The sequence below is a fragment of the Azolla caroliniana genome, unplaced genomic scaffold, assembly GCF_043228905.1.
Source record: "Azolla caroliniana isolate FFs.n. ecotype wild unplaced genomic scaffold, voAzoCaro1.0.p SCAF_12, whole genome shotgun sequence".
Taxonomy (NCBI): Eukaryota; Viridiplantae; Streptophyta; class Polypodiopsida; order Salviniales; family Salviniaceae; genus Azolla; species Azolla caroliniana.
Genome location: NW_028230447.1, coordinates 16,703,721 through 16,775,809, shown reverse-complemented (window position 1 = coordinate 16,775,809; position 72,089 = coordinate 16,703,721). Strand labels below are relative to the sequence as shown.

General features: G+C 40.6%; 4 protein-coding genes across 6 annotated transcripts; 2 read left to right on the top strand and 2 right to left on the bottom strand.

Annotated features, from left to right (window-relative positions):
- Nucleotides 1–32,156: 32,156 nt before the first annotated feature.
- LOC147857262 (uncharacterized) lies at nt 32,157–37,972 on the top strand. 2 transcript variants are annotated; one of them, XM_087328887.1, is made up of 4 exons: nt 32,157–32,897; nt 36,654–36,885; nt 37,036–37,135; nt 37,417–37,972. In XM_087328887.1, exons 1-4 carry the CDS (start codon nt 32,533–32,535, stop codon nt 37,680–37,682), a joined length of 963 nt encoding a protein of 320 aa, XP_087185013.1. In that variant the 5' UTR covers nt 32,157–32,532; the 3' UTR covers nt 37,683–37,972. The 2 variants fall into 2 exon arrangements, with proteins under 2 accessions (XP_087185013.1, XP_087185012.1); XM_087328886.1 differs by having other exon boundaries at nt 37,036–37,147.
- Nucleotides 37,973–45,499: 7,527 nt separating this feature from the next.
- On the top strand, nt 45,500–54,081 carry LOC147857261 (putative clathrin assembly protein At5g35200). Its single transcript, XM_087328357.1, has 15 exons — nt 45,500–45,642; nt 47,893–47,962; nt 48,303–48,400; nt 48,488–48,629; nt 49,805–49,908; nt 50,011–50,094; nt 50,173–50,223; nt 50,313–50,378; nt 50,596–50,661; nt 50,749–50,829; nt 50,923–51,006; nt 51,155–51,328; nt 51,544–51,610; nt 51,736–51,866; nt 53,152–54,081. Exons 1-15 carry the CDS (start codon nt 45,538–45,540, stop codon nt 53,584–53,586), a joined length of 1,758 nt encoding a protein of 585 aa, XP_087184483.1. The 5' UTR covers nt 45,500–45,537; the 3' UTR covers nt 53,587–54,081.
- Nucleotides 54,082–55,524: 1,443 nt separating this feature from the next.
- On the bottom strand, nt 55,525–58,743 carry LOC147857260 (pentatricopeptide repeat-containing protein At3g53360, mitochondrial-like). 2 transcript variants are annotated; one of them, XM_087328409.1, is made up of 2 exons: nt 58,603–58,743; nt 55,525–58,035 (listed from the first exon to the last, which is right to left on the bottom strand). In XM_087328409.1, exon 2 carries the CDS (start codon nt 57,959–57,961, stop codon nt 55,997–55,999), a length of 1,965 nt encoding a protein of 654 aa, XP_087184535.1. In that variant the 5' UTR covers nt 57,962–58,035; nt 58,603–58,743; the 3' UTR covers nt 55,525–55,996. The 2 variants fall into 2 exon arrangements, with proteins under 2 accessions (XP_087184535.1, XP_087184534.1); XM_087328408.1 differs by having other exon boundaries at nt 58,548–58,705.
- LOC147857259 (pentatricopeptide repeat-containing protein At2g13600-like) lies at nt 58,599–59,891 on the bottom strand. The gene has a single exon (XM_087328147.1). The coding sequence runs from the start codon at nt 59,889–59,891 to the stop codon at nt 58,599–58,601; it is 1,293 nt and encodes a 430-aa protein (XP_087184273.1).
- Between the last annotated feature and the right edge of the window lie 12,198 nt (nt 59,892–72,089).

Sequence of the window (72,089 nt, the reverse complement as noted above, 5' to 3'; positions counted from 1 at the left end):
TGGATGAAGGACTTCATTAGAGAGCTCGGTATCCGGCAAGAGGAGTACCGACTCTACTGCGACAGTCAGAGTGCCATCCACCTTGCGAAGAACGCGGCCTATCACTCCCGGACGAAGCACATCCAGCGAAGATATCACTGGATCCGGGAAAGGATAGAAGACCAGGAGTTCGTGCTGACGAAGATCCACACGGATGAGAACGGCTCAGATATGCTGACCAAAGTGCTCACACCCGACAAGTTGGAAGCATGCCGAAAGAGGATCGGATTGGAGAGACATCCCATGCCGAAGTGAAGGGGGAGTTTGTTGGGATTTCGGTCCCTCCGGATGGGATGTCCCTGGAGATAAATGACGGCAAGCCCGGTTGCGGTTACGGAACCGGATGATGAAGAGTACCCGGCATGAAGCCGGATGAAGTGTACCCGGATGCGGATCCGGATGATGAAGAGTACCCGGCATGAAGCCGGATGAAGAGTACCCGGATACGGATCCGGATGATGAAGACCCCGGCTACGGAGCTGGATGCTGAAGACCCCGGCTACGGAGCCAGATGACGAATGTACCCGGAGAGAGATCCGGATGCGGGGACATATTTGTGAATATGTTTGCTAAGAGCCCTTGAGGCTATATTTGTAAATAGCCCGAAAGTCATATGTGTATAAATATGACTTAGGGCAAACAGTTTAAAGGTTTTTTTTTTTTTTTTGCTCATTTTGAGAGAGAGAGAGAAAAGTGAGTAGCCGAGAGAGAGAGAGAGAGAGAGAGAGACGAAGAGGTCGTTGCCTCTGTGTACTGCCGCCGCCTGTGGCGAAGACAGTGAGCTCAAGGTTGTTGCCTTGTAGCTTCACCATTGTACATCTCTGTCTATAGTGATAGTTGGAGTTTGAGGACTCCCGTGGTTTTTCCCAATTAGGGTTTTCCATGTAAAACATCCCGTGTACTCTTCTCTCTATTGTACTTCGTGCATTTTGTATTTCCTGTTTTCTGTGAATTTATCCTATTCCTCGGTGGTGGCTGAGCACTGTTTTACAACACTTCCTTCTCTTCCTTTATCTTCTTACTTCTCCCTCCCTTCATACTAATCTCTTATTCCTCTTTTCTCTCATACTATGGCCACTATTAGCGCTCAAGAATATCAATCCGTTTTTTCGGAGTTGCAATGCTTGAAAGAGAAGTTTCTCGCATTGGAACAAGAAAATCAACGACTATTGGGGGAGCTTCAACAAATCTCCTTAAAGAAGCAGTAGATGCAACAACACCATGGGGAACTAGCATTATACGTGCAATAACTTGAAGCAACCATAGTCGCGATGCAACAACGAGGACCCAGTACACAAGGGGTTCATAAAGAACCCAAGATCGACCTTTCCATGAAATTTGATGGAACACGATCGCCACTATGCCTCCCTTCATACTAATCTCTTATTCCTCTTTTCTCTCATACTATGGCCACTATTAGCGCTCAAGAATATCAATCCGTTTTTTCGGAGTTGCAATGCTTGAAAGAGAAGTTTCTCGCATTGGAACAAGAAAATCAACGACTATTGGGGGAGCTTCAACAAATCTCCTTAAAGAAGCAGTAGACGCAACAACAACATGGGGAACTAGCGTTACGCGTGCAATAACTTGAAGCAACCATAGTCGCGATGCAACAACGAGGACCCAGTACACAAGGGGTTCATAAAGAACCCAAGATCGACCTTTCCATGAAATTTGATGGAACACGATCACAGTTTAGAGGATTCCTTAATCAAGTACGATTAGTCATTCAAATGCAACCTTCCCGATATCCCACCGATGCATCACGAGTGAGTTTAGTAGGCACGTTGTGAAGTGGCTCAGCTTTGGCATGGTTCACTCCATTGTTAGAAAAGGAATCTCCTTTACTAATCAATTTTGAAGAGTTTTTAAGTGAGTTTAAAGCCTGTTTTAGAGATACTGACAGTATAAGGACAACAATCAACAAAATCCGACAATTATGTCAAGGTGATCGTCCAGCCTCCGCATACGTTGCAGATTTCCGCCTACTCGCCTCCGATATCCCCTAGGATGACCAAGCATTGTAATGTTCATTGGTTTAGACGTGCTTATTAGGGGGCTATCATACTGTAATATCTGAGTCGTCGGCTTTATTGGACTGACCTAATGTGTGTCATACGGTACCCCGCACATGATTGGTTAGGTAGATGTCATTACATGGCCTAGGTCTTATAAATAGGGGAGACTCTCCTTGGTTAAGGTGGAGCCCCATGAGTGGTTCAGATGAAGCTCTCTTTGATGTGGACTAGTCATCTACCAAGTTCCTGACGTGGAGATCCTGGCTAGTATGGGACAAATTGGGATTCCTCGTCTGCGCTGTCGACTCTGGCGCGGGGGCGGATGGGTGGTAACGCATATTTTCAATATGATTGTATCATTTATATCTTTATTTTAGGATTAATGATCTTGGTTATTACATATGGTATTAGAGCGGTTTTAATCCTAAAAAAATAATGTTTGATTGGATTCGCATTGTGTGCTTTAGTATGGGAAAATATGTTATATATATATATATATATATATATTACGTACTAATGTATGTTAAATGATGGATTGCGGAAATGTCAAAAACGCCACAAAGATTCCGTTTGGAGGAGATATGTTGATGTGGTATATTGGGGTTATGTATAATTAATATATTAAGGTTTAGACGTAGACCATATCACAACAAAATTTGTGTGATGGGTTGGTTAGTATATTCTTGCTATAACCTTAAAAGTAAAGGTTATGAGTTCGATTCACTGATGCACAAAAGAAATATAAAAAATAAATCGAGGGGTTAAAAATGTTCAATAAAATTATTATTAATATGTGTTTGTTTTATGTTTAGATATTTAATATATAGTTATTCAAATAAAAGCATCACAAATATACTTATATTTTATTTTTTGTATACCCCTCTTGATCTAATGGCTATGCCCATGAGGCAGCCTTACGTGTGGAGATGGATGGGAAGAATAGGGGGATGATGATTGAAGGGGTGTTTTGATCATCACCCCTATTTGTTTGAAGTGATTCTCATGGAAATCGCAAGCTATTCCCACCGACTTCCAAAAAGGGGATGTTTATTCCTAAAACCTAAGGTAGGATTTTTCATTAACCAAAAAGGGAGAATTTCCTAGTTTGGAAGAATTTAAGGGATTATCTTGAGAGAGGTGGTGACGGACTACTCATCACCAACTTCCTAAAAAGGGTGGTCTTATTTCCTAATGTCTAATCTAGGAATCGAAATAGATAAAAAGGGGATAATTTCCTAAATTGGACATATCATAGGGGGATCTTTTATCCTCACCGACTTGAATGAAAAAAGGTATATAAGTATTATCTCTCATGATAATATATGATACTTCACTCCCTCATCCAAATTTTAAAGTCTCATATAATACTTTAGTACTTTAGTACTTTAGACTTTAGTATACTTATTTCCTTACTCTCTCAACTCTAAGTATTAATCATGGCGTCCTCCTCTCGCAATTCTGCACATCACACATCTCCCAATCATCGTAGTTTTTCGACACATCCCACATCTCCCACCCGTCAAGGTCATCCAATTTCTCCTATGCAAGATGAGGACGACCGACCAATATCTCCGGTTCGTGACGAGGATATTAACGACGATATCGAATTTCCGCAAAACGCAAGATGATATTGTCAAGTCAATGACAATGGTCACAATTGCGTTCTCCTCCAAACTTGAAGGGCTTCTTGATGCCAATAGGCATCAATTTGAAAACCTTCAACAACAAATTTTGGAGTTAAAGGCACATGCTTCCACATCAAGCAATACAAAGAAACCTTCATTTACTCCTCAACAGTTCTCGGGAAGGGATAAGCAACGCAACCACGAGTTTGTGATCAATTGGATAAACCGATGGAATGCTCACTTTCGCCTTGAAAATATTCAGAATGACTCTGAAAAGATCGATATGGCGGTTGATGAGATGATCGGTGCCGCAAACTCATGGTGGGAGTGGTTGGATAGAAAACCAGGAACGTGGGAGGCATTTGAAAAGATTCTTAGATGGAATTTGTCCGTCCCAAGATGACTTCTCAAGTGATACAAGATATGTGTCACTTGTCAAATAAGGGCAGGACTATTGACCAATTCAATCAGTATTTCCGCGGCTTGATAACAAAGCATAGACTTTTGTCGGCATCTAATGAGGAAATATTGATAGGATTATATATTAATAGTTTTCATAATAAAGATTTTCATTATGAGATCCACGCTCATCAACCCAAGACCTTGGGAGAAGCGATGGAACGTGCCCGCATTTTGTTTGACACAAAAACTTGTTACCAACCAAAAGAGTCGGAAGGAGAAATCGGTAAACGTAGGTACCAACCTTCTCTGATAGGTCAAGGCGACAATGTGAAAAGGCGGGTAATAATCTACAACGTTTGTAAGAAGCCTGGGCATAAAGCCAACGAGTGTAGGAGGAGAAAGGAGAGCGGTAACTCCAGCAATCCGCAAAGAAAGCCATCAACTTGCAATAATCTAAGTATGTTCTGGAATTATTTAAATTCAGTTAGTTCTATTGCATTACAAAAAAATATGCTTGGACCACACGATTTACTTAAAACTTATGGCACTATCCACAATCAAAGTGTAACTATACTATTTGACTGTGGTAGCACTCATAATTTTCTTGACTCTAATATGGTGCAGATATTACGAATAAAAACAACCAAAAGTGACCACGACTACAAAGTCCTTACTGCGGGAGGCCATGTCCAAAGGCATTCATTAATTGCACATGGTGTACCCCTAATAATAAATAACTACATTGAAAAGTTGACTTTTCATGTAATGCGTTTACGAACGGTAGATGTAGTTCTTGGTTACATATGGTTTTATAATAGACATAGTCTTTATATTGATTGGCCGAGTCATACTATTTCTTTTGAAGGAAATAACAACCAACAAGTTTTTATTCATGGGATTGCGATAAACAATTTAATGTCTGTTAATCATCTTTATGCTTATGATAAAAACGTCGATGCACAATTTATGCATGTATATTAGAGTCCAATGATCCTCTGTATCAATTTGTAGATAAGGGTTCATTGTATGATTTTGAGAAAGATGCTCTACGTGACATCTTGTTGAATTTTAAGGAGATATTCCCAGATAAGTTACCTCAAGGACTACCTCCTTCTTGGTCTATAGATCATAAGATAAACTTGGTTCCAAGTGCTAAACCTGTGAGCATACCCCCATATCGGTTGAGTCGAACTGAAGAGGATGAAATTGCACGACAAATCAAGGAATACTTGAGGATGAGACACATCCGGTACAATAAATCGCCATGGGGAGCTCCCGTCATCTTAGCCAAGAAGAAGGATGGAACTTGGTGAATGTGTGTGAATTACAAAGGTTTGAATAAACTCACCATTCACAATTCCTACCCTTTGCCTCGTTCTGATGACTTGATAGATAGACTCCAAAGTGCAAGATATTTTACTAAGATAGACTTGCACACTGGCTATCATCAGATCAGGGTTTCAGAAGAAGATGTTTCCAAAACAGCTTTCCGAACTCGTTATGGTCATTATGAGTTTCGGGTTCTAACATTTGGGTTGATTGATGCTCCAGCCACATTCCAACAATTGATGAATGATATATTTAGAGATCAGCTTGGTGATTTCATGGTCGTATTCCTTGATGATATCATGGTATATAGTAATACATTTGAGGATCATATGCGTCATGTCCGAATAGTTTTGGACAAGCTTCGTGAATACAAGCTATTTGCCAAACTATCTAAATGTGATTTCTTTCAAAAGGAGATTATGTATCTTGGACACCAGATATCTAGGTCGGGTGTGTCTATTGATAAATCTAAGATAGAAGTAGTATTAAATTGGCCACGACCTTCAAATGTTAAGGAGCTACGATCTTTCTTAGGATTTGTTGGATTCCTAAGAAGATCTCTTCAAAACTATTCATCCTACACTGCACCATTTACGGACCTATTGAAGGGTATTACAAGAAAGTCCACTAAACCTATTGAGTGGAATGCCTCTCTTGAAGAAACCTTCAATAAGTTGAAGTCATTAATTGTGAATGCACCTACTTTAGCTATACCTGATCCTAATCAAACATTCAAAGTTGAGACGGATGCAAGTGATTATGCTATTTGGGCTGCATTATTTCAAATTGAGAGACTGATTGCTTTTGAAAGCAAAAAATTGGATTCAGCCCAAAGAAATTACTCGGTTCAAGAAAAAGAATTATTTGCTATTATTTACTCCTTAAAGAAATGGCGACATTATTTATATTGTAGTAAATTTGCTGTTTTAACTGATCACAACTCCTTGCAATACTTCCTCTCTCAAAATAATTTTGAGGGTCAAAAGGCAAGATGGGTGGAGTTGATGCAAGACTTTGATTTCGAAATTAGATATCGAAAAGGGGCTTTGAATTCCGTTGCAGATGCCTTGAGTTGTATTCCAGAAATTAATGCCCTAAGTTTTGTGGAATTTAACAATGACTTATATGATTTGATCTAGGGTAAACAAAAATACCTTGATGACAGAACATTTTTGAAATTTTGGAAGAGAGCTGAAACAGGTATTGACGTCGATCATGGAACCACATCTACCCCGAAGAATCTTTACTATGTTGCAAATGGGTTATTGTACCGCAATAGTAAGGTTTGCATACCACACATAAAGGACATCAAGAATAAAATTCAGTATGAATGTCATGATGCCCCTTCTGCTGGACATCCAAGTGTGCAAAGAACATTAGCTTTGATTAAAGCTAGGTTTTTCTGGCAAAAAATGAAACCTGAGGTAGAGACCTATGTCATTCGTTGTCCACAATGTCAGGTCATTAAGGCCGAGCGACAGAAAAAAGTTGGCTTATTGCAACCTCTCGATATTCCAGCTGAAAAGTGGCAAAGTATATCCATGGATTTCATAGTTGGATTACCTCGTTCCGTTGAGGGAAATAATGCCATTTGGGTGGTTGTTGATCGGCTTACCAAGATGGCAAGATTCATTCCAACAAAATCCACAATTACCGCAAAGCAATTGGCTATTAAGTTTATTAAACATCTTTATAGCTTATATGGTCTACCGATGGAGATTGTAAGTGATCGAGACTCCAAGTTTACAAGTACATTTTGGTCAGAAGTTATGCAGAAACTGCAAACAACCTTGAGTCTCAGTTCTTCTAATCATCCTCAGTTAGATGGGCAGACTGAGAGAGTGAATCAAATATTAGGGGATATGTTGAGAGCATATGTAGCGCAAAAACCCTCATTATGGGAGACTTACCTTCCTATGGTGGAATTTGCCTACAACAACGCTAAGCATACATCAACAAAATATAGTCCATTCATGTTGATGTGTGGGTAGGTCCCAATTCTTATCATTTGGATTTGCCTTCCAATGTGATGGTTAATCCCGTATTCCACGTGAGTCGATTAAAGGAGGTGATTGGTTATGATGATAATGTTGTAACACCGTCTAATTTATTGACATTAGAGGATGATCATTTTGCTCCACATGAACCTGAGAAAATCCTCAACCATAGGTCTAGAAACCTAAGGTCAAAAGTTGTTCATCGTTATAAGGTTAAGTGGAAGGATAGATTGGAAGAAGACAGCACATGGGAAACTGAAGAGACATTACACAAACATTTTCCTAACTTCCCATTGCAAGAGATCAATTAAACGGAGGGGGGGAGTATGTAATGTTCATTGGTTTAGACGTACTTATTAGGGGGCTATCATACTATAATATCTGAGTCGTCGGCTTTATTGGACTGACCTAATGTGTGTCATAGGGTACCCTGCACATGATTGGTCAGGTAGATGTCATTACATGGCCTAGGTCCTATAAATAGGGGAGACTCTCCCTGGTTAAGGGGGAGCCCCATGAGTGGTTCAGACGAAGCTCTCTTTGATGTGGACTAGTCATCTACCAAGGTCTTGTCGTGGAGATCTTGGCGGCTATGGGACAGATCGGGATTCCCCGTCCGCGCTGTCGACTCTGGCGCGGGGGTGGATGGGTGGTAACGCGTATTTTCAGTATGATTGTATCATTTATATCTTTATTTTAGGATTAATGATCTTGGTTATGACAAGCACTTATGGAGCAATTTCGTTATGGTCTACGTAACGATGTCAAGGATTTACTCGTGACCTTCCCCGAAGAACCAAAGTCATTGACAAAAGCAATCAGTCGCGCGGTGAGATGCGACAATCGTCTTTTCGAATGACGTTCGGAACGTTGTCGTGAAGAAAACCGTCCATAAGCGGAATCGGCGCACCAAGGCGTGGGAACCGGTTCTTCACGCGCGCACGCTCCAAGTTGTACATAGAAGCGAATTAGGAGGATAATCGGCAGGAACAGGCCCTAACACAAGTGGAGACAAAGACCGCGCGAACAGTCTTTTCGGTCGCGCGCGCGAGCTAAGGAACTGTACGAGTCGGCGGCGTAACTACGCGGATGCGTGAAGAACGGAGCGGATCCCTGTTCGAAAGGGACAGGGAATAAAGCTGACATGACGGCCTGCTCGTCGGCCTATATAAGGAGCAGGAAAAAGCTGTTGCAGGCATCTCGCGCAGAGAGGACGAAGTGCTGTCGGACCGTTTCTGGACGCTTCTCTCTCTGTTTCCTTCCTTCTTGAGCTCCATAGCTTTCTATGCAGGGTCCCGAGGAGGCTCGCGCTATTTCGAGGAACGCCCGAGTGCTTCCGACAGCACCTCCGACCTGCTGCCCCTTTGTGCATCGAAGCGAACAAGCATCGGCATCTGTTCGCCGGCCTGTTCGTTTGTAACCAACCTGTGCCCCATCGAGGGTTGTAGTCGTGTTAGCCATTTTTGTTAATATACATATTTAGTCATTCGCATCTGTCTGTGTCGGTGTCTGTTCGCGTTCTCCGTGCTGAAGGCCGTGTCCCTGTGTATCCCCGGTCCTGCGTAGCCGGTTCTCTCTCTTTCTCCTCCCTCGCTTGCTCTTTGGTTCGAGACCCCCGCGGTCCCGCCTCGTTTCCACACGCACTTGAGTAATATCTCGACATCTTTGGTGAACCCGACGTGAAAGAGGCGGCAGAAGAGCAGAAGATGAGGGGGTCGGATCTTGCAGAGGCCATGGCTTCGGCCGTGGATCGGATTGTAAATGCGCGCGAGGGCACCGGTGCCCTCGACAGAGCTATTGAGGCGGTCGTCGGCACGATCGGCCGGTTCGATGGGAAGGATGCCACGAAGTATTTGGCGTCCTACGGTGCAGAGATGCTGATGCGGGACATTCCGGAAGGAAGGCGTCTTGCCGGATTTCCCCGAGTGGCGATGCCGAGCATCCATGCGGAGGTGCTCGAGGTGCGGGCGGAGAGCCGTACCTGGGAGGAGTTCGAAGGTCGGCTCCTAGAGAAATACGGGCTGGACGACGCGCTCCGGCTTTCGAAGCGAAGGTTCATGGAATGGGTGGAGTCCCCGGGGAAGGGAAGAAACGCGTCGGCACTCCTCCTGGAGTTCGAGGAAAACTTTGCGCGCCTTTCGGCGCTCGACCGAACCATCCTGGACACGAGCCGGGTCTTGCTGTTTGTCAAGTCGGTCGACGAGCGGGATCGGGAGCAAGTGGGCCTCTTGCTGGAAACCGAAGACGGGCTCACTACCGACTGGGCGGCTGTCAAGAAAGTCTGTGGCCGTTTCGACAAACGGCGAGAATGGGCGGATAACGGGGCAACCGGGTCGGGCTCGGTCGCAGCAAGGAAGCTCGAACCAGCGCCACAGGTGCGAAAGGAAGAGACCCGAGAGTGGTTGGAAACCGGTTCGGCTTCGACCGGCGTAGTCAGAGGCTCAACCGGAGGAGCGGCGCTGGAGGAATTGACGAGGGCGATAAAGGACCTCCAAATCGCGCAAGCCCGAAGGGAAGGTGGCGAACCGGCTCGTGACCGACGGCCGGCGGCAGGAAACAGGTGCATGTGGTGCGATGAAGTCGGCCACATTCGGAAGGACTGCGGCGACTTCGCGGAGGCGCTGAGGGACAGGGTGGTGTACCTGTGGGAAGGACGGGTGCATGCCAGCGACACCCGAAGGGCCCTGAGCCGAAACGACGGGCGAGGTGGTATGAAAAGGTTGATGGAAGAGGCGGCGGCCCGACACGCGGAAACCGTCCACTACTCGGCGTCGGCCGGCATTCGAGTCGGGGGCGGCGAGGCCCGAAGGGAAAGCAAAGCCGGATTCTGGCCGACGATGCTGGAAGGCCTTGCCGGTGCAAGGCTTAAAAGGGAGGAATCGGACCGTGCGGAGAAACGGGTACGGGAGATGACCGGGTGGAGCGACCCGGTCGAGGAAAAGACGGGCTTCGTGGAAGCCGCTTGCCAGAACTACGAGGCTCTGGTAGAAGAGAAGCGGGTGGGGAAACCCGGGACGACCGGGCCCTCACAACGATACGAGACCCGGTCCGGGCCACGACGGGACGAAGCCGGCGGGGCCGGTACGCAAGATAAACCCCAGAAGGGTACCGTCTGGGGACGGAGATAGAAAGGACCACGGACTTACGAAAGGTCCTGGAGGAACGGATCCTCGACAGCAAGGTGGAGCTGTCGTTACGAGAGGTGCTGGGAATCGCCAAGAAGGAGTTCCACGACTCCATCGTGGACTTGGTGAAACGGAAGAGGCTGTCAACGGAGACAGAACCGGAAAGAACGGTGGAAGTGCGGACGACGCACCTAGACGACATGGCGCTGGGAGACGAGTGGGCGGAAAGCCACTATTCGAGACCACACTGGGCCCGAGCGACCACGGAAACCCCGGTGAAGATCGGCGATGTCCAGGAACCGGTGATAGCTTTGGTGGACCACGGATCGGAGATCAATTTGATGTCCATGGACTTCTATAAGAAGGGCAAATGGCCGATCAACACCAAGCACGGGTGGAAAATAAGGGCAGCAACGCGCGCCACCGAGGAACTGCACGGGGCCTGTCCGAATGTGCGAGTCAAGATCGGCGACGTCGAGATTGACCAGCACTTCTTCGTGCAGGAGACGTCTTCGCATCCGGTCATACTGGGAGAGCCGTACATCACGGCGGCACGAATGGAGACCAAGGTGCTGGACAATGGTTCGGCCTACGCGAGGGTCAAAAGCCAAGACGGGCGCCATTCGGTCCAGTTTCTGACGGTACGGCCGAACCACGAACGTAACCGCGACTCCCTCGGTTCCGAAAACCGAGAGGATTTTTAGAGAGGACTGCCAAGGCGTGGGGCCGCGACAGTCCGGATGCTCCGCGAAAACCCCACATCTGTACGATAAAACCGTGTACAATAGGTAGGAAATTTTGCTTCTCCGACAGCGGAGCATGTACGATGGTCGGCATCGCCGGCCGAGAGAAAACAAAGACGGAGGGGAGACTTCGGGCGTGCGGAGTTCTCGGCCCTGACGAAGAAATCGACGGAGCCATGGAGGCAGTCTCCTTCGACGACACCTTGGGAATGCTGGGGAAGGTAGTCGAAGAAGACCTTAACGAAGACCGGACGATACCGGTATGTTCTGAAGAAATGTACGAAGTCATCGCGGACTTCGGTCGAGGGCTCGAGTCGGAACGGACAGCCCGAGTTAGCACCAAGTACAAGACTGTGGACCGGAAGGTGAGGCCAGTTGCGGCGCCCTTACCGGAGGGCAGCGAATCCCGAATCAAAGGGGTTGCATCGGACCCCAGCTTACGAGATCCGGCCTGCATAGGACACACCTTCACCAACGAGACGCTCCGCGAGCTGAAGATCGGTGGGGGCGGGTTCCTACTGCCGGTGGAGGAAGACCGGTTTCGGAGAATGCTCGGAAGGCACGGGAAAGCCTTCGCATTCTCACCGGAGGAAATCGGGTGCGTAGACCCGACGATCGTAGAGCCAATGGTGATATTCACGGTACCGCATGTACCGTGGAATCTCAAGCCAATTCCGGTTCCGAGAGCTCACATCCCGAAGTTGATGGAGCTGTTGAAGCAGAAAGTTGATATGGGCATTCTCGAGCCGTCGAGCGCCCCATATTCAAACCGATGGTTTACCGTACCAAAGAAAAACGGATCGTTGCGCTTCATTCAGGACCTGCAACCGGTCAACAGAGTGACCATTCGGAACGCAGGGATCGGACCGACCATAGACGAGTTCGCGGAGGCCTTCGCCGGAAGGTCGATTTACTCGGTCGGTGATCTATACTCAGGGTACGACCAGTTCCAGCTAGCCGTGGAGAGCAGAGACATTACGACGATGCGAACTCCCCTCGGCCTAGTGCGGATGTGTACGTTGCCGCAAGGAGGGACCAACTCGGTGGCCCACATGGTGAATGCAATGAACAAGGTGCTGAGGGACTGCATCCCGGACATCACCATGCCGTTTCTAGACGACATCCCGATCAAGGGATGCCCGGTAGAAGAGAAGGACGAGACGATCGGGCCGGACGGATGCCGGCGATTCGTGATGACGCACATCGACGACTGCGAGAAGGTGCTGCAAAGGCTAGATGATGCGAGGCTCACCTTCTCGGGGGAGAAGTCAGCCTTCGGGCAGTCGGAAATCATGGTGGTCGGACATTTATCTGGACCATATGGCCGGAAACCGTCTCCGGCAAAGGTAGAAGCCATCTCCGCGATGAAGCCTGATTGCAGCTCGGTCACGGAAGTACGAAGATTCTTGGGAGCATGCGCCTTCTACCACATATGGATCCCGCATTACGCGCACGTCGCGGAGCCGCTGTACGAATTATTGAAGAAAGGGCGAAGATTCGAATGGCTAGACAAGCACACGGAGTCGGTCCGGAAGCTGAAGGAGGCTCTTTCGGCAGCACCGGCGCTCCGAAAGGCCGCCTACAGGAAGGGCACCCCAGTGTACATAACGGTTGACACGAGTCCGACCGGAATCGGGTGGGTCGTCAACCAAGAAGACGAGGACGGCAATCGGTTTCCGATCCGATTCGGCGCGAAGGTCCTCAGTGAGCGGCAGCGAGGATACGCCCAGGTTAAACGCGAACTCTGGGGTATCGTTTCGGCGGTGAAGGCCGACAAGGACTATCTGATCGGGACAGAGGTAATCATAGAGACGGATTGCATGCCGATTCTCGGCATGGTTTCCGGATGCGCGACGCCGGACCTGGCAATGCTCAGGTGGATAGCGTACATCAAGTCCCTGGACCCGGAAATACGACACATTTCCGGGAAAGACAACGCCATGGCCGACATGCTTTCGAGGGCGAGGTTCGATGACGAGGGCGGCATGGTTTCGGAGGACGAAGAGGTCGGCGTGGACTTCTTCGAGGCAGCATACGTAACAACCGACGGGACGAGCACTCCGGCGCTTAACGACTTCGACGCGAGCAAGTACGACGGCGAGTGGCTGTAGATCGGCGGGTTCTTGAGGACAATGGCGCCGGATGCGTCATGGACGAAAGACGAGGCCAACCGGATCCGGAAGAAAGCGTACCGGTTCTTTCTCCGGGATGGCTATCTATGGAAGCACCCGAAGAAGAGGGACGGTGTCGTAGTGTATTTTGTACACTACGTGAAAAACGTATATAGTATTAGATTCAATAAAAAAATGAAGAAATAGAAGAAAATAGCAAAATAAATGGAACATGCATAGGGCAAGATTCGAACCTTGCACCTCCATGTTAATAATGTAATGTCTTACCATTACACTAGCATTTCATTAGTGTTAAAGCATAGATGTCCCATATAGAAAGGTAAATTCACGCTAGGATAAACATTAGAAAAACGCATAACAAAAGAAAAAGCTACACATACACATCTAGCGTGCATGATAAAAAACGCACAAGTTAGAAAAAAGCATGATCACTTTAGATAAAGCATATAGTCTATCTATAGGAAAAGCATGGGGTCTATAGTTAGAGAAAAAGCATGGATTACTAAGACTTCCTCATCACTACATAAGGATGGGAAGCACAATGTAATTGTGTGTGAAAAATATTTGGAAACTGGATATGTTTCTAAAAAACACCAATTAATAAACTATACTCGTGGGATTCACGAGAATTCTATATCATTCTCTTTCAACCGAAGTTTATATTCTTATATTCATATTGATTAATCTAATACAATACACTCGTGGGATTCACGAGTTTGCTATAACTCTTTCTTACAACATATTTATATTCTTATTAGCCTTAAAACTCTCCTCTTCCTAGTCCAAAACCTCAGCGGTTCCCACCCGACTCACGCAACGATCCGAAGCCGAAAGGCACGACACAGTTGGTGAACCCGACGCGAAGGCGGGTGGCAAGGAGATGGAGAATCAACAAGAGGCAATGAGCATAACGATGATGATGATGTTCGAGCGGATGCTACAAGAACAACGAGTGATGTCGGAGATCACGGGGGCAGTAAAGCGGTTCGTACAACGAAACGGACAATTCAACGGAAACGATGTGTCACGCTATCTACGTGACTACAAGGCGGAGATGATACGATGTGGGATACCGGAAGGATTGCAAGTGACATCCTTCAATCGGGTGGCCTCGGACGAACTACAAGAGAGAATCCACAAGATACAACAACAAAACTCGACATGGGGGTCCTTTGAAGAAGCTTTACGAGAGGCATATGATTACAAGAGATCGAAGGGAAAAGATCGGCGAGAATTCGACGAATGGGTGGCATCGGAGAAGACCCACCGAAGTGCAACACAAGCATTCCTAGAGTTCGAGCATCGTTTTGCTCGACTCTCGGAGCGGGAACGAAGATTGGTGGGAGAAGATAAAGTCTTAATGTTCGTAAGATCGATCGATCGGAAAGAAAGGATGGACATTGGGATCGAACTCGAAGATGATGACGGTGCGAACGGCCTTACCGAGGATTGGGCCAAAGTCGAAAGGGTATGCCGAAGACATGATGAAAGGAAGCTGAGAATCTCGTCAACAACGACATGGCCCATGAAGGATGGTCGATTGAGGAAAAACGATGAAGCCAATATGAAGGCCGAAATACAACATGATGGTACCACGGGAGAAAGAGTGGAACAAGACACCCACTCGTCTTGTGAAAGAACGATGGCGAAGGATAAGGCCGATAATTCAAGTGTAGAAGGAAATTTTGGGATACAAGTGCCCGAGACATCGGGTCAAAAAGGGGTAAGCATAATAGATGTTTGCATAATTGATGCAGATAAAGAGTGTGAAGCGGATGTGATTAAGGAGGTAGCCACAAAAGACGAAATCGAATCGGAGGTGGCTATGGACAAATCAATGGCGGATTGCCATATCGAGACTTCCCCACCACTGATTCCAGAGACTCCGGCGGTTGCGATCGAAAGGCAACGTGAGACCGAAGAGACAGAAGGTGGCGGAGAGAAAACGAATGTCGAAGCCGACGAATACGATGAAGAGATAGCCGAGAAGAATGCTAAGGGTGAAACTACGAAAGAAGGTAATACCGAGGATTCATGCCAACAATATCTAGAGACTTCGGCGGTTGTGTCCGAGAACCAACGTGAGACCGGAGAGACGGGAGATGGCGGCGAGGAAGGTAAAGTCGGAAGTCGGTTCGGATGGAAAATGATCCATCCGAAATTCCAATCTAAAAGAAAGTGCGACAATGCGGAGGTCGGGTCTACGACGGGAGAAGCGCGTAATACAGAGCACGCTCTACGGCGAATAAAGAAACGCGTGTTATGGCGAATAAAGAAGCACGCGCTACGGCGAGAAAAGAAGCATGCATTACAACCACACGAGGACCGAACAACGAGCACATATCGGAGGACCTACGTAGCGAACAACGGAAAGAAGTGCCGAAAGTCGAACCGGACAAGGCAGGTGAAAACGAAGAAAAGAAAGCAAATCCGGACGAAAAGAAAAGAAAAGAAACCGACCCGAAAGAGCACTGAATCGGTAAAAACCGATCAACCGAGTCCGGATCGACCGAATACAAATCGGAAAGGAAGCCGAACTAAACGAAAGACGATCCGACGAGACCGAATCGGAAGTAAGCTAATCCGACTAAACCGAAAATCCGAAAAGAAGTCTAGATTGATGAAGAAAAGAAAGAGGGCAAGAAAAGATACTACCGCGGATGACAAGGACCAAGCGGGCCATGCAAAAAGTGAACGAAGACTATGGTGGATCGGATGTCGACAATGGTTCGGGTGGAAAGAATGGATGTGCTCCAAATGGAGAGACAAAGTCAACATAACAAGAGAAGTCGAGGGTACTACGAGCCGGCAACGAAACCAATCGGGTAGAGACCAGACGGAGGAGACTAACAAACACCAACAACTTCGGCACATACCGGAGGATGTGCGGGTTTGGAGGGGGTGAGTGTCGTAGTGTATTTTGTACACTACGTGAAAAACGTATATAGTATTAGATTCAATAAAAAAATGAAGAAATAGAAGAAAATAGCAAAATAAATGGAACATGCATAGGGCAAGATTCGAACCTTGCACCTCCATGTTAATAATGTAATGTCTTACCATTACACTAGCATTTCATTAGTGTTAAAGCATAGATGTCCCATATAGAAAGGTAAATTCACGCTAGGATAAACATTAGAAAAACGCATAACAAAAGAAAAAGCTACACATACACATCTAGCGTGCATGATAAAAAACGCACAAGTTAGAAAAAAGCATGATCACTTTAGATAAAGCATATAGTCTATCTATAGGAAAAGCATGGGGTCTATAGTTAGAGAAAAAGCATGGATTACTAAGACTTCCTCATCACTACATAAGGATGGGAAGCACAATGTAATTGTGTGTGAAAAATATTTGGAAACTGGATATGTTTCTAAAAAACACCAATTAATAAACTATACTCGTGGGATTCACGAGAATTCTATATCATTCTCTTTCAACCGAAGTTTATATTCTTATATTCATATTGATTAATCTAATACAATACACTCGTGGGATTCACGAGTTTGCTATAACTCTTTCTTACAACATATTTATATTCTTATTAGCCTTAAAACTCTCCTCTTCCTAGTCCAAAACCTCAGCGGTTCCCACCCGACTCACGCAACGATCCGAAGCCGAAAGGCACGACAACGGCGCTCCGCTCCGGGTGGTGGCGATGAAGGAAGAACAGGAGGAGCTGCTGACGGCCTACCACGACAGCCCTTGGGCCGGCCACCGTGGAACTTGGGCCACGTTCGAGAAGATAAAGGAGAAGTACTGGTGGCCGGGACTGTACCGGGACGTGCATCGATTCGTGACAACTTGCGAGAGCTGTCAGATGCACTCCGTGGTCCGACACCGGGACGAGCTTCACCCTACGTACCCTCCGACCATCCACTTCAAATGGATGGTAGATCTGGTGACGATGCCAATGGGGGTAGGACAGATGCGGTACCTGGTCCTAGCGCGGGAGGATCTGACGAACCAGGTGGAAGGCCGGGCCCTTCCGAACAAAACAACCGCGGCCGTATGTCGGTTCCTAATCGAGGACGTGATATGCCGGTACGGGTGCGTCGGGAAGATCGTGGCCGACCGAGGGGAGTTGGACGCCGAAGAAGCCGCGGAGATGTTCGACCGGCTGGGAGTCAAGCTCTCGCTCACCACTGCGTACAATCCGGAGGCGAATGGGAAGGTGGAGCGCGGACACGGGCCGATCGTCAAGGCGTTGGTTCGGGCATGCGGAGGCCGAGTCGGTAACTGGCCGCGGCTGCTACCTTATGCTTTGTGGGCAGACCGGACCACGCACAGTTCGGTAACCGGGTACATGCCGACGGAGCTCATGTTCGGCTAGAAGCCGATCATGCCGATGGAACGGACGATCTCCTCGTGGGCAACGGTCGACTGGAGGGACGAGATGAGCCGGGAGGAGTTGTTGGCCGCGCGTATACGACAGCTCGAGCGGAGACCGGAGGACGTGGAACTGGCGGCGGAGAAGCTCCGGGTGGTGAGGACAAAGAACAAAGCCAGGTTCGACAGAACGCACCGGCTCCGACCGAAGAAAATCGAAGAAGGTGACTGGGTGCTCGTCTACGACAGCAGCCTCGACAACCAGCACCGAGCTACACGGAAGTTCGCACGAAGGTGGTTCGGGCCTTACGTGGTACGGAGCGCCAATGACAACGGGACATATCACCTGACGGAACTCGACGGCACGAGAATGGCGATACCGGTTGCAGGGAAGCGGATCAAAGCGTTCAAGAAGCGACACGACGACGAGCCAGACCCGGCTCTCCTAGTCAGCAGTGACGAACGATCCGAAAACGAGGAAGAACCGATGGGCGAGGAATGAAGACGGGCTGGTTTTCTCCGTCCCAACTCTCTTGGCGCATACCGGAGGATGCGCGGTTAGGTGGGGGCGGATGTCGTGAAGAAAACCGTCCATAAGCGGAATCGGTGCACCAAGGCGTGGGAACCGGTTCTTCACGCGCGCACGCTCCAAGTTGTACATAGAAGCGAATTAGGAGGATAATCGGCAGGAACAGGCCCTAACACAAGTGGAGACAAAGACCGCGCGAACAGTCTTTTCGGTCGCGCGCGCGAGCTAAGGAACTGTACGAGTCGGCGGCGTAACTACGCGGATGCGTGAAGAACGGAGCGGATCCCTGTTCGAAAGGGACAGGGAATAAAGCTGACATGACGGCCTGCTCGTCGGCCTATATAAGGAGCAGGAAAAAGCTGTTGCAGGCATCTCGCGCAGAGAGGACGAAGTGCTGTCGGACCGTTTCTGGACGCTTCTCTCTCTGTTTCCTTCCTTCTTGAGCTCCATAGCTTTCTATGCAGGGTCCCGAGGAGGCTCGCGCTATTTCGAGGAACGCCCGAGTGCTTCCGACAGCACCTCCGACCTGCTGCCCCTTTGTGCATCGAAGCGATTTTTGTTAATATACATATTTAGTCATTCGCATCTGTCTGTGTCGGTGTCTGTTCGCGTTCTCCGTGCTGAAGGCCGTGTCCCTGTGTATCCCCGGTCCTGCGTAGCCGGTTCTCTCTCTTTCTCCTCCCTCGCTTGCTCTTTGGTTCGAGACCCCCGCGGTCCCGCCTCGTTTCCACACGCACTTGAGTAATATCTCGACAACGTCAGTTCCAGATGCCAAGGGCAAGATCAAAGCCCACCTTGATCTTGCCCACCTACGCCTTAGTGGTAGCAAAACCTTTTCCAAGGGAGTCATATAATGCGTCTCCAGTGAATACTCCAACTCCGATGGAAATTGACACTACACGTCATCGCGGACCATTATTGGAAGAAGAAATGTAGCGACGCCGAGCAAATCGACTATGTCTATATTGTAGTGAACCAGGGCATATTGCAGTGAACTATCCCCATAGACCAAGAAGACAAGTGAACGGGAGGTGAACCAAATAGTTGCTAGTTCTAATTGTACTAAACCCGAGTCTATTTCAGTAGGAATATCTGATAGTCCTAATAGTACTAATAGCCCAAATCTAGCGAACAAATTTGATGTCCTTAGTTAGTTAGAAGAAGAGTTAAACAACTAAGTCCAACCAAAATAGGAGTTGTTTGGTTGGAAAACCCTAGATCTGTGCAGCCCATTAGTGGTTCCATTCCCTCTAAGCAAGTTAGTAATGTGTTCTTAGCCCACGTAATAGTTAGTACTAAAAGTACCTCTCCAGTACATGTCTCAGCACTCCTAGATTCTAGAGCTAATTCTTGCTTCATGGATAGGAATTTTTCCCAAGCTCATCAGATATCCCTAAGAAAACTCTTGTGTCCAGCATCTGTAGTAGTCATTGATGGTCGTCCCATTACTTCCAGAAATATCATAGAAGAGTCAGAGCTTGTTAATATTGTCCTAGATAATTTAGCGTGTGTAGTATCCTTTAATATAATTAGTATCCCAGAACATCCCATTGTTTTGGGATTACCATGGTTCGAATTACATAACCCAAACATAGATTGGAGAACAAGGGAAATCCGGTATCGACAAACCCGAGGATCTACTCATAAGATTGCAACCATTTCGCTACATCAGTTGCGTGAGGAAGGACGCAAGGAAGAAATGTTTCTCTTTGCAGTATCAGTAAAACCCTCAAACACCACTAAAGAGGAGTCCACCGTTCAACTTCTTGAGAAGTATCGTCATTATGCCGATATGTTTGATAAAGTACAAGCCAATACGCTTCCTCACCATTGACCGTATGATTGCCCCATCGATTTACAACTAGGAAAAGAGCCACCATGGGGATCGATCTACAATTTGTCACCAACCGAGCTAGAAGTCCTTCGAGCCTATATAGAGGAGAATTTGGCAAATGGTTTCATTTGACATTCGAAATCTCCAGCTGGCGCACCCATTTTCTTCGTCAAGGAAAAGGATAGATCACTTCATCTCGTCGTAGATTACCATGGCTTGAATAAGGTCAGCATCAAGAATAGGTACGCACTTCCCCTTATCTCAAGTCTTTTAGAACGGATCAATGGTGCAAGGTTCTTCACAAAGATCGACTTACGAGGAGCATATAACCTTGTACGGATCTAACCACGAGATGAATGGAAGACCGCTTTTTGCACCAGATATGGGCACTTCGAGTATACGGTCATGCCATTCGGCCTCACTAATGCGCCAACAGTCTTCCAGCACATGGCAAATGATATATTTCGAGATCTCTTGGATGTTTGTTTGATCATCTATTTGGATGATCTATTGGTTTATTCGAAGACCCAAGAAGAGCATGATTCTCATGTATTGTTAGTACTAAAACAACTTCAAGAACATGGTCTTTATGCAAAGCTGGAAAAATGTAGTTTCGAGTGCAACCAGGTAGAATTTTTGGGCTATGTCATTTCCTCGGAAGGCATCTCCATGGATCCAGCTAAGGTCAAAACAATGGTAGAGTGGCAGACTCCACGTTCGTTGCAAGATGTGCAATGCTTTTTAGGTTTTGCCAATTTCGATCGCAATTTTATACGGGATTACTCAAAGCTTGTTCTACCTCTCACACAGCTCACTAGGAAGGGACAATCGTTCGTTTCGTTTGAAGAAGCAAACATGGCTTTTGAGAATCTTAAGAAGGCATTTACATCAGCTCCTATTCTAGCTCATGTTGATCCAAAAAAACCATTCATCATCGAAGCAAACGCGTCAGATTTCGCATTGGGTAGCATTCTGTCATAACAAGGCGATGATGAAAAGCTCCATCCTATGGCTTTCCACTCATGCAAGTTTGATGCTGCCGAAATCAACTATGAAATTCATGATAAGGAGCTATTAGCAATAGTGGACTCTTTTACGCAATGGAGGCATTTTTTGGAGGGATCGTCTCATCAATGTATTCAGTGATCACAAAAACCTTGCCTACTTTCAGAATGCTCGTGTGTTAAATCGACGTCAAGCTCGGTGGGCCCAATTCCTCACTCGTTTTGACTTCAAAATTACATATCGTACGGGGAACCAACAAGGGAAGGCAGATGCATTATCATGGCACTCGTATCTAGCACTGCGTCCTGACGAGCCAACTTTCGATAACCAAAAACAAGTAATCCTGGGACCAGCACGACTGCAAGCAACGCAGGTCTTCGACATGCCCTTGGATTCCCACGTTATCGATACCATACATGAGGACTTGAAGATGGATGCTTTCACCCAAGCCATTCTAACACAAATTGATCCCTCTCGAGCATCTTGTTCACAATCGCAACAACCAGGTACGGACTATTGACAATTCGAATGTCATGATGGATTACTATTCTTTAAGAAACTCTTGTATGTTCCTGATGGTTCTTGTCACCTTCGAGTAGTCCAAAATTGTCATGACAGATATACAGTTGGGCATTTTGGTAGTACTAAAACATTAGATTTAGTACAACGATCATTCTGGTGGCCCCATATGCGACAATTTGTCGAAGCTTTTGTTCGGACTTGTGATACATGTTGCAGAGCAAAAATGCCAAGGCATCATCCATATGGTTTATTAGAACCATTACCAATTCCAAGCAAGCCATGCCAATCCATTGCTCTAGATTTCATCACAGATCTTCCGGTCTCTAAGGGATTCGATGTGATCTTAACAGTAGTAGATCGATATACGAAGATAGCCCATTTTCTACCATGTACTAAGGAAATATCCAGTGAGGAAACCGCCGAAATTGTCATGCGTGAAGTATGTCGGCATCATGGCCTTCCCGATAGTATCATCAACGACCATGGATAGTTCATCTCTGTTGAGATATCAAGCTCAACTAGTTTAATCTAGTTAGTCAACACATGTAACTTAGTAGTTACCTAGATCGAATCTAGTTAATGTGTTGACCTTAAGCCTTTAAATAGGACCTTGTACTTAAGTGGGATATTCTAGATCCTCCACTCCTTAGTACATTTAATGTAGGACTTACACATAAGTACCTATGTTCTACCCACACATGTGCACCTTTGCACATGGGTTGTATATATACCTCATTGTGGGTATTTTTGTATGTTGATGCCACTTCTCAATATAGTCAATCATCCCCCATTTATCTTTGTGTTCAAGTGTAACTTCCTCTCTCTCTCTCTTCCTCTCACACACTCTCACGCGCATATTATACTAATCTTCCGCTGCTTAACATAACCATATAATTAGTCTCTAATTAACCCTAGTTAATTACCTAATTACTTAACATGGTATCAGAGCGCGTGGTTTAGGAAATCCACTAAGCCCACCGCTTATTCGTGATTGTGTGTTCGAGACAATGACAACAAATCCCGGATATTCGCTATCCGCTACCGTAGTGCCGCTACGAAGGACGTGTACGCGACCAAGAGAAGAAAAACAAAACGGAAGACACAACAATCAACATGAACAAACAAATGGGAAGCTCACTCCCTAGCGAAAAGCTAGACCGAAGCAACTATTCATCTTGGGAGTACAAGATGAATCAATACCTTGTTGGCCAAGGGTATTGGAGCTACATCAACGACGCACAAGAAAACAAAACCGAAACCACACACGCCAACTACCCAACGTGGGAGCAAGGCGCGAGTCGGGTAATGTATTGCTTGGCAACATGTGTAAACGACCACATGCTTAGCCACATTCGTGACGCCAAGACGCCCAAAGAGGCGTGGGAAAATCTGAAGAAGATTTTCCCCGCGGACACATCCGCGCGCAAGCTTCAACTCCGGCAAGAGTTGAACAACATACGACAAAAAGAAATGTCTGTGACAGACTACACCGCCAAGATCAAGAGCATTTGCGACTCTCTTGGCTCCATCAACATCAACATCGACGAGGACGAGATGGTGCAAGTATTCTTGGGCGGCCTCGCACAACGATTTAACCCGTTGAGAACGGCAATCTTGGCGAGAGATACCCCTCCCTCGTTCTTCAACCTCCAATCAATGCTATTGGTCGAAGAAAACCACGTTCAACCAAAGACCAACACATCGGAAGGACAAATTCTCTTCTCCGATACGGATGGTGCCCATAGACGAGGTCGACGCGGAAGAGGTCAATTCGACCTATCCCACGAAGGGAATTCGCAATTTTGGCAAGGAAACGGAAGCCATCGAGGAACCTTCACAAGAAGGGGGAGCTTCCATGCCGAACAAAGTCGGCGAACGACGCCACCTACGTGCAACTATTGCGGCAAAATCGGCCATCGCGAAGAGGAGTGCCGAAAAAGACGAAGCGAGTCGGCCTCAACAAGCCGGCAACTCACAAATTACACCGCAAATGCGGAATACGCGAACTACGGCGGACTCTTCGTGATGAGGCATAGAGCCAACTCTATGATGGCCTCCGACCCCGCAAACTCCGCAAGCACCTCCAACTCCGAACACGTGTGGTTCGTAGACTCTGGCGCCTTGCACCACATGACGTCGCACCAAGAGTGGTTTCGCGACTTGTGAACACCGGATCGACCCAGCTACATAGAGATCGGAGACGACACTCCACATCCCATTCGGCACATCGGCGATGTCCCATTCGGGAAAGAAGGTGAGCAAACTTGCATCAAGAATGTCTTGCACGTGCCCACAATAACAAAGAATTTGGTCTCAGTCAGCCAAATCGTGGAGCAAGGCATGCAAGTCCACTTCAACAATGAAGGTTGCTTCATCGAGAAAGATGGCTGACTCATAGCCAAGGGACGGAGAGACGGTCGCTTGTTCATCCTCGACTCGAACGAGGTAAAATCGGCCATGTACGCCAAAGGTCTCAAGACCGAGACAAACATCGAGTTGTGGCACAAGCGAATCGGCCACGCAAACCTCCAACGGCTTCGTGGAATGCAATCAAAGGGAGTCGTAATCGGACTTCCGGCCTTCGAATCGAAACGAGTCGACCGAGTGTGCGAAGCATGCCAACTCGGCAAACAACATCGACTCCCATTCCTGAAGGAGAGCTCCACAAGCAAAGGCCTCCTCGACGTCATACACTCGGATGTATGGGGACCGGCTCAAACGCTGACGCTCGGCGGATGCCGCTACTATGTCACCTTCATCGATGACCACACGTGCTATGCGTGGATATACCCGATGAAGAAGAAGAGCGAAGTGCTCTCCCACTTTCAAAGGCTCAAAAGCCAAGTGGAGAAAGAAACCGGTCGGCACATTCGATGCCTACGATCGGACGGAGGAAAGGAGTACTTCTCCGACGAGTTCACCTCCTACCTCCAAGGTGAAGGTATTCGTAGAGAATTCTCATGCCGACACACTCCCCAACAAAACGGAGTAGCCGAGAGAAAGAATCGGCAAATACTCGAGGTAGCACGCGCCATGATGCGTGAGAAGCACATGCCGAATTTCTATTGGGCGGAAGCGGCATCCACGGCCGTCTATCTCATGAATCGATGCACCACAAATAGCGTGCACGAGCTTACTCCATACGAGATCTTCATTGGAAGGAAGCCCATCCTCTCGCACCTCAAGGTGTTCGGAAGCATTGGGAATGTACGCATCCTGAACGAAAGTCAAGAGAAGCCCGACGCGAAGTCGGAAGAATGTATCCTCATAGGATACTTGTCCGCGAAAAAGGCGTACAAGTGCTTCAACCCTTCGACCCGAGCGGTCTGGATAAGTCGCGACGTCGTTTTCGACGAATCGACATCTTGGTATAAGCCCGATGCGACTCCATCCTGTTGGGAGACAGGTCCCTCCGGATGGGAAGGGAGAAGAACAGTGTCGATGAACAAACTCGGCTACGGAGAGCCGGATGGTGCAGACCCGGTGTGAACCGGATGAGGAGTACCCGGCTAAGGAGAGCCGGATGGTGCAGACGGTGTGAACCGGATGAGGAGTACCCGGCTACGGAGAGCCGGATGGTGCAGACCCGGTGTGAACCGGATGAGGAGTACCCGGCTACGGAGAGCCGGATGGTGCAGACCCGATGTGAACCGGATGAGGAGTACCTGGCTACGGAGAACCGGATGGTGCAGGCCCGGTGAGAACCGGATGAGGAGCACCCGGCTACGGAGAGCCGGATGACGCAGACCTGGTGAGAACCGGAGGAAGAGACATATTCGTAAATATGTTTCTGAGAGCCCATCGAGGCTATATTTGTAAATAGCCGAAAAGTCATATTAGTATAAATATGACTTAGGGCAAACCTTTAGTTGTTATTTTCTTGTTGGTGCAAGAAGAAGAGAGAGCGCGTAACTGTACAGAGAGAGAGAGAGAACGAGGTCGTTGCCTCTGTTGTAACCGCCGCCTGTGGCAAAGATCGTGAGCACGAGGTCGTTGCCTCCGTGTACTCACTATTTGTACATTCTTACATAGTGACAGTTTGCAGCCTGTGGGCTGCCGTGGTTTTTTTTTCCCCTAGTTTGGGGTTTTCCACATAAACCTCCTGTGTATTTTCTTTTTCTCTCCTTTGTGTCGTGCATTTGCTTCCCGTTTTCTGCGTATGAAAAGGAGCTCAGTTGTGGCCGAGCGTTGGACATAAGGAGCGTTGAGTTCCCGTCACATCCGACCCGATCGAGGAAGAGTTGAAGGCCAACTCAGACGACGAAACTCGGCCAAGTCCTCCACCGAAGGACAATCCAAGCTCTACCGAGCTAATTGGCCCACAAGAGCCTCCACGTGATGAAAACACGTCGCGACCAAGTCCGACATCGGACAAAGGCAAAGGTAAGATGCCCGAATACGAAGTCGAGGTCCACCCCGATGACCGTGATTCGGATGATTCGACTCGCTCACTAGACAATGAGTTCGGTGTACCCATCATGAGGACACCCGGAGTAAAGAAGGCACTCACATCGACAAACAAGAAACTCTGTCGCTCATCACGAGCGAAGACCCAAGTCACTCGTTACGCATACAACGAGTATATGGCCCATCACTATGCCCTCGCGATGGAGGTAGTGGCCGAAGAAGAGCCCGAGGATCCAAGCCTTTGTGATAGGCTTGAGGGGGCAACAAAGCCGCGGAGAGCCGCGAAGACGGAAGAAGGCCGCACAACACCGCGAAAAACAAAGCTACGGAGAACCCTACAACGAAGCCGCGAAGAAAGTCGCACAACGCCGTGCAACAAAGCCGCGGAGAGCCGCGCAACGAAGCCGCGAAGAAGGCCGTGCAACGCCGCGAAAAAAAGCTGCAAGCCGCACCGATGCCGATGGAGCCGAAGGAAGCTAAACCAGACCTTGGACGCCTCACACTTGAGCTTGAGGGGGCGTGTTGAGATATCAAGCTCAACTAGTTTAATCTAGTTAGTCAACACATGTAACTTAGTAGTTACCTAGATCGAATCTAGTTAATGTGTTGACCTTAAGCCTTTAAATAGGACCTTGTACTTAAGTGGGGTATTCTAGATCCTCCACTCCTTAGTACATTTAATGTAGGACTTACACATAAGTACCTATGTTCTACCCACACATGTGCACCTTTGCACATGGGTTGTATATATACCTCATTGTGGGTATTTTTGTATGTTGATGCCACTTCTCAATATAGTCAATCATCCCCCATTTATCTTTGTGTTCAAGTGTAACTTCCTCTCTCTCTCTCTTCCTCTCACACACTCTTCGGTGCTTTCTAAGCTATCATCAAGATAACTGGGCGGATATTCTCCACTTCGCCGAATTTGCGTATAATAACTCTGTCCACTCATCGACAAAGGTTACACCATTTTATTGTTATACAGGCTGTCACCCCCGGTGGTGTGTATTTGAAACCCCAGAGTTACCCACAAATCCTTGCGCAGAGGATCGTTTGGAGCGGTTACGCAAGATACATGCGGATTTATCGACTCATCTACAACAAGCTCAACAAACACACAAGGTTTACGCAGATCGTCATCGACTTCCATACAGTTTTAACATTGGAGATTGGGTATGGCTACTACGACGACACATCAAGACTACTCGCCCATGCGAGAAGTTGGATTATCAGCGATTAGGTCATTTCCGTATTATCGAAAAAATTAATGCATAGAGAGTAGTTGTGTGACGCTTGACCTTTGAGTGATCATAGATTCTCAAAGAGTGTGTTCACACGTTGCACTAGGTTGAGCTTGATTCTCAACAACATCCTTATCGGAGAAGGAAATAGCTGATAATAGGTTGGAATAGTATCGTGTGGCTATTTCTCTCAATCACTTGAGGGTCATATGAGATGGTTTCATTCTCATGTTGTTGTTTGAGTGAAACTGCATTATGATTGGGTCTCATTGTATGAAAAAATGCACCTATGCATTTATCACCCATTTGGGTCCAATTAGTTGTCCTATGATGATACTGAAATTTTGCACGCTTTTCTAATAGTACAACAAGTTCTTGTTTTGCTGACCCAAGTTTCTCAGCAATCCAAGTACAATGTGGATAACGTTCTTGTAATCGTTGTAGAGAAACAAGAGAAGTATGAGACCGTTTCTCCTTTTTTTGTATTATAGAAAACCTCTCCTTGGATTTACACCTAAAAAATTCTGAAATACATTGTAAGCCATTAGCTACCTGCATAGCCATTTATTCCTATACAACATCTTTTTGAGACCATAATTCAGCCACTTGTAAGGAAAAGCTATTGTCTAAAAACAGTTTTCCAAGAATCTTCAGATTGGAAAATTCTTTAACATTTTGAGTTGAGATTGAAAGAATAACTTGAGCATGATCAAAGAAGGTAGTTCCTGGCATTATATGTATTGTACCAGTTGCTGAAATAAATTTGCCAAATACGTAGAATCTATCCAAACGAGATAAATTAGTACCATTTACACACCTATCTAATCTTGAAAACAAAAGTGAGGTGTTTGTATGAACTATCGAAGGAGCATGCCAAGCATCTAACATTTGTAAGGAAAACATCAATTGTTCCCACATTGTTAATTCATGCCCATGTATCGTGGTTGAGGTACCTCCCAATTCTATCAATGGGGTCCTGAAGCATGTTGAAATCACCAATAATACACCAATGATCAAGGGGAGGCAGATTATTTAATAATTCATTCCAAAATTGTTCTCGAGCAGAGGCAGTATTGGGAGCATATATATTCAAGAGTTCCCATGTAATCTCTCCCTCTTGCATAATACCATATTGAGCCCTTCGAGGAATAACCACTTGTTTTTGGATAATGGATGGAATCCACCTCTAAGGAATAGCCATACAAACCCCACCATGGACTTTTGTGTTGCCTACACTGTGGGGGACCAAAACATGTCCTAGTTTCCAGATAGAATGGAACCATAATGAGAAATTCTAAAAGTATTTGAATGATGTTCTAGTATTAAAAGAAAATCTAGGGATCCACCCACTACGCATTTGTTAATCTCTTGATGGTGACAATGTTTGTATCGTCTATATAAGGCCCCCCTAACCCCTAAACATTCTATGACATCACTCACATTTAAGGAAACTTTGGTTGTTGTGATGCCATTTTCATGTTTTTCGCTAATGGCTCCAAATTGGCCTCATTGCCATCTTGCTCATGATAAAGGTATCGCATCGCGTACCATTCTATAATGATGATGAGCTTTAGCTAATACTTGACCTTCTGATAACCCATCTCCATGAATATAAGTATATCCACAAATTGGAAATGTAAAGACCCGGGTATGATTCATGTGTAGCGGAAGAGATGTGTGTTATGTGTATGTGTGAGAGGAAAGAGAGAAGAGAAGAGAAACACAAGATAGATTAGATAGAATAGGAACACAATAAAGGACTCAAGAAGAATATGTATATTCACAAGTAAAGTAAGAGATACAAAAATGTAACATTACAAGGAGTCACAATCGACCTAGTATGAAGTATGAGGAGGGTGCTTTATATATATAGTCACCCTCTCTCTTCATTAACTAACTACAACAACCACTCTCTCTTGGTGAATGTGAAGACTCATAATCATGGGGAATATGTAACTCATTAGTTATGTGTCATAGAATATGATTCTATGACACATAATTAATGTGTAGAGAGTAGTGGTGTGACTCTTGACCTTTAAGTAATCATAGATTCTCAAAAGGTATGTTCACATGTTGCACTATGTTAAGCTTGATTCTCAACAGGAAGGATCTCAGAATCTAAGGAGACAACCACATGCCTCCACCCCATCATATCATAGTTGTTGCCTCAAGTCCCCTTAATATTACTTCCCCAAAATGGTCACAATTAACATATTTTCTGAAGTGTAATGTTTATTGTCTAATAACCAATCGAACATCCGTTGCCACCCATGTTTGTTTATCATATCCACAAAAAGGAAAAGAAAATCCTACAAGAGATTGCATAGTCTTGAAAAGAACATGAACACGTATTGATGCATCGCCATTAGCAACCATGTCTCCAAAAAAATTTAAAAACTCAAACCCATATGTGGCATTCCATCAAGTGACTGCAAAATCACAAGTATTTTCTACTTGAGAGTTTATCGGGATTGTGCAAATGAAGTTCACATTTAAACCTCTCAAGCTAGACGGTCGTTTTATAGACCTGTGAAGGGGCCACGATATATTACTCAAGTTTAAATGTTGTTTACTTGATACCATTGTTTTAATCTGAGTGGCCATAGCAAGATTATGGACTGATCCAGTCTCTTCTCCACTAGGAGTAGATTGTTCAAAAACATTACTAATTTGGCATATCCGAACATCATTTTGAGACAAAGAGTTATCTAATTCCTATATGGCATCGTAGCGACCTATTCTTACTTGAGCACCCTTAGATTTTATGCACTTATTGGGTTTTGAGTGTCGCTTTTCAATTGGTCTCCACATCTCAACCTTGGATGGTTGAATACTTTTCCCCTTATCATCCTTGGAGGGCTGAACATTTTTTCCCTTTCGCAGTTCCCTCAACTAGATGTGATTGTTGACTCTTATCCAGGGTAACATGGTTAACATCTGTATGCACATTACTTGTACCATTCTAGGGTCTAAATCCCTTTTTTTTGGACAATCTTTCAGTACGTGGCCTTTCTGTTTACAATAAAAACATTGTCCATGCATACCTACATACTCCAATTTTTGCATGAACATCGAATTCCTGGTGAGTGATGGTACCTGAGTGGGTTAATTTTCCATTGAGGGAACTAATAATCAAATTGATGGTTATCCTATTAGCTTTGTTTCTAATGCCTCCTCGCGAGGAGGAAGAAATGTGTCGATTCTTGTTGCGATTGATGGAAGTACAACCATGTATTCCTTAGGGATTCTCGGGAAAACCACGGATATCGGGGTCAAACGATGCCCTGAATTCAACATTTTTACAGGATCAAAGTCAGGTTTCCACATCACAAAACAAGCAATTGCATTCCGAATATTGATCATATTTGCATTCAACATTACCATAACGGATTCGATTGTATCCAATTCTAGATGATAGAAGGCATGTCTGAGAAATTGCACATCGACGATTTTTCCGATCCTATGATGGAAAGCCGCCTGGAGGAGATCTCTCAAATCTCCTCTATTCGGCCTTTAACCTATAACCCTACGCACTATTGAGTAGTAATGTAGACAACTTACCTCTCTTTTCAACATCGCTTCTTCTTCTGGTGTGAAGACGATAGTGAAGGCTGACCGTGGAGGAGTTGTCGGGGGGGGCACTGCATCAGAGTTCCCCTAGTGTACCGTGTTAGCCATCCTCTTCCTCGTTGTCTACAACGATCTGCGCAACGTTCTCTTCACCATTCATTGTCTGTTTTTCCTCTTCTCGTTGTCTTTTTGTCTTTTTGTTCTTCGTATGTATCCACTAGAAAAAAATATTTGATTTGCTATGCGCTAAAAAAAATTTCAACATGTTTCATTTGACATTATCGCTTGTTTTGCTATGCACTAAAAAAATATTTCAACATGTTCCAATTGACAATATCGCTTGTAGGAAAGTGGGCGGTTTAAATTTTAAAATTCCGGTTAGGTTCATAAGAAGCAAGAAAAATTCCGATAGGGGCTAGAGACTTTCCCACAACACTGGTCTGTCCCTTGAGGAAAATAGATTCTTATTAAATAGGAATCATCGGAATGTCAAACGTTCACTAATTGAATCGTTTTACTTCCAAGGTTCTTTATTTATAACAATTTCTTTATTTTAGGTAGACCTAATGGATGTAACAAATTTAGTGGTTTAGGTAATGTTTTGTATTAATTTAATTACTATAATGGTTTTTAACTTTGATGTATTTTTATTTATTCAAATATTTAATTTGCTTGACTTAAGTGCTCATTTAATTTGATATATTTTATTTATTTAAAATTTTAATTAATTCAACTTAGATGGTTAGGTTCAACTTTATGATAAAATGGTTCGGTTTGGTTTCCAACTTTTCCCTGAACGGTTTAAGTTTAAATGGTTTGGTTAACAGTTTTCTAAAATGGTTTGGTTTAAGTGGCTTGGGTTTTCATAGACGGTTTGGTTTGGTTTCCAGGCAAAGAAACCAACAAGCGCTCTTAGTGCAAAATTCAAATAAATATGTAGAGAAATGTAGAATACGAGAACAAATACGTATACGTATACGAATGCAGAATGTAGAATATGAGAACAAATACGTATACGTATGTATACGAATGCGGAATGTAGAATACGAGAACAAATACGTATACGTATGTATACGAATGCGGAATAAATACACGCACCAAGAAAAAGAACAACAAAAAACGAGGGAATAAAAAGCGCGACTTTATAAATAAAATCTATTTTTTAAACTTTTTAATTCCTTAAAAAAAGAAAAGAAAAGAAAACGTGATTAAAAAAATAAATGTAATTTTGTTTTTTATTTTTGTTTTTATTTTTATTTTTATTTATAGGTTTACTTTTTTGTGCAGGCAGAGAAAAACCCTAACCCTAAAAAGATTCAGACCTTTGGGGAATCGTTTCTGCAGGTAAGCCATGAAACCCTAATTCCTCCTCCTCGAGATTTTAACTCCTCCCTCTGGTCTGGTCTGTGCAGTTAAGCAAGGAAACCCTAATTTCTCCTCCTCCCTCCCTTCTTCTCTACAAGTTGACTCAGACTGAAGATAACCCTAACCCTAAATAATCAGACCATCGGGTCGCTTTGCAGGTTTCGCGAGGAAACCATAATTCCTTCTTCTTCTCTACATTTATCTCGCATAATCCCTACTCTTTCTTCTTTTTTTCTTCTCTGCGTTTCTCCCCTGCTTTCTCTCTTTCTGCGATTCTCTTTTCGCGATCATCTGTCGACCTCTGCATCACAGCGATGGGAGGAGGAGCTATCTTCCGAAGCATGGCTCGCTTAGTAAGCACAGCCACAGCTGCCGCCATAGGTTCTTCTTCCACTTCCCCTTCTTCTTTAGCTTTCTGTCGCATCGATCCATCGCCGCAATCCTCTGCACAGAACGAGGGTTTTTCCTCCGTCTTGAGTCTTTCTAGCAGTAAAGAGAAACAGGTCAAAGTTCTCTCTTCTTCTTCATCGTCCCTTGTTGTTATGGAAGATGATCAATTTACGGAGTTCTGCTACGTTCGTGAAGGAGAAGAATCTCTGCGTCGTCAGATCTTCTTCTCTCCACCTACCGCAGAAGAGGTTGAAGAAGCTACTAAAGATCTCCATGCTGCACTTCGCATGTAAGTTCCCCTGCTACTTCTCCGTCTGTGTTAGATTCTTTGTCTCCCTAATTGCAACGCCAAGATCCATATTATCTAGAAAGTTGAAGATTGCGTACTGGTCATATCCACTGTAGGTTTTTTTGCATTGTAAAAATTTATCTTACTTGCATTTGCAAAGATTCGTCCTGTTTGTATTTGTAAAGATTTATCTTGTTTGCATTTGTAAAGATCTTTCCTGCATTGTTTTAAAGATTCAGCTTTCCAGTACTGTGAGACGCCAATTCTGTTTAGATTCTTTGTGTGATGCTGAGCGTCAAAGATCTTGTATGTGCTGGTGTCGTCTTCCCTGTAGATACTGATCGGTTATACACCATGTGGAAACCCATCCCACATGCATCTGTGTAAATATCCAAAAAATTTGCTCCGTGTTCATTGATCTTCCCTTGGCCCACTGTGTAAAAATCCATATTAATCAGTTCTTTATCAAATGGTTCTCTCTTGCTTATTGTTTAATGTTCTATATTGTTTTGCTTTCTGTAAAGAAGCATAAGATCCTTCTTGTTGTGTTCTGGAAAGGTTCATCTTGTTTGCACCATGGCAATCCAACTAATTTGCACAGTGATGATCTGTGTCTTTTCCTGAGTGTAATGATCCATATTTTTTCTTCACTAGAAATTTCCATCATGTTTTCCATTGTAAAGGTCAATTTTGTAGACGTTTGCAATTTCAGTTTGCTGTGATAATCTCAACTCTGTTCTGCACAGAAGTAAAGAACCATCTTGCCTATACTGTAAATGTGCATCTTGTATGTACTGTAAGGATGCATCATGTTTACTTAATAGAGACCCCAAAGCAACACTATACATGAGCAAGGTATGATTGAAATCAAAAGGGTCAAGAAACTCAACTGGATGCTTGTTGGTCCTCATCATTATCCTTGGGATTGGCACCAAATGTCAAGTAAAATGGCGTTCTTGCCTATGGAACATAAAAATGGATATATGCCTCATTGATTTGTTGTCTAATGGATTGGGTGACCATACATCCTTTTGTTTGCGAAACGAACAAGAGTGTGTCAACTATGGTTGCGTATGCTGACTTAATCTAGATTTTCAAAACTAATTAATCTCTAAATTAAGGAAAACATGAGAGATTGTTGTCACACAACACAATCTTAATAATTGAGTAATGCTAACCATGCTCAATACAAGGTGAAACTAAAATATTTAAGATTTAAACTGAAGAACGGAGCTTCTAACTTAAAAATGAGGATCAAGGGTAATGAAGGGGAGTAAGAGAGTGGAAATAAAAGACTAAGATTGGAGATCAAGTTGAGAGTGAGAAAGAAAAATATATTAATGTCTTCTAAGGCCAAAAATTGGCCAATGAGAAATTGATGTACAACAAAATAAGGTATTTACCCAATCATCAAAAATAAAATAAAATAAAAATAGAACTTAAGCTAAAAGAGTTCTAGTATTGTACAAAACGTGTTATGGTGTAACATATTCGATAAAGGAAATGACTTTGTACTAGGCCTAGTTTCATTTCCATTCAAGCCTCTCGAAAAGAAGTGGGAGGTCAAAGGGTTTCGGTGTGGGTGTGACGCATGGTCCCAGTGTAGAAGGTACCCCAACCATGGCTTCTAGGCGGTGTAGCTCACGTTCTCTTATTTTCTTAATTGCTTCTACACCATGTCAAGTTGCTTTGAAACCTGGCATCTGAGGGCGTGTGGTTCTTCTTTGGTTTTTTGCTTCATCAAGGAAGAGGCCGAGTGGTGCAGGTGTGTCCATATTCGTTGTCTCCCCCTGTCCTTGAAAAATTTCATTTGTTACATGTTGGTGAATATTAGAAACGTTATCGTCAACATTTTGTAGCTTATTCTCTCTATGTTGTTTTAGCTCTAAGATATATTTGCCTAATTTCTTTATATCTAGAGTATCTAATAGTTTAGGGAGGGTGGGAGAGGGTCCGAGTATGTCTCGGTATTTTTCCCTTATCTCGGCGTAAGTTAGACACTTGCATGTAAAGTGGTAATCATCCTCTATCTCTATGTGACATAATCTACAGATCCTTTCCTCTATAGGGATTCCATTAGTACGACCATTCTCAATCTCAAGTTGGTGAGGTGATATTCTAAGTTGTCCAATGGGAACCTTAGTGCATTTGGTAAGAATACATCTAAATATTTTGGTCGCGTAATAGAACCTAACTTAGAGAAGTGCACTTTGTCTTTTATACCTCTTTTACATTTGTAAATTTGTATCTTTGTTTTGAGGCTTTTCACTAAGGTTTATAAGCTCCCCTTGTTACTTGCCCCAATTTTGATATCATGTGACAAGTTACTCAAATGTAAGTATCCAGCCAATACTTAATAGTATGGCTCTCAAAGATCAAAGTACTTGAGCAAATTGGCTTTCAAGTCTCCAAGTTGCATAACTCCATGTATGTGCAATTTTACCTGTATTTCAATGACCTGGTGATTGGAGGAAAACACTTGGCTATCACGAGGAATGTAAAAGCTCTACTCGTTACCAAATCTGAAATGAAGAACGTTGGTGAGCCCTACTATTTTCTTCATATTGAAGTTTTCCTAGACCTTGCAGGATCTTGCTTTGTCAATGCCATTACATCTTGAATTTGTTCAAATTCTGCATGAAGGATTGCAACCAGATTACAACACCCCTTCAGCAGAACCTGAGGATTCATGGTGATATTGGCGCTGTTATTTGTGACTTGACATGATAATCAATAGCGGATCTACTTTATAGTCACTTGACCTAGCCTTAGTTACACCATTAACCTCCTTTGCGTGTCCATGTAATGCAGAGCGATGTGCATTGGAAATGTATGAAGTAGTTGTGAAATGTTTGTTAGTGGCTACCATGGACTGTGATATTTTGTACGTAGCAGGGGTTCCATGTGGCTCAAGGGTTGAACAGGTGTCAATTTGGCAATTACTTTGTCTGATTGATGGTCAATCTTGGGATTTGCCTTCTTCTTGGGAAGTCGTGCCATCTCCCAGAACAAAATAGGAAACAGTCCACCATGGCTCTATTGAGCACGGGGTGGATTATAGGGGCACACTGGATATATGTGAAGTAATTTGACTTGAGTGGATCTTTAAGGACTTCAATTTCCACATTACTGGCCCAACTTTGGATCTCCATCTGATTGTTTACATCGTTGCATTGCCAATGTTCATATGGCCTTCAAAACAAAATTCCTGAAGAAGTATTTGATAAACTACATTCACCACCCTATTGTAATTTAATTCACATGACAGTTTTTTTTCATGGGTTTCGATGTTTGTCTGATTCATGTGATTAGACGATGTAGTTGTTTATTTGGATATTACTTACTGGACAAAGTTTCCAAATAACTATTATTATTCTATACCTTTCCGTTGCACTATACGTAACATGACATCGTTGATGTAATTTGACTGTCTTTTGTTTGTATCCTTGAGTTTCTGCCTTCATGAATGTATGATAATGTTGGATCTTACAGAGCACAATAGGATACTCTGCCTGATGTGTATAATTGTCTAGTAGGCTTGATTTACCCAAACAAATGTGGCATGTATGCAAAAATCATTTAAATGACGTTGATCAATCTCCTAAGAAATCAGTGTCTTTGTTATGTATGTAATAAGTTCATATGATTGTCTTACCTTCTTGTACAAGCCCGACCTGAACTGCTTGCTAGACCTCTGTATGCAGTTAGATACAAAAATATTTGGCTCAATATTGGACATGTATATTATTCATGCAGATCGTTGCCTGCATCTGTTGACATGGCAGAAACATCATTTACATCAGGCATCTTATTTGATGGAGAAGAAGAAGCAGAAGAAGAAGATGATGATTACAATATATCTGACCAGCAGATAAGGAGAATCTCTAGGCCATTTGCAAAACCTTCTAGTGATATCGTAATGCCAGCTGAAAGGAGTAGATCTGTAATGGAAGCATTTCACCTTCTTCAGACAAACCCGAAAGTTCAGGTTTGCCTTTGTGTCAATAATAGCTTTACTCAGTTGTGGAAGGAGTGGGTGGAACCTTCTACTGTTGCTTGTGCCATGCTTCACTTGTTGGCCTCTTGAAATCTTCATTGCAAATTCTAAATATTGTATTTGTTATAATGAATGACTCAGGATGTTGTCAAATCTTTGGCTTCTGATCAAGCAGTCTGGAAAGCAATGCTAAGTAATGAGAAACTACAAGAGTTGGCAAATGATCAATCTTCCATACATGGTACATGTGAAGGTGAAAAGTAGTAGAGAAAAACTCTGAAAATGCCCCTTAGTATTTCTGTATTTCCTCAAATGCATCTTAGTTACACCCCCTCTTGAGCACTTCAGCCATTTATTTCCATTCATCGTCTTTGGGGCTGACCACTAGTTTGTTGGGAAATAACAGAAACTTAATTTGTCAAAGGGAAATTCAGAGTTCTTCCAAAAATATTACAAAACAAATTTCTTTGAAAATTTTCGATGAATTCTTCTTAAATAGGGGCAATTGTTCTTGTTGTGCAGAGCACTCCAATGATGAAAAGGATAAACGTGAAAAAGGATACATCGGCCTTGTAAACATGACTTCAAAGGTTTATGACATTGTCTCAGAGAAAGTGTTGGGGATATTCCAGAAGGTATTAGTTCTACTTAATTCAATATATACATCCTTCGAGAAAGCTTTCCTATCTAAAGAAAACACCAATGCTTTGGACAAGACTGTGGCTTCTTGTATGATGTTAGCTGTTGCTGTGCTTCTGATGGTGTTTCTTAAGAGAGTGCCCAAATAACATGCAAGTGTTTCTTCTGGAGATGGGTCAGATTTGTTATGTATATATGTATATGTGTTGCATCTGTTGAGGAGATCTTGCCTGAGATTTCGTCTTGAATATGTTATATATGACATCCAGTGATAAACGGCTGATTAGAATCCATTTGTAAACAGATTTTGGATTCTAATATTGTGTTAAACTAGATATAATTTTGTTTTCTTCACACACTTAAGTCTGGAATTGTGTAACTAAATTCATAAAAATATTTGCTAACAGCATAAATTATTGGATTGGTCTTATGAATTTAATTTCTTGTTTATATAGAAACATAGATCAGGAATTATGTGAACTCTTTTAACCTCATTCTAGTAAAGTAAATATGCTGTGTTCGAGTACATTCATTTCACATCTGAAGGTTCTCTTCATTTGATCTTGAGTAACATAAAGGGCACCCACTATAACATATTAACGTAGTGGGTCATTTAGCTCATGTTTGTATACATGAACAATTGTTTAGACTCTTCTTTCATTTTCTTGCATTCAATAATGGTCCATGTTTTTATTTTACATAGGAAATAACCACCAATCAAAACTTCCTCATATTTTTGTGTCTTATCTGGTTGTGTAACTTGGTTGAGAATTCACCCCAATATTATGTACAATAATCAAATAAAGTAAAAGAAAATAGTATGATATGATGTGCAGGTGTCACTTTCTAAGTTGACATTTCACGTTGTAGGGCTGAGAATCTCCTTGTGATGCACAGTCTTCCTTCTCTATGAGCAGAGAGAATTTAAAGTAAGTGGACATTTTGAATTGTTCACTTTTGAAGCTTATTTTTTAGAATCTCTTCTACAAGTGGATACTAGGAAGGAAAATTCTACACCCTATCATTAATCTCCTTATTGCCACACATTATATTTCTTTTCTTGTTATTCTAACCATATCGGAACAACATTTTGGCAACCCCTTCTAATGCAAGGATTGCTGCATGTTACAATGCCTCCTTGCCATCATGTCATTTCCTATTCTTGTTTGTGTGACCTAGAGAATCAAGTAATGGGAAAAAGTAAATTATGAGGCACATTAGGTGGTTGCAGTTTTCTATGTTATAAGATGAAATGTTGTGCTTGTACTAGATTAAGTGATGATTTTTTCTTTTAGGAAATACATGGGGCCTTGCATTGGATTCCAAAATTTAGCATTTTACCTAGGGATCTCCTTTTTTGTTTGTGTTACAAAAAAGTGTCTAAAATGGTGGAAATGTGAGGAGCATGGCATGTTGTTGGTTGGCATAACCATAACATAAACAATTTTGAGTCCTATTGGGAGGACCCATGATTTATTATTTCGAATTGTCCATTTTTTTGTTATTAATCAAGTGAGTCACGTCACAAGCATATAATTATCCTCCATAGATTGCCCAAATATCATGTGGAGTTTTCCACCCTTTGCAAAACAGTTTGAATATGGATCAAGTTGTAAATGTGTTCGTGAACGTGAGATTGGTGGGGTATAAAAATGAGTAGAAAAATTGTTTGTTTCCATTGGTTGTTGGTTCATAAAGCTATACCAATTAATGGGTGGTAAAAAGGGAATGTAGACAAGATGTGCCTTTTTTGTTTGGATCTAGTAGAGATAGCTAAGCATTCGTTTGTGGAGTTGTGGTTTTGCTATGGACATATGGAAACGAATCATAACATTATTAATATTAGTATATCTTCGAGCAGGGTATACATGGGGAGCGGTATTATGGGTGGTGCAAGATAAACCTATGTTATATGAACAAGAGGAGGTTGTAGATGCTATTGTGATGAGAAATGGTTTGATTAGGAAAAAATTGATATCATTGAATCCACAAATAGAGACTGATAAACCTCAAATATGGCAATTGGTAAGTAGTATTACAATTTGGTATATTTGGAAGGCTTGATGCTTGAATGAAGTTATTTCAAAATGGACTAAAAGGCCAACCCAAATTATTTTTGGGATTTGGACAAAGATTGTGCATAATCTTTAGAAAAAAAGGGATTTGCAGTATGTCTTGTATGTATAGCCTTATGGCGTTTTCTAATACTAATGTATATCTCCTTTTTGGAAAAAAAAAAAACTTGAGATTGGTGACATGAAAGTCGTAATTCCTAATTATGTCCTATTTATTAAACATAGCACAAGATATATAATAGATGAACATGTGGCCCATCATGACTTGAACCCGATTGCTTAGAGATTATTCACGAACCTTCATGCTAATAACAATAAGCACCAAGGTATTCGTTAATTAACGAAAATTGATCTATACAAAGATTGCATTGCATAAGCATCAAAATCCTTTGGTTTATCTGTGTGCACAAGTGTCCTCTTTCCTAAATAGTGAAGAAAATTGCAAAACATAATGTAAAACACTTAAAGTGCTTGATGAGCAATGTTTTTACTCTAATTCAATTGCATGACTATATATTGACGTCTACTCGACAATGTGCAAACAAAAAATTAATTACAATAAGTTCATCCATTGGTTAATTGTTTGTATTGTTTATTGAGTGGACTGAGACATATGTGTTGTTAATTGTCCAATGTGGTCAATGTTAGTATGTTCAAGTAGCGCACATTTATTTGGAATGTTTCATATTCTTTGTGGGTTTTCATTTTGTGAATTCACAATCGTAATATCATTATATCTCAAAAAAAAACATGAGTATACATGTCTTATATCTCTAATAATAGTCGGCAATGGTTCGGTTTGAATCGAACCGAACAACGAAATTGCGGCTTAACCTTTTAAATGGTTCAATTCGGTTTTAATGTTAGAAACCACAATTTAAACGGTTTAATAGTATTTTAATATTTTTTTAATTGTTTAAATTTTAAATTTTAAATTTTTTTTGAGTTTTTTATTTTTTATTTTTTATTTACAAAAAAAAAATCATTTTAAAACCTAATTCTCACATTTAGGAAGATCTTCAAATTTTTGAGAATTTTGAATTTTGAACTAAAACCGTTGTTTTAGTAGTTTAATGGTTCTGATTTTTTTTTAACGGTTCGGTTCAAGTTTCAAAAAAATTAGACTGTTTGGTTTTGCCAATTGTTAGTCTCAAATGTTATATGCATGAGTATCATGCGTATTCATCTCTATTATAAAATGAATGTATTGCATATGAAATCACATGGCATTTAAAAGTTCATATTATAGCATGTAATTCAGTGTAAAACAAACATTGTATCACATGTAAAATTAACGTCTCTTTTAATGTATAAAAGTGCATGTCATGTTTTAGGCCATGTCTCTTTGTATATGCGTACACAGATAAGTCCACAAGTATTCTTGGGCAAGGAATCAAATCTACTCCCAAGTGAAGATGGCAACATCATAGTAATGTTATGTGCCGAATTGCAATGGTCATGCTAATGGCACGTGGCTCCTTGTGCATGTTGATAAACAATAATACTCTTTAGTGGTTGACCAATTAATGACCATACGATCTCCACTAAACAACTTACCAACTAAGCTACACTCATTTTGGTCTAAGCATTTATAATATATCCTCTCTTGCATGTATTGAATTGATACTTACTAAAGCTCACACCAAAGTTTGACCTTTTGAGTAGCATGCATGTAGTACTTAGTTAAATTCCTATTAGGGGTCTTAAAGGCTTTACATTTAATATTTGGCACATGAGAAAGACTTTCATACTATCATTACAAATGTAAAGGCATTTGATACAATAGTGTATCGAAAGTATTGCTAATGTATGTCACAAGTCTTTGTGTTTGCTTATTGTTAGCATGTGGGTTATATATTGGATGAAGCGTAGGACCCCTACAACAATTTTTTTCTTTCACAAATATGGTATAATTATGATCCTTTATATAATATGTATATACATATGCATCATAACATCATCAAGGATCGAGAGATTGTTGAAACAAGAATGAGGTTTTTGGTTATGTGAGTAGCTTTGATATTTATGATCATTTCGAAGAACAAGACAAAAGGGATTTAGATGCCCCATGAGGACCATACGTTACAAAGAAGTTGCTAGGAAAGCAAGCAGTACTTTTGGATATGATTGGTTGAAGTGTAAGAAAGTTTTGGTTTGAGTTCAAGGAAGTTATTTGCATGCAAGTCGACATATTTTGTATTGAACATTAGGACTCAAACATAAATATGTTTTGTATTTACAAAAGAGCAACAACACTGCATGATCACAAGTTGCCAAAGAGAGAAGGATAAACTCTAAAAGAGAGTATCCTTGTGCAAAATTGGTCACTTGTTTGAAATACTCAAACACAGAGAATGAGATAGAGAAACCAATGTACACCGGGGGGAGGAGAGACAAAGAGAGAGGAGGGATATGTGCAATGCTTTTGTATTTGATGATAGGCATGGAGTGAAAACATATTTGCGAAAGTTGAAGGGAGTACTAATATGGCAAATTTCTTTATTGGAGCAAATGGAAATTTTTTCCTTAGTGGAGTGTTCATCTTGCTTATTGGCATTTTGATATGTTCCACTTCCCATGTAGTGTAGTAGTGAATGACCATAATCCATTGTGACACCCATTTTAAGTAGTGTTTTTCACACACTTTTATTATAATTATGTGTTTTCACCAGAGAGAGAGACTAGATGGATGTAGCTTAGTTGGTAAGGTTGTCCGATGGAGACCATGAGGTCATGGGTTCAACCCCTACATTCCACAATGGCATCTAGTGAATTAAAAAGAGAAATATATGAAGTATCTAGTAGAGAGGTGAGATAATTGGGTTTCGAACCTAAGACATAGCGCTTGTAGCTTGTAGTGTAACAATTAAGTAAGGTACGTACGATAATAATAAGAGAGAGAGAGACAGTGTGTGTTTGTGTGCAAGTAATATCTCTTCATTAATTTATAACCTAAAACGACGACTTTACAAATTCGCTTTCCACAACCCTAGGCTCAAAATGATAAAATCGACCTTTATCTTTAAAAAAAGGTTCAATAATAATCTTGTTTGATTGATATCATGCACATCTTACAAATATATTTTAGGCTAAGCAATCGTACAACTATAAAATTCCACATTGAAAACAAAAAGGTGACTACTAACAATGTGATCGATTGCTCGGTGGTTATCCAAAACAAGTGTATGTTTTGATTTGCACAATGTCACACTTTAAAACAAATAGAAGTTCAAGTGGATGTTTCATAATTTTAATTCTAGATAACACACACTAACCTTTTGCCAGAATAATCTTGTTTGTTTGAGATCGTATGCACTAGTAGGTTTCTTTAGGTAAAATTGCTCTATGGGTCGCTTTCCATGGAAAAAGTGGAGGTACTTTGTCTTTATGTGGGCAAAGTTGCATTTCAACACATGTAAACGCTCAAGGGGGTGGCTCATATTTGTAGTTTGAGATCACCCAAGCTTTTGCATCGTCTTGAAAGTGTTTTACAAATTTACTTCCTACCACCAAAGGGGTTTAAAATGAATCATAACATTCAATGCTATCAAAGGTTCATTCAAAAGGTCATGGCTTGATATGCAGGGAATAGCATTATAAAGAGGGTAAGTGTCGAAAGGAGGGCGATGTACAAGCATTACTATTGTTGTTACAACAACAACAACAACAATAGTGGTAATAGTGGTTACCGTTTGTCCACACACCATTTCACCATGTATATCCCTTCACATATGGAACTAACAAAGCAAACATCTCTCATGCGCATATTTTGAGTGAGTTGACATTGATTTCATTGTTAGGTTCACATGCAATTCTCATATGACCGTCAAACTGCCTATTAGATCCTATTAGCATGGCTCGCACCATCAAGATTATTGTACTCATGCATTATTCAACGGCGTACTTCCTCGTTGAATGTTCTTTGAATGATTTATTTCCTTCTAATGGTTTCTAATATCTAATTCAGATTTTAGTTTCGATTTTACTCGTTCCAATCATGTGCCTCCACAACGGCAAGAGATACATACAATTTTTATGATCTCTTGGGCTATGACATTGTAGACCCCGGCGCTTTTACGAAAGTCTTTTTGTAAGCTCTTGTAAATGGGATTCTACTAAACCAAGCATTCAAAAAAGTCATACTCACATCATGAACGCCTAAGTAGCATTGGCCTTCGGGGCCCGCTACTTTAGCAAAAAGGCTCATCATAGGCTCTCATAAATGGGATTCCATCAAGATAAGTGTGGAATAAGGCAGACTTAATTGCATTAATCTTGGTTACTAGAGTCGTCTCTTTTGTACAACCAATTTATCAGTGTGCATGATCTAAAGCTAAAATTATGTTAATGAATAAAACGTCCACCTCATTGCTCAACATTTGGAGGTGGCCTTTACCTTCAATTGTGAAGCACAGGATTTGGACCCCCACCACCACCATCATGCTTTTATATCAGGATTTTTGAAATTCAATAGATAACCGAAGAACCGACAAGAATTATTTGTGATAGGGTCTTAAAGTCCATTGTATAATGTATTGTGACATTTTTTTTTTCCCGTTTTGAGTTATTTTCACAATCATCAAGCAATTTCATATGCTTGGCTCAAAGTTGTCAAAAGTATTAATCGAACATTGACATGCCAATAACAAATTTGATGATTCACTTGATACATGTATTTGGTTTTACATTGGAATCACAAACTTCTAAAAGTTGTTATGGAATTGCATTGGTCAAGCTAAATGACGGTGAAAAGTAAACTCTTGATGCACCCGAAAAAAGCACCTTGTGGAGAGAGGATTCCAGGAATTAAGGGGTGAAGATTCCAACTAGTGTGTCCAAGGATGACAAGACATAGGAATCGGCAACGGCTCGGCTCAAGCCTTTATCCGAGCCGTTAAACCGTTTTAAATGGTTTGGCAGTTCAGATTGGTTTGGTTTAGGGTTGAGCTTCCTTAACCGGTTGAGCTCAATTTGGGATGGCTCAAACCAAACCGGTCAAGGCTTAATCGGCTTGGCTAAACCGGTTTAGGAATCGGTTTGGTTCAAGTTTGGAAACTCCCAAACCGGTTAAGGCAAGCCAGCCAAACCGGTTAAGCCGAAACTGAGCCGTTACAGATACCTAGCGAGACGGGACGGGCATGGATGGATGAATGAAAGAGTGCCATGTTTAGAGCATTCTGGATCATGAAGACCACCCTTGACGTCATCAGCCACCATATCGAGAAGATGCTCCCCCTCTCACTTAATGGAGTGTCGATTATCCATACCTGAAAAGGGCATTCCTTGGCCCCTCCTATCCTTGTGTCCTTGTCATGTGCCAAAAATTCGACACTCATGGATTTGATTGATTACTCCTACAAATCAGTAACGGTTCGATTTCGGCTTAATCGGTTTTGGCCCTTTGTCCAAACCAACCGGTTAAGGCTTAATCCGGTTCGGGCTCCTAAACCGGTTTAGCCTAATTGATTAAGCCTTAACCGGTTTGGGAACCGGTTTAGCTCTCTCTCTAACACACAGTGTGTAGAGAGAGAGAGAGAGAGAGAGTGCGACAGTGTGTGGGTGTAGAGAGAGAGGGACTGAGACACGTGAGTGTATAGAGAGAGAGAGAGAGACAGACAGTGTGTGTGGGTGTAGAGAGACAGAGAGAGAGAGAGAGAGAAAGAATCAATGATGTTTCCTTTCAGAGTCTCTCTCGCTCTCTCTCTCTCTCTCTTGATTCTCTCTCTCTCTTGTCTGTGTGTGCGTCTGTGTAGTTCTGTGTCAGGGATTCGATCATGATCTGTACAGGTTTTCCATAGCAGAAAGCTAATCCTCCATAATCCATCATCACAGATCATCCATCTTCGTTTTCATCATCATCATCATCTTCTTATCGTCATTACGCCAGCCAGAAGAAGAAGAAGAAGAAGAAGAAGAAGTGCGGGTAGCGATGGCTGCTGGAGGTTCTAGTACTCAGGCCAGCATACGCTGGCTCCTTGGAGCCATCAAAGATTCCACCAAGGTCGGAATTGCGCAGATCAGCAGTGATAACAAGGTATAATCTTCGTTTCCTTCCTTCGTTCAATTTCCTCTTCTTCCTTCCTTTCCTTCATCATTGGATTGAAAGGTATGCCCTCTTTCTTCTTTCTCCTTCTTTGTAATCCTTCCTTTTCCCTCCTCCTCCTTTCATCTTCTTTTACAGTGGTTCTGATCGTAAGCTATGTCCGATTCCTTCTTCTTCTTCTTCTTCTTCTTCTTCAATAGTGATTACTAGCTACGAATCCCTTCTTCTTTCTCCTCCCTTTCTTTTCTTTCAAGAGCTCAATGTACAAGCTATATTCTCCTTCGTCGATTTCCTTCTTTCTTCTTAACAAATTCAATTTTGCGAGGTATGCATCTTCTGTCTCGTTTCACTTTTCTTCTGCTGATTGCAACTTAAACGTATTCTGATTCTTGTTCTTCTCCGTACCTTTTCTTTTCGCAACTTCTCCCAATTTAATCATCTTTTCTTCCGTCTTTTTGTCTGTCCCTAATTTATTCATCTTTTTCTTTGTTGAATTAACCTCTGTCGCACCTTCGTTAATTTAGTCATTCCTTCTTGATTTAGTCCTCCTCCTCCTCGTCTCCTTCTCTTGGTAAGTCGTATTTCGAAGCTTGTCTTTTCTTTTTCTCCTGAACTTAGTTATTTTTCATCCATAATTGTCCTTGGTCTGCTGTAACAATGTGTGAACCCTCCTCCGCCTCTTCTTTTTCATCTTTCTCCCTAATCTCGTCATTCGTTTCACGCTGAAAGACCTGTTGATTACCTGCAAGTTGAGCTTAATCAGAAGATTGCTACAGGTTGATATTCTGCCTAATTTAACAACTTCCTAGTTTGAACTTAAGTCAGGAGAGATCAGTCGATTGAGGAATACATTTCTGCTTGATTCTTCCTATTGGAGCTCCTATTTAGTGTGTTGAAAGACCTCTATCTATCGATTTTGATCTAAAAATGGACTTATTTAGGAGAAAAATAGCTTTTATCTTCTCCCTACATGTAATCAAAATTTTGAAGAGTCATCCGTCTGCTGATTATCTGATGTGACTCCATTAATCTTCAATACATTACCTGCAATCTGGATATATATTGTATGAAATTAGTTCTTTTTTCTGCCCATTTTAGTTTTTGATGTTCTTGAAAATGTTAATTCTTTGGAAGGCATGCATATTGGATGGGATTAATTAGGATTTTCTCTCCCTAATTTAGTGACTTCTTTCCTGTCAAAATGCTTCAAGTTCTGTTGATTAACTGATTTGCATTCATAATTGAGGAGAAATTGCTTCTGAACTTGGACATAAATAAGGAGAATTTTCCTTTCTTTCCATTGATCTTGTATGATTGACCAGCAAGTTGAACTAAATCAGGAAGAAATCATCTCTTCTTTCTCCCTTATTTAGTCACAATTATTCGGTTAGAACGCCTAAATACAATCCTTCAATCATTGGATAGATTACTTCTTCCTTCACCTCAGTCTGTGGAAAGGAGTTATTGCAGAAAAGTGCTTCTTTACTTCTCCCTACACTTGTTGCTGTTGAAATACTGCAAGAGTTGGAGTCATAAGTTGTTTCTTACATCTCCCCAATTTAGTCTTCTTTGTTTCTCTTGAAATGCCTCAAGATCTTTTTATGACCTGATGTGCATCGTTTATTAATTAACCTTGGATACAGAGCTGAAATGTTGGATTTAAGCAGTAAGAAATATTTTCCTTTGTTGTCCCTAATAGAGCCCTTTATGCTTTTGAAAAGTCCGATTTTCTCTCTCTCTGTTGAAATGCGTCAGGTCCGTTGGTAATTATTAAAGTGCATTCATTAATCTTGGATGATTCACCTGAAAGTTGAACTCCATCAGCAAGACATTACCTCTATCTCCCTAATTTAGTTCAAGTGCCTGTGGAAAGTCATTGTCGGTAGAAATGCGTTTTTTGGTCATTATTTAATTTGCATTCATTAATCTGGGATGATTCACCTGGAAGTTGGTCTTAATCAAGAAGGAATTGCTTCTTCTTTCTCACGAATTTAATCCTTCTACCTGTTGAAAATCCTTTTTTTTTTTTCTGTTGAAAGGACTTTCTGTCTTGATTATTTAAAGTGCATTCAATAATCCAAAGTGGATTTAACCAGGAGAAATTGCATCTTCTTGCTGCCTAATTTAGCTTATTATGATTATTGAAATCCTTTCTCATCTCGTATTTAAATTTTAATTCTGGATGGCGAGCCTTTGAGTTAGATCTGATAGGATTTTTGTTACATTTGTTTGCTTTTGCAGGATCTCGATATAGCAATTGTTAAAGCGACAAACCATGTAGAGTGTGTGCCCAAGGAGAAGCACGTGAAAAGTAATTACTGCTCTTCTATTGTGTTTAAGAAAAAAGGAAACACCTTAAGGTTTAATGCTTAAACACTTATTCATTAAATTTATGCCTTATTTTCCCGTCTGCTTTACATGCTATTTATGTGCTTTCTTTCTTAATTGCTGATTATGTTTATATCGTTTCTTAATGAAAATGTTTATTCTATTACTGATTTGAAGATGAATATTTTTTATGATTTTTTTTCTTAATAAAAATGTTTATTCTATTATTGTTTAATTCAATTTAGTCATTAAATTATGTTTTTTTTGTTTTCTTGCTATTCTGATTAAATTCAATGCCTTTGTTGCTCTGTTCCAATTTACAGCCATCTTTGCAGCTACATCTGTAGCTAGACCGAGAGCAGATGTGGCATATTGTATTCATGCACTTGCAAGACGAATTGAAAAGACTCACAATTGGACTGTAAGCTAGGTTTACTTTTCAAATTACTAAAATTCTTTTGCAGGTCTGATGTGCAAATTTAATAGTCTTTTTCTGGTTTCTAAATAGGTTGCATTAAAGACTTTGATGGTAGTCCATCGCACCTTGAGAGATGGAGATCCAACATTCAGAGAGGAACTTGTGCATTTTTCACAGTCAAGAAGGCTTGCATTCAATCTATCTAATTTCAAGGATGATTCGAGTCCTAGTGGTATGTCATAATCCCTCTCACGTAATTTATTGCTGGAGGGTTTAGTGTTATGCAGAGCTATTTTTATTTATTGCAAATCTTCCTTCTGAAGTGCCACTAGATGCTCTTTCCACCATTTCCTCACCTATGATATGGATTTACTTTGAATACTTCATAATTGTTACATTTGTTATTATGATATTCTAAAAGCCGCAGTGGTGACCTTTTCTGTGGCTTAATCTGCTTATAAATCTGTGTAAGTGATAAAAAGCTTAATACGTTGATCATTGTATTTAATTAGCATTGGGTACAGAAGTAGGCAGAGTAGTGCATCTCCTTATCACAGATTTCCTGGCCGGAGGTTTGGTAAACACTATTGGCTATTTGGACAAATTCCATGCGCCCTATCTGGCAATGCCTATTTTCTCCAATGGACACAATTTTGGGCACTTTGGACCATTTGGACAGCCCGCAATAATAAGGTCTTTGATCAAAACCAACTACATGAAGTTAGCTTCTTTAAGAAATCCCTTAGGCAATCTCTATTTGATTGTCTGCAACTTAGAGACATCACACTTGTATATTTTTCTTTGAGTGCTTTTAAGCTCTTTAATGTCTATTGACACTTGTATATTTTTCTTTATTCTTTGTGGGTTTTCACCTCACTTTGAGGTTTCCCACTAGTAATAAAAGTTTTACTAAAAAACAAAACGTGCACATGTACATATACACATACATTTACACATGCACATATATGTATATATGAATCCTAGTACTTCCTACTAGGAATGTAGTTCATTTATACTGTATAGTTTCAACATGATGGTGAATAAATGGCTTCTGTAGTGTTTTTCTCTTCAGGTAATGGAATATATACGTTGGAATGCAACTTCCATATATTACTGATTTCATTATATGCTGCAAATCGTGAATGATTAAGCTGAGCAAATCAGCTCATTGCTGACATAGTTATATCCAGTTTGATAGTTACTCAAGTTATTCATCCTCCTCAGACCTTGTGTAGTTTCCGAGTCCCGGTTAAATTATCTAGATTATGCTAGGGTTTAACCATCCCATTAAAGAATATTATTTTCCCTCAGTTGTTTACCGTTTTCCATGCCTGCCTACCCATTATTTTGGTTTAAAATTCAATCTATTTATTTATTTAACATCATTATATTACACATTCTCTGCAGCATGGGATTACTCCGCTTTTGTTCGTGCATATGCTTTATACCTAGAAGAACGCCTGGAATGCTCAAGAACATTGGGCTGTGACATAGAGTCTGATCATATTCTGGTAGGAATATTCACTAGCTCATTTGTCAACTATGTGTTTTATTTTTATTAGTCCAATAACCAACTTAAAGAGGAAGATTTTAATAATTTCTGATGAATACAGAAAATGAAGGAACTACATACAGTTGACTTATTACAGCAACTTCCAGCTCTTCAACAGCTTTTGTATCGTTCAATGGGGTGTCAAGTATGAATTGGAGGTATTTTATGTTTTGGTATTTTCACAAGTCAGCCAAGCTAATGGGCTATCTTCTTTTTTATTCAGCCTGAAGGTGCATCTTACTCAAATTATATCATTCAGTGTGCTCTGAATTTGGTATGGAATCTGCAAAATTATTATTATGATAGACAAATGTGTAAATATAATTGTTTCCATAGCCATTCAAGAAAGGATTTTACTACTAGGTCTTGAAGGAAAGTGTTCGAATATATAAGGCAATCAGTGATGGCATGATCAATCTCGTAGACAAGGTATGCTGTGGTAATTGTGGAGTAAGGTTGATTAATCCAGGGTCTAGTAGGATATGAATTTGTATGGTGGGTACATTATTTTATAGTTTAAGATATCATGATTGTAACAGTTCACATAGCTTGATGAGATATCATGATTGACAGTTCTGGGTCTTGTAGGACATTTAAACCTCTTCAGAAATGTTAACATTATTATCTGTCTTCATTTATTTATCAGTTTTTTGAAATGCCAAGAATTGATGCTTCCAAAGCTCTTGAAATATATAGGCGAAATGGACAGCAGGTTGTAATCTCTGAAGCATTTATTTTTACTTGTATTGACTGATGATGCAAACATTGGTTGAAATTATTCTCTGTTGGAATTTAACAGACTGAAAAACTTTCAGACTTCTATAACATTTGTAAGGGACTAGACTTTTCCCGAAATCTGAAGTATCCTCCTCTGGAGCAGGTGAAAATGTGGTATTATTGTTTTAGTGATAAGTTATTGGGGTGTTACTTCATCAATGTTTTGTAAGCATGATTGGGAATTAAAATGTTGCAGCCACCACTGTCATTCCTCAGTTCTATGGAGCAATATGTCCATGATGCTCCTCGTCAATCATCATTTAATCGCAAAGGTTCAATGGTATTATTGCACCTCAAATTCTACTCTTACAGTTTAAAAAATGCTTGTGATGTGAGACTTCTGACTCACTCTACTCTATAACACACAAACAATGTCATCCTTGTTTATTTTCCCATGCTAAAATTTACAAACCTTAAAAATTGAATAGGAGGATCGTGATGATCATGTAGCAAAGAAGTCTGTAACCATTCTAGCGCTCGAGTATGAGAAGCAAACTGAACCAGAAGAGATTACCATTCCACCACCATTGCAAGTTGATAAGAGTGTTTCTCCCCCTACTGCTCCAGTTGCAACACCCTCTTCTGCAAATGTTGATCTTCTGGTATATATCTTTTACAGCAAGTAGTGCTGTTAAATGCCTCTAGTTCTATGAATGTAACAGACAAATCAAGAGAACTTGGTGATGAAATGCACACTATTTATCATAGAATGGAACTTATGCTATTGATGTACACATTTTCTCTTGCGGGATTTGTTGAATTTAGTGATGATATATGAGCTATATGATAAATTTAATGTCCTTATTGTGAATGGTAGGGACTTGATGATGTGCAACATTATCCACATCTACTGGAGGAAAGCAATGCATTGGCTTTGGCAATTGGTATGTTTTGAGATTGTATTCTTTATCACTGGATATCTTGCCTTGAACAGAAAATTATGTTTACCTCCATTCATCTATGTATATGAAGCATGGATAACAATTTCGGGATTCTGCTATTTTTGCAGTACCCACCTCCAGTGGCACAACGTCTGCACCTAATGCGAAAGGAATTGATACCGCTGCTGGTGGGACTGGTTGGGAGTTGGCCCTTGTCACGACGAGTAGTAATGATAATGCTGTTAATCAAAGCAAACTGGTATTTCTTTATCATTTTAGTTCTCAGCTCACTTTTAAACTCAATGAATTGTCCAAGTTGTTGGCTATCTATCACGATTCCATTGTCAGCCATGTGAAATTTCTTATTGTTTCCCGTTAAAATTAGTTTTAGGTTTGAGTATTTCACTGTTTTGAGTATAATTGAAGAATTCCGGAATGCAACTTTGTGATTCCTAAGGAAACTTTTCAGCTTGCTAAATAATCAGAAATCTGTTGGTGTGAACCAGCACCAACAGACCTCTTGATTGTCGTCAACAAAGTTTGTGAAAACACTTATACCCATTGTTGTGTCTGTATCTGCTTGAGTAGGAGCACATGAACTTCTTTCTAGATGAAACCTCTTTTTCTAATATTTATTTTGGTTTCTTCCTTAAGTGAGACAACATTTTCGGATATGGTCTCTCGTTTTGTCTCATTGTGATTCTTAAGAGGTGTTATCATATTTTTCTTCCAATGCAATCATTAACTGAAACAACCTGTTTTTCCTCCATATGAGCTCTAATTTCTCTTTGAAAAACAATGAATCATTGAGGTGTTAGCTGTGCTGTGTATCATGATTTCTACCACTGCTAACACCCTCAAATAATTTGTTTCCCTTTTAAAGGTATGGTACATGTACTGAATGTTTTCATCATATCCTTGGCCGTTTACTTTGTTTCTCTTCATCCCATCATTTCTGCAAGCAATGCATTTGATCAGAGCCCTTTCTCTATCCACCATTACAGAATTATGCTGTTCTCTTAGGATTGCACATCACTGGTGACACAATTTAGTTTAGTTTTGTTCTTGGGAGCTATAAAAGAAGTCCATCCTAACAACTGATTTGAGGCAAAAATATTATGTTCTTGGGAGCTATAAAAGAAGTCCATTCTAACAACTGGTTTCCGTGTCAATTTATATTATGACCTAATTTGTTGAGGTTATTATCATTATGCAGCTATATACTTGGTTCTATATGAGGCTATTGTCATCTATTAATTTTCGTTTTATTAAATTGTATGCATGGTTTTTGTGTTGAGTTAGTCTTAGATCACATGTTCAATGAGCTGATTATCATCATCAGTTATCTACATGGTTACAGCGTATGAGCTTCTTAGAAACATATGCATGTTGTTTGCATAGTTTGTCTTGATTATATCTACTTCTGGATGTATGAGGTTATCATATTCGTAATTCAATTGCCTGTATGTGGCTTTATTTTCAATCTTATGGAATTATATTATTTTTCATTGAGGATGCGTGGAAATGATGATAATTTGGTACAGGCGGGTGGATTTGATCGTGTAACATTAGATAGCTTATACGAGGATGCAATTTCTAGGCAAGCATATAGCAGCACACAATCTAGTTTTCCTAATGGAATGAATCAACTGGTTTCGAATCCATTTCAATCCTCTGTTCAAAGAGATCCTTTCTTTGCATCTGCAACCGTAGCTTCTCCTCAAAATGTACAATTTGCAGCACTTGCTCATCAACAACAAACAATGATGATGCAACAACATTATTATCAACTTACGATGATGCAACAACTTCATCAATCTATGATGATGCAACAACAATATCAGCATGTATTCAACAGTAGCATTCAGCAGCCTGTGAGCCCTTATGCACCTTATGGTATGCCTAATTATGTGATGATGCAACCAGGTTCAAATTCTCAGATGCATTCCAATCCATTTGGGAACCCCAACCTGATGTAACGAATGCTGCAGAGAGAGAGAGAGAGAGAGAGACTCTTCTTTGCGTAAGTATTAATTTGAGGAAGGTGTGCATTCTCTGAACCCTTTCCATTTACAATAAAAAAAAGGCATTATTACAAGAGAGAAACATGTTTCATTGCTATATTTTATGGAAAGAGAGAGAGGCTTATATGTTTCTACAACTACCAAGCCTCATTCTTCTACTGAATCTACAATCCGATTGTAGCATTCCACAGCCAGTGTGGAAGGATGGGTTTATTGATTTACTGTCATATGCTCTAATTTTCATGCACCAGGGCAAGTATAATTCTGCACAATGGCTATTTTTTCTGAAGAAGCAAGCCTTGCTGGATTTGGATGATAGTGATGCATACATACATATACATATATGTATCTATATGTATATATAGATCATGTAATTAAATAATATGACGAGCTTGAAAAGGTATCTGATTACATGTATATATTATATGATTTCAAGGGGGTGCTTATTCATATTATGAAGCAACTACTCTTAATCAGGGAATATACTTTGGCAATTTTCATTGTAATAAATAAATGCTTGCCATCTCTCATATTTCTGTTTGTTTGTTTAGAAGGATCTCTTAAGCACAGATTTCCATTTATATGGCAATGTGGGGTTTTTTGCTTTCCATGCTCTTTGTTTGATGTCCCATTCAAAATTTCTAGCCATCGAGTGAAAATCATATTCTCGAGATCCCAAACAAATTATATTTTGTGCTTTACTTTGGAACTGAAAGACATGTGAGGGTGATGATACAGTGTCAAGGGAGATGAGTGGGGAAATATCACCTTTTCAATGTTCATCCATGTTCCCATCCATAATCCACTTTTTCACTTCCGCTGTCACTTAGGCTCAATGTCCAGATGGCATGATGTATTACTGCTTAGGTCAGTGCTCTTCACACTTGTATTTGAACTCTGCTCAAATGTGAGGATAATTTTCTCAACATCTGAAGTGTATTTCTTCAATAAAAAGGCATACCACTTGAGAACCGCATTCTGATTTTAGTGATGTGTCAATGCCTCAAACTATCTTGCAATGAATGTAAATTCATATTGTGTATGTGAATTCATTAAGGTTGGGAAGAATTGTGTGGAAACAAGTATTATTTGGCAAGCATAATGGAGTGATTAAAAAATCTGTGCGATAAGTCTTTGCAAATGGGAGCACCAAACCATTTTTATAATGATCAAATTTGATGGGATCAGAGAGTGCTTATTGGACTATGAAAATTTACTCTTGCAATACTACTTGATAGTAAGTGAAAACAAATCATCTTGAAGCATGTGAAGGTAACTTTTCCTTTGACTAACTTGGATATTGTGGCACCAAAATTCTAGTATGTTACTGCCCCCTATGATCTTTACACAATAAAAGTAAATGAGTGAAATAAATGGTTTATTATTCACTACGCAAATTTGACATTTTCATGAAGAAAACTGAAGTCTAGTAACATGAAAGAGAAAGAAAGATATTACACAATATGTGACATTTGGCAAACTCTTACCCTCAAAACACTGCAATGGGCAAAGTCTTCCCCCGTATACTCATACCTCTGATGGTCGTATTTGTCAAAATCCTCAATATGGTGCTAGCTCAAGACTTGAACACTCATACCTCTGATGGTTGTATTTGTCAAAATCCTCAATATGGTGCTAGCTCAAGAATTGAGATTCATTTGATACTTAACCTACTCTTTTCATTTTTGATAATTAGATTACTTCCAAATATTTGAATCTTAACCTTGCAAATTGAAACACTAACAATGATTATTTTTTATACTTTTTGATCTTGCCTACCTTAATGCCAGCAATTAGAATTTAAATGTAAAGCAGGCTTTGTAGAGACTACAGTGGCTTGTGTTAGGAACTACAGTGATGTAGAGTGACATATTTGGGAAGTTATAGCAAAGAAGTGTGCTACTTTGGTAAATTTCCATTGCATTATTGAGAAAGAAAAATCCACAAGGTAATTTGCTATTGTGTAATTAGGAAAGAAAAGCTCATAATCATGAGCAACAGATGGTAAATCTGAGCACTATATATAGAGCAAGATTGACAAGATTAATAAATTACATCTCACTTTTATCTCACAATTGCTCGGTGTCAATATAAGGTACTGATTACTTATTTGGTGACCAGTGATTGAATCATTCCTGGGGTTTTCAGGCATTCACCAGGCAATAGTCTAACCTACACATGTTGAAAACATGAGCTTTTAAAAGTAATGGAATGAACATGAATACCCAATGGAAACAAGAATCAGATGGTTCCAGGTGCCCTAACAATGGCAGGATGGATCGCACCAGAAGCATCTATACACAGGAGGTTCACATAACCGCTCAGACATTCACCACAAAGTGAATTGAGTATTTCGAAACACCTGTCAACCCACACTATTTCCTTCTACCTCCCAAGAAGCGTACTTCAGCCCCTTGGCTTTAACATGCTCTGCATCCTCTTGCATCCCCGCAGCCTCAAAAATACTAGCCATAAGGATGTACGCCGCTGCACAACCAGAGTTGAGTTGCAAAGCTTGATCAAAAGCCAGTCTCCCAAGCTTCACATTCTCCCATTTCTTACAAGTTCCCAATAGAGCGAGCCAAACCTCAAGATAATTGGAAGGCATCACTTTGATAATTGACATTGCCTCATCAAAACGCCCAACTAATCCAAAAGCTACCACCATACAAGTATGATGTTCTATATTAGGAGTAATGCCATATTCTGGGGTCATTTTTGCATAAAGATCTCGAGCTTTATCCAATAAACCAGAACGACAACATGCACTCAAAAGGCATAGAAATGTCATGGCATTTGGACAAAGACCCTTTCTTTGCAATCGTTTGAAAGAATGTAATGCTTCATGGCCACAGCCCCCCTCCTGAGCATATCCACCAATTAATGTATTCCAAGAGACTATGTTTTGAATGGGAAGCTCTTCGAGCACTTCTTGTGCTTTTGCAAGCACACCACATTTGGCATACATATCTACCAATGCATTACAAAGTTCAATCTTTTTTTCCAACAAGCCCCTGTTCACAATCTCATCATGCACTTGCTTACCCTTCTCTATAGCTCCCACACTGCCACATGCCTTCAAAAGGCACATGAAAGTGATCGAATCTGGAGAGATGCCATCCCTTTGCATCCGCATAAAACAGTTCCATGCTTCATAACCCTGGCTCTGTTGGGCATATCCAGACATTAGCGTATTCCATGAGACTATGTCTCGAAAAGGAAGATATTCAACCACTTCTCGTGCTTTTGCAAGCATGCCGCATTTCACATACATGTCTACAAAAGCATTCCCTAGCATAACATCTTTCCCCAACAAGCCCCGACTCACAATCTCACCATGAATTTGTTCACCTTTCTCTATGGCTTTTCTGCTACTACTACAAGCATTCAAGAGACACACAAAAGTGGTTCCATCTGGTGATAGGCCCTCATTTTGCATGTGTTCAAAACACTCCAATGCATCATCTCCTTGCCCTTCATGTGCATAAGCTGAAATCAACGCTGACCATGAGACCTCATTTCGGATCGGAAGCTCTTGCAGAACTTGTCGAGCTTCGCTAACCATCCCACATTTAGCATACATATCCATCAAAGCAGTTCCAAGGGCAGCATTCTTCTCCAACAAGCCTCTGTTCACAATCTCATCATGAATCTTCCTTCCCTTTTCTATAGAACTTGTGCTACCACAAGCCATCAAGATGCTAATGAAAGTGACGTCATTAGGAAATATTCCCCTGTTTTCCATCTGTACAAAGCAGCCCAATGCATCATGCCCTTGCCCTTGTTGAGCATAACCTCCAATAAGTGTAGACCAAGATACCACATCTTGCTCGGGAAGTTCATCTAGCACTTGTTTGGCCTTTTTCAGTGTTCCACATTTTGCATACATATCCATCAAAGCATTGCCAAGCACAATATCCTTCTCCAAAAGACCTCTATTGACAATCTCATTATGAATTTGTTTGCCCTTGTCTATAGCTCTCGTTCGGCCACATGCCTTCAAAATACAAATAAAAGTAACAGGATCTGGAGAAAGTCCTTCATTCACCATTTGCTCAAAACAACTCATTGCGTTATCGCTTTGCCCGTCTTGAACATAACCTGAAATTAATGCATTCCAAGAGACGATGTTTTGAACAGGAAGTTCTTTGAGCACTCGATGTGCTTTCATGAGCATGCCACATTTACAATACATAGTAATTAAAGTGGCGGCTAGATAAGGACTCCTTTGAAGTAACCCTCTGTTCAGAATATCAGCATGTAGTATGGTGCCTTTGTAAAGATCCTTCTCATTGGCACAAGCCTTGAGTGAGGCCACAATAGTAAACATTTCCTTATAGTTTTCAATTATAATTTCTTTGTTATGGTTCTCCTTTGACACTGCTAGTGTTCTCCTTTGTGACTCTTCGATAAATGCACAAAGATGTGTTAGTGAATGTTGGTATGAAGTTTATGAATGCATGGCTAATCAATCATGTCTGTTGATCTCCCTCTCTACCTATCTCTATGCATGCATACATCCATACATAGTCATCAGCTTCAAAAGAAAAAAAATGTTTCATCATCAAGGAATGCAGTTTCAACCAGAAAACAACAGCCCAAAACATGCATGCTAGATTTGTGTTTACATATTTCATATACCCTACATGTATGCATATTTATTGATGCATTACCAAAATCATTTCTTGTTTCGGGAGCTCTACAAAACTGCAAAACGTTTCTTGTTAACACTTATTTGTTTTAATAGCACTTTTTATATGTGAACACACATATACACACATTCTCTCTTTTTCTTTTTCTCCCTCCCCACTTTAATAGTACCCATTATATACATACATGCATATTATATACATACATGCACATACATGTTGCAGAATGGCGTGTGAACATAACATGCATGCATTTACAATAAATACCTTGTATCCATGCATACATATACTGATAATGAAATAGCTACAAACTGCTCCTCACCATGTTAGGATTGCCATACCACAGTGACGGATTTCTGAAGAGTTCCTTCCATACCCATCCATCCATTTGACGCTATTCAATGCCTCATAACATTGTCCCTGTTGATGGGCATATCCTGAACCCAATGCATTCCAAGAGTATACATGTTGAATCTCTTCAACTGTTTGTTGTAACTTTCCAAGTATATCATCATTGACATACAGATCCACTAAAGCACCATCAAGGTCACAGTTCTCTGAAATATTTATACTCAAAGTCCCATCATGAATTTGATTGCCCTTGTGTTGGTTTCCACATGCCTTTAAAAGAGAAGTTAATGTGATTGAATCGGGACAAAGTCCTTCAATTTGCATAAGCTCAAAACACCTTAGTGCCTCATGGTTTTGGCCATCTTGTGCATAACCTTCAATTACTATAGACCAGGAGACAACATCACGAACAGGTAGTTCTTCAAGCACCTTTCGTGCTTTTGCAAGCTCACCACATTTCACATACATATCCAACAAAGCATTTCCAAGCACAGTATCTGTCTCAAACAACTCACTACAACTCACTATGTCAGCATGAATTGCCTTGCCCTTGGCCATATCTCTTATGTTGCCACATGCCTTCAAGATACAAATGAAGGTGACAGCATTTGGAGAAATACCATCACTTTTCATTTGTTCAAAACAATTCAAAGCTTCATAACCTTGCCCCAATTGTGCATATCCTGAAATAAGCGCTGACCAAGATACTACATCTCGGAAACGCATCCCTTTAAGAACTTGTTCCGCTCTTGCAAGCATACCACATTTAGCATACATATCAATCAATGCATTACCAAGAACAATATCATTCTCTAGCAAGAACCCACTTAGTATCTCGATGTGAATTCGTTCACCCTTCTGTGTACCTTGTAGCTTCCCACAAGCATTCAAAATACAAGTCAAAGTCACAGCATCTGGAGAAAGACTCTCATTTCTCATTCGTTCAAAGCAATTCAATGCTTCATCATAAGGTCCTTGTTGAGCATAACCAGTAATTAATGCATTCCAAGAGACAACATTTCGATCAAGAAGTTCATCAAGAACATCATGTGCTTTCACAAGTATCCCACATTTGGCATACATGCTTATTAGAGCACTAACTAGATAAGGACTCTTTTCCAGCAAGATGCCTCTTTGGGCAATGTGACCGTGGAGTCGAATACCTTCATGAGCATCTTTCTTCTTGGCACAGGCCTTGAGTAAGGCCATCATTTCTTTTATGGTGTTCACTGATGCTTCCAGTTTCATGTTGCTCTCCATCTGGTCATACTATCACCATGACATAAAGGTTAAGATTTTAGGTGATTCAGAGTCCCAGGGTATAGAGTGTTGCGGTTTGGAATTTAGGGTATTGAGGTTTCCGGGTTTGGGGGTTTAGGAGTGCACCCAACTCGAAGAATCAGAGTTTGGTAATTTAGGGGGATACTGTACCAAGAAAAAATCTGTGTGTGTATGTGTAATGAGGATGTACCAGCCTATCATTTGAGTGAATTCCGTGCTGCTATGGCTACGGATACATCTTCACATGATTACTAAAAGCGATATGATAAGCAAAGAACCCTAATAGCAGAGGTCTCTACTAGACAGAGACCAACTTCAGTTTCAAACTGTAACAATCGGCAACGGTTCGGTTTCGAACCGAACCGCGGTTTAACGGCTTAACGGTTCGGTTCAACTTTGGGTTTTAAAAAACGGTTTAGTTCCGGTTCGGTTTTAATAGTAAAAAATCGCGGTTTAAATGGTTAAACGGTTTTTTTTTTTTAATTGTAAAAATTATAAAAATTTGTTTTTAAACAATCTTTTCATTTTTAGACCTTATTCTCACATTTTAGGAACATCTTAAATATTTAAAAAATTTTAAATAATGAAATATTATAAATTTTAAAAAATTAAAAATTTGACCTATGTTAAAAGCCGAAACCGAACCACAAAACCACGGTTTTTTTCGGTTTAATGGTTTAACGGTTCGGTTCAGTTCAGGTTTCAAAAAGTTTAAACGGTTCGGTTTGGACCCTCTCAAACCAAACCAAACCGAACTGAACCGTTGCCGATTGTTAGAAGCAAGAAGGAAGGAACCCATGAAATAGCTTCATCAGATTATGTAACTTCAAATAGGGTGAGGGGTATTTTTGTAATTTTGGAAAACCTAAGGGCAGTTATTTTTGTCAATATCCCAAAACATAAGAAACATAGCATTTAGGGCATGAGAACACGGTCCCCGTCTATCCATTTAGTGTACGACCTGTTAGGAATCGGCAATGGTTCGATTTTGGCTTAACCGGTTTGGTTTAGACATAACATCAGGGCATGAGAATATTGACCCTGTCTATGCATTGAGTGCCCGACCTACTAGGAATTGCCAACGGTTCGCTTTTGGCTTAACCGGTAGGTTAAGCCTAAACCGGTTTGGGAGTTTCCAAACCTAAACTGAATCGCTTTAGCCAAGCTGATTAAGCATTAACCAACTTGGAAACCGGGTTGGCCCACATCGGTTCGGTTTGGCTCAAACTAGTTAACGAAGATCAAGCCTAAATCGAACCACCAAGCCGTTTAAAATGGTTTAACAGTTCGGTTTAGGCTCGAGCTGAGTTGTTGCTCGATTCCTACAGCCTACTATGAAATGGCTCATAACTAGATTTGGTGAAAGGAGATGTATCTCGCTTATGTTCCAAGCATATATGGGTTTTTCTTGATTGACCCCTTCTATGTTCAACAATCCTTGTGTGAAAAGACTCGCAACCGGATATTGATGCCCAACATGTAATTAGTGGAGGGTCTAATAGTCTCTCTCCATTGCCACCCTTGGACTCATGCCCTTCTTTCATTGGTCAATGTTCTGAGAAGCTACCTAATCAGACAAGTAATGACTTATGGTGGTAAAAATTGTACTTTCAAAACCTTAAAGTTAACGGCTCGAATATTAAGGATTGCCTCCAATATTAGGTTCATGCCAATTGTTTCCTCCTCCACAGTTCCCATGATCCAAGTTTAAAGAAGACATTATGCGTGAATGTGCGAAATCATTGGCTGCAATAAACTAGGAAATGTTGATAGTTAACATAACACCCAAAGATGCAACGCATCAATACTCATATTTAGTCTTTACCATAATAGAAAGCACCTTTACTACTCACAATAGTAGGTACAAGATCATGTGCAAGAATTCTCTCTCCCTCTCTCTCACTCAGGTGATGATATTATGAAATGGTTTAAAAGATAAATAGTAAAAGATTATATTGGAGCTCTCAGGTGATGTTATGAAGGATGTAATAATAGAGAATAGCTCGTTTGAGACTAGAAGTGGCAATATGCTTAAATGTCAAAATTGGAATATTACAATGCCAATATTCACTCTCAATGTTCAGTCCAATACAAAATATCCATGCACATATTTCTCTTACATTAGTTAGGTGTTGAGGAAGCATCAGGGCATCATCTCCCAAGTATGAAGATATGCAAGTTATGCAATGAAAACCTAGTATCAGGATTTCGAGAAAGAGAGGAGAGAGAGACAATGTGAGAGAATCACAAGACAGAGAGAGCGAGAGAGAGAAAAAAAGATATATTAACGTCTTCTAAGACCAAAATTGGCCCATGAGAGAAATGGTTTACAACAAAATGGGTTGTGAACCCAATCATTGAAAATGAAAATAAAATAAAATAGAACTTAGGCTAAAAGAGTTCTAGTATTGTACAAAACGTGTTATGGGGCAACATACTCTATAAAGGAAATGGCTTTGTACTAGGCCTCGTTTCATTTCCATTCAAGTCTCTCGAAAAGAAGCGGGTGGTCACAGGGTTTCGACGTGGGTGTGGTGCGTGGTCCCAATGTAAAAGGTACCCCAACCATAGCTTCTAGGTGGTATAACTCATGTTCCCTTATCTTTTGAATTGCTTCTACACCACATCAAGTTGCTTTGAAGCCCGACATCCGAGGGTGTTTGGTTATTCTTTGGCTTTCTGCTTCAGCAAGAGAGAGGCCGAGTGGCGCAAGTGTCCACTCTTTCCTACATATCCTTTCCTCTCTAGGGACTCCACTAGTACGACAATTCTCAATCTCAAGTTCATGAGATGATATTCGAAGTTGTCCAATAGCAACCCTTAGTGCATTTGGTAAGAATGTATCTAGATATTTTGGTCATGTAATAAAACCTAACTTAGAGAAGTGCATGAAGTGTTCCTTCTAGTACAACATTTTAGATGGGAGCGACTCTAGTGGGTTGATCCATTTACATCTAATGTAAATTTTTCCATATTCCTTGGCAAAACTCAAAGAGCAAAACTATGTCGTCTACATAGAGCAAGAGACTAACTTGTGTACCCCCAAGGACTAGTCTTGTTTCACACTAATGGTGCTAGTGAAGGAATTGGATAGGCCACTTGGGCATCGTACACACTCAGAGACTTGCTCATATAAAGAATAGATGGCCCAAATTATGTCATTTGGTATCCCCAAGCTTTTAAGCCTATCAAAAAACCGCTCTCTAGCGATTGTGTCAAAGGCTCCGCGAAAGTCTACCAAACAACAATATATAGTTTCTTCTTATGAGCCTTCGTCTGGTCAATTAAGCATCTAAGTGTGAAGATATGGTTAATAATAGAGAAGGCTCATCTAAAGCCAGTCTATTCAGGTGCTTGAAGACTTAAGGTCTCCATATAATTGTTGAGCTTTGCTCCATTACCGCACCATATAATTTAATGAGCATATGACCTATCATAATGGTCCTCTATGTATTTGGGTCCATGGGGTTCCCTCTTTTATGTATAGGGGCCAATGTGTTCATGGTTCACTAATGTGGAAAACCATAAGGGAGGGCACAATTGAAGACTAGAATGAGAAAGGAGCTAGGCACTCTCGAGCATATATGATGTGTTCGGCTCGCAATCCTGTGTGGTCCATGGACTGCCTATGTTGTTTCTTTATGACCTTCGTGACCCTAGAGGTCGTGAAAAGTGTCCCTATGGTAGGTCTAGGTGTAGAAGGCATGGGAATAGGTGGTTGGTTTGAGACTTGTCTCTTTGTATATGCGTGTCAAATGTTGGGATCCTCTATGGGTGTTTGTGGTCTTGGTTCCCGTAGTCTCTTCCATGCAATGGCACCTCTATTGTGAAATGAGACCGTAAGTGTGGAAACATAAACAACATCTTGAGATGAAGATCACCGAGTTAGCATGTGTAAGCAAGATACAACAGAGAATCTAAGAGAGAGACAGAGAGACACACTATGTAATAATATTATTCAGAGAATGGTTACAATATAATGGAGGCGGCAACTCTCTAACAATAGCAACAACAACAAACTAGGTTACAAAACCCTTTATATACTAACTGGGCTAGGGCAATTGCCCTTTGAACTATTTACATAATTGTATTAAATCTAGTTTGTCCAAGAGATAATGTGAATACGGTCATTATAGACCAGTATTCGACACTCCCCCGTAATGGGTGTATGGGTAAAAGCATGCGAGTGGAAACACTATTATAGCCATAGATTGACCCACGTGTGATATTCGTAGTATTCGACATCCGTAATATTTGAGAATACGAAATGACCCCAAGAATATTACAAAACCATTCGTTTATTTGTTTATTATTTATTATTTATTATTTAAAAAATAAATATTTTTACATCTATTATATAAAAATATTATTTTTGTGAGGTGCCCTTTTTAATGTGAAGACAGTAAAAAGTAGGGAATTAATGAACTTTTTATTTATTTTTTATTTTTATTGTTTTATTAAAAATAAAAAAAATACTTTTTAAGTTTTTCATCTATTATAAGAATATTATTAGTGTGAGGTCCCCTTTTTAATGTGAGATAAAAATACGAAATTTTATGGGAACCTTTTATTTATTCTACTTATTTACATATTTTTATTTTTATTTTTCTTTATTAAAAAATAAAAAAAATACATTTAAGTTTTATATCTATTCTAAAAATATTTATATATTTATATATTTTTATTTTTCTTTATTAAAAAATAAAACAAATAAATTTAAGTTTTATATCTATTCTAAAAATATTATTAGTGTGAGGTCCTCTTTTTAATGTGAGATAAAAATATGAAATTTATGGGTACCTTTTATTTATTAAAAAATAAAACAAATAATTTAAGTTTTATATCTATTCTAAAAATATTATTAGTGTGATGTCCCATTTTAACAATAGATAAAAATATCAAATTTTGTGGGAGAGTAAAAAGTGGGGAACTAATAAACCTTTTATTTATTATTATTTATTAAAAATAAAATAGCTTTTAAGTTTTTCATCTATATTATAAAAATATTATTTAGTGTAAGTCTCCTTTTTAATGTGAAGTTAAATATCCCCTATTTAATGTGAAACTCTCTTTGTTATATGATATATTAAAAAACTAAAAAGTATGAACTCTTTTTCTTTTCTTTTTTACGAATATTTTTTCATGCATTCTTATGCGTATTCGTGTGCATTTGTTTGGTAACCCCCACAAATGCGAATATGTCAATCTATGATTATAGCTAATTAGCTACTAAAATGGCCACATCTAATTAGCTATTTGTTTAGCTAGTTTTTTGTGGGAAAATCATAAGGATGGTTTACAAAATTTTATGTATTTTTAGTTAAATATATGTCATTTAATTTATGAGAATACTCAAATATTTGAACTTTGGTTTCTGACGTAGTGGAACTTGGGGAATAGTGCCATCATCTAAGGTTGACTTGAATGTCATCAAATTCCTGATAATCCTAAGTTCGAGTTCGAACTCCAAACAGATGCAGTACTCTGAGCACGAATGCAGACGAAGCTCCCGGAGCAGCACAAAAACTCTAAGATCGACATTGCACCTTTAGTTTGATCCTCGTCCAGGTATGTATCAATTACATATTAAATTTTTTTTTTCCCTTCCTGATAACTGTTTGTAACTTTGGTGCTTGTTCTTCTTTCCCAAAAATCGAATAGGGCGAAGTCGTTGGAGTCCCAAACAAGGATGTCTCGAAGATTGGGGTGTAGCAGCAGGTGTGTTTCTGATTGACAGAATTTTGTATTACGGTTGATTTTTGCCTTTAGTGATGATTAGGGTTTGTCTTTTCCGTAAGTGGTTTAGGGTTTCTGATTACAAATTTCAGATTACAAGTTTCTAGTTACAAATTTCATATTAGAAACTCTTGATTACTATCGCAATGTGTTGTAACTTTGCACCAATTCTCATGAGAAATTCTGATTTGGGTTTCTGATTTTTTAAGTGGTTGATTTCTGATACATGTTGAAAAGGACATATTACAAATTTCAGATTACTATCTCAAAGTGTTGTAATTTTGCACCAATTCTCATGACAAATTCTGATTAGGGTTTTTGTTTTTTTAAGTGGTTGATTTCTGATACATGTTGAAAAGGACAGATTACAAATTTCAGATTACTGTCTCAAAGTGTTGTAATTTTGCACCAAATTCACATTAAAAATTATGTTTTTGCACCAATTATGATTATTGATTTTCTATTTCAGGTGGCTTGTTCCTCCCTATCCTAGAGTGCTGAACTTCGCAAAATTTTGCGAGAAAAAGGAGGACTTTCACAACGTATGTGGTCTGTCGCTCGAGGGTATTGACCCTGTTGTTCTTACAGATAGATTGATTAATGATGTAGACTGGATGTCAGTATATAAAGTGTCTAGATCAAGAGATCCCAATCAACAACGAGTTGTCTGTTTCATTTGCCAGAGCTTTTGCATACGAGTATTGCAAAACAACGAAGGAATCTCGTGACCCTGAAATGTACAGGGTAGCTTGGGCAATTTATGGTGAGGCATCGGTAGAAAGATGCCAAAAGATGGGGAGCTTGCAACAAAAAATGGCAAGATTTTGGAGCATGGCAGTTGATGATGCAACTGCCGACTCCCAACAAACTCGCAAGTATACACCACACTGACACACAATGAAAGCCAATGTTGTTGATACAAGTGAGACATTGATTAGTTATATGCTAAAAAATGTCCATGAAGCATGTGAGACATTGGAGTTTTTTAAGACTGATTTAGAGAAAGCAACATTGGCTGCTGCAATCGAGAGCAAAATCCCTTTGGCAGTTACAACAATTAGAAATAAGATTCAGGTACCTATTATTTTCCTAGTATGTAATATGTTATAAATAACTTGTACATGAAAATGTGCTAGTGAGGCATTATCTGGAACAATTTGCTCAACATGAGCTTGAAATTGAGGGGTCGCTGGATCCCCAACGGAAAATTCAATTGCAAATAGAGATCTAGGTTCTTTCAATGAACCTGGACATTCTAGGCGTAAATACTGTCGATGATTTCAATTTGGACAAGCTATAAGTAAGTTAATGATTCTTGTTTCTTGTTGTTGTATCTTCTTCATTAAGGAATAATTAATCGGTAAATTTCTCGGCTGTGTTGAAGGAACAATACTCCCGTCCAACGGAAAATTCAATTGCAAACAGAGATCTAGGTTCTTTCAATGAACTTGGACATTCTAGGCGTAAATACTGTCGATGATTACAATTTGGACAAGCTATAAGTAAGTTAATGATTCTTGTCTTCTTCATTAAGGAATAATTAATCGGTAAATTTCTCGGCTACGTTGAAGGAACAATACTCCCGTCCAATGGAAAATTCAATTGCAAACAGAGATCTAGGTTCTTTCAATGAACCTGGACATTCTAGGTGTAAATATTGTCGATGATTACAATTTGGACAAGCTATAAGTAAGTTAATGATTCTTGTTTCTTGTTGTTGTATCTTCTTCATTAAGGAATAATTAATCGGTAAATTTCTCGGCTGTGTTGAAGGAACAATACTCCCGTCCAACGGAAAATTCAATTGCAAACAGAGATCTAGGTTCTTTCAATGAACCTGGACATTCTAGGTGTAAATATTGTCGATGATTACAATTTGGACAAGCTATAAGTAAGTTAATGATTCTTGTTTCTTGTTGTTGTATCTTCTTCATTAAGGAATAATTAATCGGTAAATTTCTCGGCTGCGTTGAAGGAACAATACTCCCGTCCAACGGAAAATTCAATTGCAAATAGAGATCTAGGTTCTTTCAATGAACCTGGACATTCTAGGTGTAAATATTGTCGATGATTTCAATTTGGACAAGCTATAAGTAAGTTAATGATTCTTGTTTCTTGTTGTTGTATCTTCTTCATTAAGGAATAATTAATCGGTAAATTTCTCGGCTGCGTTGAATGAACAATACTCCCGTCAAGAATAGGTAGTTATCTGCCTTAAGAAGCAACTACATTTTGTGGAGGGGATGGTAAGGAGCAGACAAGAATTAGACCTGAACATTCTTGCTCCCTTACCAAATAAAGGAGAGGAAATGATATATTGACTATCCAAGCACGTTGCATCGCTTGCGGATTACGTGTAGAGGACAAATCTGCTACTCTGTTGGTTCACCTACAACCCTGCCAGCACACATACCATATCGTTTGTTTTCAATATGCCTGTCGCATTCCTACATTCTGTTTGGGGGATTTGAGTATAGCTCTCCTAGATGAGTGGAGAAAACTAATAGGTAAAATTGCTGCTTGTGACCATAGTGTAGCTAATTAGTTACATCTTTGCTAATTAGGTAAGCCGTACAAAGGGTGGAAACTATTTAGTTGTTATGGTTGTAGTGTAGTAGCTAATTAGATAACATGTAGTTAATTAGCTAAGTGGTAGCTGTGAAGTGGATTTTTGCTCATAGGAAAAGACCGCGACAAATACATTGGATGAGAAGGTATAGAAGAATAAAGCACAATATGAAAGGTCCAAGAGTTAAAAGATAAATGAAATTGAAGAGAAATAAAGTTAGAGGCGTTTTTCAAAAGTAGAAAAAGTAGAAAAAAAGAAAAAGAAGAAAAATGCAGGAAATTAAGCAAAAAAAGGAAGGTAGAGAAAAAAGCTCATAACTTCTTCATCTCTTATCCAAATTTCAAAAGAAAATATTCTAAGAAAGCTGACAAAGAGAGCTTTCTTGTATGACAAATTTTGATGAAAAACTAGAAATAATGATATGAAAAACGCACCACACAAACTCGAGGATATGTAAAAGAAAAGAAAAGAAAAAGCAAGAATAACGCAACTAAAAACCTATAAGTATGAGGGTATTCTTAGCAATTGGGGAGACGAGGGGGGAATAGAATAGTTACGAAGGAGAGAGGATAGATTATCTACAAGAAGAAGGGAGAAAGAATAAGAGGGTTATAAGAAGCTTAGTAGAAGAAAGGGTGAAGAAGGAAAGACTTTTTTGTCTAATAATAGCTACTACCATAGTTTAGTACAATAGCTAATTAGCTAAGTGGTAGTTAATTAGCTACTACCATAGATTAGTTGAGTAACTAATTAGCTAAGTGGTAGCTAATTAGCTACTACCATACTTTAGTTGAGTAGCTAATTAGCTACTACCATAGTTTAGTTGAGTAACTAATTAGCTAAGTGGTAGCTAATTAGCTACTACCATACTTTAGCTGATTAGCTAATTAGCTAAGTGGTAGCCAATTAGCTACTACCATAGTTTAGTACAGTAGCTAATTAGCTAAGTGGTAGCTAATTAGCTACTATCATAGTTTAGTACAGTAGCTAATTAGCTAAGTGGTAGCTAATTAGGTACTACCATACTTTAGCTATAGTGGCTAATTAGCTAGTACCATACTTGAGCCAGTTAGTTAATTAGCTACTACCATACTTTAGTAGAGTAGCTAATTAGTTGCTACCATATTGACAAAGAGTAGCTAATTAGCTAAGTTGTACCAAATTAGCTAGTACCATACCTAAGCGAAGTAGCTAATTAGCTCAATGGTAGCTAATTAGCTATTGTCATAGTCTAGAAGAATAGCTAGTTAGCTAAGATGTAGCTAAGTAGCTAATTAGCTATAATGTTGTTGTAGAATCTTGTGGGTTAAGGAGGGCGGATGAGGTGTCTGATGTTGATGACGCTACAATCGATGAGGAGATAGTTGCCAACGTGGCTGAAAGTAAGAGTGCTGCTATCACATCTCCTTCAGATCAACTCCACCCTATTCTTTTGGAAGATTGTATTGAATTAGGCAACGATGTGAAAAACCATGAAATATTGGAAACAACATGTAAATTTGAGGTTCACAACAACAATGTTTTTGAACACTTGATGCAGCATTTCTTCGAATCCCAAAACCTTGATTCCACCCCACCGAGCCCAACTACTGATAATGTCCAAACAGATCCCATTGTACTGGAAAAGCTAGCGCAAGACGTTGCTGACATGCAAGCTGTTGCTGAGGTGATGGAAAGGTTGTCGGAGGAGGACACACTTGCAAAATGGGTGAAAGAAGCAAGGCTAAATGGGAAACCGACTAGAAAAAGGTTGAAGAAGGGGTCATGATCGGGGACAAGACCAGTTACTCGGTCAAGGGGCTCTTGAATTGGAGCGAAATACTTATTAGTGGGATATGATTGTTATCGATTTTCCTAAGGTTTTATGAAGTTTTACTATGATCTATTTGGACAAGTAAAACCTCAAATTGGTTGTTGCTTGATCCACAATTATGTAATGGAACTCTATGATGTTTCTCCAAGATAATTATGTTCATGTTGTTCTATGATGGAAAATATTTCATGTTCATTATGTTGTTTTGTGAGATTGTTAGTTACTTTGTGAGTGTGAATATGTTGATGTTTTCTGATGTTGCAGAGTCTAAAGGGTTTGAATCTATTGCTCCTAAGGTTGATGGTAGTGTGGAAACTGTTGATGTTGCTGCGCGTTTAGAGGGCCACATCTTGAAAGTAGATGTAGCAGCTGGCACAAATGATCTGGTCACGCAAGTTGATCAAGCATGTTGCACATATGATCTAATTTTGCAAGTAGATGCAGCATGTGATACTAGTGGGCTGATATCGACCAGATCAGTTTCCACATGCACTGAGCTAATGACTAAGTTGACAATACAAGAGCATCGGAATGTGAAGCCAGGCCCAACACAATTGACCAGGGGTTTGAAGAGGAAAAGGACACCAATTGTGTCGACAGAACCTGTAATGCCGACAATACATTGATCGTGTGCTACCAGTAATTGGTGTAACAGAGGTTCAGTTACAGGAATGGAAACCTAAACCATTAGAAGTTGAAAGAAGAGCCTTGATCTTGGAGCTTGATAAAGTCCTAATGAGTGTGCGATATATGACACCAAGGAGGGACGCAAATAAATTTCTAGAGTGGGTTGTGCAATACTTCGATTTGTTTATTTGGAGTGAAAAACCACGTACAGATGTGTGGAAGTGTGTAGAAAGATTCTTCCCGAAGTGGTGACAACATTTCAAGGGTTAGTGGACACGAGAGAAATGTGAGCAAAAGGATGTTGCAAGATTAAAAAGACTTTTTGATTTTTGGGCTACTTGGCCAGATTATAATGCCGACAATACATTGATTCTAGATACAGAATATTTCTGGCATTACTTCAATATCCGTAGATGCTGTCTCATTCTACCCGAGGAAATGCCTGAACACTACTTGGTGAAAACATTGAGCTGCCAACTAACTGCATGGTTGTGGACTCCATACCGAGCTCAGTATGCAGATCATATATGTAGAGAAGTTCCACTGACCAACAAGAGCTTAATTGTTTATAGACGATTTGAAGACATTGCCAATGGGATGTTATAAATATGTAATTTGATGACAGATTAATCAATAAAGAATTAAATTGTTTGTTTTGAGGAACTTATCTATTGTGTAATTTTAAGAGTATGTTCAGGATTGCTGATTTCATGATAGTGTTTTTTCTTAAAATTATGCAAACTATTTTAACTTGTACATGGTTCACTTGAGTAAATCTGTATATAAGAAAGAAGAACCCTAAACGATATTATTAAACTAGTTTTTAAGAAAGAAGAACAGAAAGAAGACTGTATATAAAAAAGACACGATTTTATTGAGAAAGAAGCACAAGACGTAGATTGTATATAAAAAAAAAACTCCCAAACAAGTCCATTAAACTGTTTACTTGCAATACATGTGCTTAGTTTGTTTTACAAGAAAACTGGTAATTGCTACTTGTAGCTACAAATTCCATGGCATATTGTTGTAAATACATTCATACACATTAGCACTAACTGTGTATAAACTTGAGCAACTATTGTATTGCGACATTGGGACATTGATGCACCTAACCAAATGAGAGTACATGTACGCCACTGGTTTGTCTTCTAATAGCCTATACACATAATTGTAATCATCTAGTCTTGCATAAAAAATACCTTCGATGTAGAATGTCCCGGTAGATACAACATTTCCCCAAGCATCTAATATATTCTACGTTGCACACTGTTTACTAACCGTGCACTTCAATATATAGAAATCATCACCCTCTGAATTGCCTTGTTCTGCATTTACAACGAAATTATCCCCAACATTTAAGACATCACTCAGAGTATCTTCACATCCTTGACATGTGAAGTCAGCATTCTTTACTGTTTCTGCATCAACTACT

Coding starts and splice junctions, on each gene's coding strand:
- LOC147857261 (XM_087328357.1), top strand. CDS start 45,538: ATGGCTGCTGGAGGTTCTAGTACTCAGGCCAGCATACGCTGGCTCCTT. Junction 49,909..50,010: donor TAGAGTCTGATCATATTCTG/GTAGGAATATTC, acceptor TGATGAATACAG/AAAATGAAGGAACTACATAC. Junction 51,611..51,735: donor TGCATTGGCTTTGGCAATTG/GTATGTTTTGAG, acceptor CTATTTTTGCAG/TACCCACCTCCAGTGGCACA.
- LOC147857262 (XM_087328886.1), top strand. CDS start 32,533: ATGGGAGGAGGAGCTATCTTCCGAAGCATGGCTCGCTTAGTAAGCACA. Junction 32,898..36,653: donor CTCCATGCTGCACTTCGCAT/GTAAGTTCCCCT, acceptor TTATTCATGCAG/ATCGTTGCCTGCATCTGTTG. Junction 37,148..37,416: donor CATACATGGTACATGTGAAG/GTGAAAAGTAGT, acceptor CTTGTTGTGCAG/AGCACTCCAATGATGAAAAG.
- LOC147857259 (XM_087328147.1), bottom strand. CDS start 59,891: ATGGAGAGCAACATGAAACTGGAAGCATCAGTGAACACCATAAAAGAA.